Source organism: Boleophthalmus pectinirostris, unplaced genomic scaffold, assembly GCF_026225935.1.
Source record: "Boleophthalmus pectinirostris isolate CB_2022bp ecotype Guang Dong unplaced genomic scaffold, ASM2622593v1 HiC_scaffold_7, whole genome shotgun sequence".
Taxonomy (NCBI): domain Eukaryota; kingdom Metazoa; phylum Chordata; class Actinopteri; order Gobiiformes; family Gobiidae; genus Boleophthalmus; species Boleophthalmus pectinirostris.
Window position 1 is genome coordinate 27,725,401 of NW_026571473.1, and position 72,089 is coordinate 27,797,489.

The following is a 72,089-nucleotide window of genomic DNA, read 5'->3' on the forward strand; positions in this document are numbered from 1 at the left end:
AAGCCCTGCGTTTAGACTCTTACTAGCTGCAATAGTGTAAAATTCTAATATAGGGATTGTAGAAGTTAGTGGCAGTAGTGGTAATTGTATGAGCTGCAACTTTCCTTCCATTGTGCAGTCTCAGCACTTTTCCTCGAGTCCAGATTTGAAGCCTCCCACGTTTTCTGGAGTCTAAAAGTAAACCTGATTGCACGTTCCCATCCCGACTATTTTGATTCAGTCAGCTGTAAATTTAGCTCAGATTGCATGGACGCTACAGCCGTGGAGAGAGTTTCTGAACAATGGGAATTCTCCTCTGAGCGAAACTGGAGACCTTAGACCTGAGCCAAAGGTCAAGTTTTACGACATTTCCCAGACAGGTTGACTTAACTAATCTCACAGCATCATTCACGAGAGGAAATGTACAAAGCAATTAAACACATGCCTTTGAATCGTGGGAGAAAATTCACAGTAAAATTAATGCAAAATTAGGCTAGTATGAATGGTCCTACATTATTCAAAATTGACTCTTGTGAGCTTTAAGCCATATAATAATGCTTATAATTGACTTACAAAACATTTTCAACTTAAATTGGGGTGAAATAAGTAGAAGTAAGCAATAAGTAGCAAGATTAGAATCATTACAATTTGATAAACCTATCCTTGTTTTTTAAAATAATCAGTATGTATTGTTGCCATAGGACAGGGGTGTCAAACTCAAATTCACAGAGGGCCAAAATTAAAAACTGGGACTAAGTTGTGGGCCAAACTAAATATTTATTGAAAAATTTCAATACCATCTGCATGTTTTTTCTTTCGAGATATATAACTTTGAATGAATGTAAAATTAATGTTTAATAAAAGTTTCACTTAAACAATGAAACCAGAACAATACAATATAAAATAATAACAAAATTTTAAATAAATAATGTCTATAGCCTATCTGTAGCCGGTGTGCCAGCTCTAATACATATTAGATATGGTCTCATGGGCCAAAAATTATTATATTACGGGCCAAATTTGGCCCTCAGGCCTGAGTTTGACATGTCTGCCATAGGAATTCACAATTTAAAACAATATATCCTGTCTTTTGAATGGTGAAAAGACCTCAAAATGTTGCCTCAAACTTGAAGCTGAAACCCACTAATAATCTGTTCTAAACCAAGTCCAACAATAAAAATCTGTAACCCATAATTGATCTAAAACTAAATGAAACATGAGAGAAGTCTTTCCAACATTCACTGGATCCCATGACCACAATCTGAGACCCACATCTCTACAAAGTACCTTGACATGGTATATTTTGTTTACAGTTAAAGTATGGACCTTCAAGGCACTAAAATCAGTTCTTCTGTTTAGTCTTTTTTCCCATGTGACAAGTCTAGTGCATCATCTGCTTCTATTGTGACATTTAATAGTTTTTTACCCCAGATGCCCTTCCTTGTGTGTCTAATTCATGTGGACTACGTTACTTCATATGACTGTATTTTTTGTATATCAATTTCAAGTATGTCAAGACTGCTATTGGGCTTAAATTATTAGGATTACATGGCAAGAATCAAATTACTTCTAGTAATGTTTTTGGCAAGATCTCCCAGTCCCCTACCAGGACTGATCTCCAAAGCATTCACTAAGTTCTAAACAGGGACACCATGTTACTGCCGGTGGGTACATTTGAAAAACATTGACGACAACAAATGTAAGCTCAGAACAAGTTGTATTTATTTCATCCAACTTAACAAAAAGGCATAAATCCATGAACTTTGCACAATAAATATGAAATTCATCTTGAACACACATAAAAAAATAAACAAGACGGCCAAACATTGCATTGCCTTTAGAAAAACTATAAAACATTCCCTTCTTAAGATGAGCAAATTGACTTAAATAATATAAATAAATACGTGCACTTGGATTTGTCATGTGAGAATCGTGTTAAGTTCTGAGTGAATTGGTCTTTCCTTCTCTCCTCTCCTCCTTTCCTTCTCTCTCTCTTTCTCTCTCTCTCCGGTGCTGCAAACCACATGTCCTTATCTGCGGGCATGACTGAATTTCCGGTTTCTTTCTCGGCAAATCGCGTAGTCACCCTTTGGAAATCCTGGAAGGCGCTTTATAGCTGAGTCATGCTTGCCTCAGCTCTGACCCGCTAAATTTGCAGCTAGCTTCCTGGTGCACTTTGGTTAGATTTTTTTCTCTCTCCTCCTCCTCCTTTCAGAGCTTGTTTCCCCTGTATGATCCACGGAGGGGCCCGAAGGAGTCCAAAGACAAGACATTAACACTTGTGCAGTTAATATCCCATTTTTTTTTGCACACATAGTAGTTTAAAATCCAAGAGTTTTCATCGGTCAGGGAGGTTGATGACTGGTACCCACTGGTCCAAGCAGCGGCTATCTCTGCAGAATCTGTTGACTTTGCTGAGTGCTGGGTCTTTGCAGAGAGAAGACTGAGGGTTCTGAAAGTAATAAAGAGATGATGGTTAGTTAATGAAGCTTTAGTTATCATAGTGTTGTCATTATACTAAAATTTCAATTTCGATGCTAAGGAATAGACTCAGTACTAGACAAAACAATGTGATTTTCAACATTAAAACACAGTACTTTCTTTATCCATGTGGCCTTATATTGTATAATCCAACCACTGTCCTATGAATGTGACTTTTAAGTATTGATATCTGCACAAATCTCATTTCGGTACTAGCTTAAGTATTGTTTAGTATCTGATTTTTGATACTTTTGACGTCCCTAGTTCACCCTTTTTAAGTTGTGATTCTGACTTATAAATTATTATGTCAGAAAAGTTCCAAATATTGTCTTATCTATCTTATCTTGCTGCAGTGTTCAAGATTGCATAGATCACTGGTTTGTCTTTAGATTCTTATAAGCAAACACTTAACTCAGTCCTATACAAACAAATCCGATTTGCAAAGAGTGAAGAATGAAGACAGGCAGGAGCAATTTCTCCCAGCTTTATTTAACATACAAACTCCATGGCAAATGCTAGCAACGGCTCTTTTCAGCCCTTGCCAGTAACAAAGCCCCCACAGATACCTGGCCAAACAATAGCTGCCTTTCACAGTCTCGTGGGAAGTGAGCAATAGGAAGCCCTGAGCAGTGTTGTAAGCACTTGTGACTAATGACACTTACTGTAACTAAAACGCAGTGCAGGTCCAAGTCGGCGGTGGGCTTCACCCCTCCGCCCAGAATCTCAGCCAGACGCCGCATGTTGCTCACTCGCAGGATGTTGATGTCATTTTCGCAGCAAAACGCCTGGATCAAGGTGAAGTGGATCTGGAGAGCGACATCCTCCTCCTCGTCCGTGGCTAACAGGCAGAGGACCACGTTGTCTGGGTCGCTGTTGGGATAAGAATAGAAGATATTAACTTACATGGTCTCTCAATACCATTCATTTTATCTATACGATATTAAGACAAGTTTGCACACAGTAGTGACCTATAAAACATCCCTTTATATCTATCTACCATTGCATATTACAGTTTGAAGCTAAAAAAAAGTTAATAGTAGGTCATCTTTTTTTGCACTGTAGGGCAGACAGCACATAACTTATAGGTTTGGAGGTCATATTATATGAATGTGGTGAGAGTTGTCAGTTTTAGGTTGCATAAATGAGAAACAAACTCTCCAAATATATACAAAATTACATGTTATTACTCAATTTGCAACCTATTCAAGTGTGATAATAAACTGTTTGAAAAGTTAGTTGCTTTGTCTTTACCTGTATGCAATGAATAATCCATTTCAACAGATCAAATCTAATCTAATGGATTTATCTTTTGCAACTTTACTATGTTTTTATAAGCACAGGTAAGGTTCATTGTACTCTTGTAACTTACGCATTGAGTGACTTGGCTGCCTCATAAACTCCCACAGTGATGCAACCCTGAGGCAATGCAGAGCTCAGGACCTCTTCTAGCGCAGTGGCCACCGATTCCATCCTGGAAAACACAAAATACGTCAATCTGGAGCAATTTCACAACATCTCACTGAATAATGACATTTGCATATCAGATATTTATGATAATTTAGGCATCATACGAGATAAAGTTGCAAGATATGAATAAAATATAAGATACGTGTGGCGTGGGATGCTTTTTGAAGAGAAAATAATCTAAGGAGCACGCACTTTATCAGGTTTTCCAAGAGCGCTAGCGAAAAAAAGCAGCTAGCAAAAACTGATTAGTTAGCTAAAAGCCGGTTAGCATGTTAGCGGCGCGCTGACGTTGGCTGGACTTTGCACTTGTCCAAACTTGTCTCTCCAAATGATGAAACACCGGGCAACAGCGTGCATTGAAACTAACACTAACATTAACACCAAAATCCACGATGGTAAAGTAATCTCGTACTCTTAAAAAGCATGCAGTGTTGGAAATTTGCAGCGAAAATGTTAAAAAGTGAAATGCGTAAAACGTCTCCAAACTATTCCAAATTACGCATAGAGATACTGATGCAAAAATGTTCGCTAACGTGTAATTTTGTATTCTTAAAACACATGCATTGTTGGAAATTTGCAGCGAAAATGTTAAAAACTGAAATGCGTAAAACGTGTCCAAAATAGTCAAAATTACGCATGGAGATATTGATGCAAAAATGTTCGCTAACCTGTCCGATGAGTTTTCCCCACTGTTTTCTTCAAAAGTCATATTGCACATCCGTAAAGCGTTAGATCCAATAATATCCAGAGCGGAGATGTGCCGTTTTGGTGCGTACTCCTCTGCGCGCTGTCAGCTTCTGTGTGACCGTGCCGATGCGTGCACCGCTTGTATCAGCAAACACCACAGACAGCCAGCCCAGGACGAGAAAGGAGCCGCCCCGGTGCCAGGAACATTTACATACGCTGCTCCCATTGGCCCCGTGGTAATACTACAGTAAAAACACACTTCTCCAGCCCAGTCTCTCTACACGAGTCCTTGGACACTGCGACCCCATGTGGTTTCGGTTGCAGCCCGTGTGCAAACTCGTGTGACCTCAGCTGCGAGGTGAGCAGGACGAAGCAGAGCCAGTTAGGTCACAGTGCAGGCTTTGTCACACAAGACTGCGTTTCAACCAGGTATTATAATGCTAAATAGATGCCCATTAGAGGGAAATGATTAGTCTAGGCCTATTTGCGGTGTCTGTTGTGGATTAAAAATATCTTACATGCATTTTAACTTGTGTAAGATCTGCCTCCATGCAGCCTCTCCCCCTGTAGATGTTAATGTTCCACAGCAGGGCTTCTCAGTAAAGACAAGCAGCTGCCTGGTGACAACCCCAGGTCAAGTTAGGTCAGATCTGTGAGGAGGGGTTCCCAGTCAGAATATAGTCTTTAACAGGTTTAAGGTATTTTATTCAGGTATTTATGAGCAATGCATGTGTAGCTGAATAAATGCCAGTTAGATAAGTTTCATGCCATACTGTGGAACATTTCAGGCAAAGCAAAAGCATAAGCAGAGGCAGACTAAACCAAAAAAAAAAGTTTAGTCTGCAGCCTTAGTGCAGCCTTAAAATGGAACTGAATAATGACTAATCTTGGACAGTAGCCGATGTCTTAGCTACACACAATACAAAAACCAATGATCTCAGCATTCATGAGCTGGACTAAATGATTCAGCATGACTTGAAAAGGGTGCACTGAGTGTAGCTACACAGATGAATTAACCATTGCTTTCTATTTGCATATAGTATATTGACTTTTTGGTGACAGGTCTACATCTTCTGCTTTCCTCTGCAGATAGACAGAAATGGACCCAGTGGCCTGTCTCCTGACCCAAGATAATGCAGTAGTGAGTGTCCTGTTTATAAGCCTGTCCCTCTTGACCCTCATGAGTGGAGTGAGGCGTAGGAGACACAAAACAAATGATCAGCAGGGGCCCCATCTGCTCAATATGGCACTTGGACCACACACAAAGCACATGTCTTTCCAGAACAAATAGAGACAACTGAGCTGCGAATCAATTCCAATCAAGAAGGATCAAGTGAGTAACAATTTTTTTTAGACTTGCACATCAACAATTTTAAATAGTACATTCTTTCTAAAATTGTTGTTGGCCATTGCATAGGTTCAATCCTTTTAATTTCCCTTTTATAACATAACAGTTTTGGTATTTTGGTTAAAAAGAAGGGTTGTCAAAAAAATCTATACCAAGATACTAATCAATACTTGAAGGTGCACAATGAAAGCTTTCTGATGTTGATGTTGATGATGATGTCCCCCTCATGCTTTTCTCCATGCAGGTTATTGTTTTGCTTGGGATGTTCTAATGTATGGTAACACACACTACCAGTCAAAAACACCCTAATTTTTCCAGTTATTTGTTGCAGTTCAAGTCATGCAAGTCAGATGAATAACATGAAATGGTACAAAGGTAAGCACTGAACAGCTAGAGGTAAAAAAAAAAAGATTAAAAAAAATAACAAAACACAAGTCCAAGCTCTGCCAAAACTACCTCAGGAAAAAAAGAACAAGATGGTAAACTTGAAAACATGGAGTGTCCAACACGGTCTCCAGACTTAAACCTCATCATGCTGGTTTGGAATGAACTGGACAGAGGAGTGAAAGCCAAGCAACCTACAAGTGCCACACATTTATGGCAACTTCTGCAACAGACTTGGAAAAAACTTTCTGAAGAATATTTGATTTCTATTGTAAAAAGAACGAGCCACGAGTGTGTTCAGCTGTTATATCTGCCAAAGGTGGACACTTTCATGAATCAAAAGTTTAGGATTCATTTTGGTAAACAGTAAACAGTAAAAAACTTGAAAAAGTGTAGTGTTCTAAAACTTTTGAGCGGTAGTGTATCTATTCTGCATTGATTTAATCAGACTATGTGTTTGTATTGTTAAGAAACATATCTTGTTACTCCTCCCCATAGATCGGACCTGTAACTTGGCCTGGTGGCGTCTCCTGCTCGTCTACATGGAGATATATAAGTTTAATGTCATCAGTCAGTTTATAAAGGCAAGCTGCTGGTGTACCTTCCTAAAGAAAAGTTACAGTGTACCTTTAAACTAGTATAAAAATAGATTGGCCTTCTGATTTGAACCAGTATTGATGCTGTAAAAATATATGGATGGGACAAAATTAAAACTTTCTTGAATAGTTTTAGTATTATTTTGATCTATGGGCTATTTACTCATAGGCTATAGAATTACATGATAATAATAGAAAGACTAGTATTATTTTTGTGCTGAAAATTGCGTTATATATATATATATTTTTATCTCTGTGGAGTCTAAATCTAACCTAGTAACCTACATTTACCCTGTTTTCTGACCATTTTTGCCATCTCTTCTTACACAGGTCAGCAGCGCCCTCTGTTGGTTTGTTTGCTTCAGCACCATTTCTCCCTTTTCTTGAAAATGACGGTGAGACTTGAGGCGAGCCGCATTCTTCGTCGCTTTTTCCTCTGCGCTAAAACTGATCCTAGACCAGCCCATAACTTTTCCTCTCTCTCCAGAGTTGTGGCATCTCTTCTACCGGCAACGTGGCACGACGCACTCATCTTTAACTGTATTTTCCACTTTACCAATGCAACCTCAGCGCACGTATGTTTTCAGCGAATTTAAAGTGGAGCTAGTTGCAGTAATTATGTCATTAAAGGAGCTAGTTTGAAGGCGTTTTTCTGCTTTCTTGACTTGAGCTGTCAAACCCAGGGCGTACTCCGTTTTGTTTACCCTGCCCTTTGACTCATCAAGGGCCCGCCTGGGATACCACATGCAAACATAGGCACAGATTGAAGATGGTAAGTCTTGATTTCTGCTTATCCTTACATTTTAATTATAAATCAGTGTCTTAATATTTTGACCATGTTTTACTATGAACTTTAATCCCTTGTTATCTGTAGGGCTACTGCTGGTGCTATCAGAGAGTTGTTTCTTATCAGCTTGGGAAATGATGTGGCAGTTGCAGTTGCACTTTGGGTTTACCGGACATTGTAAGTATCCAAAAATAACAAGCAAAACAGCGTTGGTTGTGTCTACGTTTTCTTTACTTTAACTCTCATTTTCGCTTGCCAGGTTTGAAATCGAAGGATGGAGCACAGAGGTCGACCCAGGTCACAAATGGGTCATCCAAAAAACAGGGACCCTAGACCGGATTATTACAAGTATCCGAACCAGGAGAGAGGGCAGTGCTACCCTCCACCTGATCCCAGGGAATGGGACAGGAGCTGGGGCCATCCTGAGTCACACTTCAGACCCCCAGTGACCAGTCCTGTCAGGAGAGATCCTTACGCCTATGGACCTCAGCACTATCCCTACGGTTACGGATGGGCAGAGCAGCAACCGCCACATTCAAGGTAGGGCAGTATTAATTAAGATTTATTGGTGTACAATTTCATGTCCATTTTATTACATTTACACAGTAAGCATTATTAGTTGTCTATGTTTTTATTGGAATATGACTTTAAAATGATAAAAAAAAATTTTTTTAAAGAACCTTATTGAAAACTCAGCACTAATTTTAAACCAAAAACAAATTGTTGTGCACACAGAATAGATCAGAAATAACTTAATACTAAATAAATATACATCGTATTGAGTTAACAGTAGGGGTGTGCAAAAATATTGTTTGTTTGATGATATAGTATCGATATCACTGGCTGTAGTATTTTTAGATATATTTTGCTAAATTATTTTGTGTAAGAGCTACAGTTGTTGACATTTTCACTGTTTTGAGTAAAATGGGTGTTTTTTATATTAACTTTGCACAAACTTAGTAGACTTTGTTGACTTTTAGAATCACAGCCATGATTTAGGCCTTGTTTTCACTGAACCATATCGAATCGATTTGAAATATATCATATCAAGTTGTATTGGATCAAAAGTGCATTATTTCAAAAAGCGTATCATATAGTAGTCTATTTACCGAGGTCTGTATCGTATCAGCAATTTCTTAATGATACCCAGCCCTAGTTAAACGGTAATTAGTCATATTCAGTAAGCAAGTGTAAGTGTAATCTAGTTATAATCAAACCTATAAAAATAATAACAATACTGATCAATTGTGAACTATTTTGCATTAACATAGAATATTAAAGCCATAGTATGCAACATTTTTGTCAAAAATAGAATAAAATAAAAGCATGTTTTTGTTTTGTTTTGTTTTGTTTTGCATTTATTGCACTGAATACATGTGCCTTATTGTGAGCATATTTGCATCTCCACAAACCTGACTCTTATTTGACCTGGTTTCTATGGAATGACATAAAGCATCTATAAAGTATGGTTTTAACTTTCCATTTCCTTGGACTCATGCAGGTGACTTTCCATCTCAGTAAAGTTCCATACTATGACTTTACCTGTAACTATACACAGCACTGACATTGATAATACCACATGCATGCATTCGGTCATAAAGTGTATGGGGAGAACTTGAGTAGACAGTGAGTTCAGATAAGGCCAGGCTCTACAGAAACACTTACAGAGAAGTGTTTTTTTTTTTTTTATTGAGCAAAGTATTATTTATACGATTCTACATTAACCTAAGCAGGGAGACACTCTTGACATTTAACAGTTGCAAAATGCTTGTAGTGTTTATAGCCACTAGTCATGTTAATTGCTTTTTCCAGTAGTATCTATGAAATACTGTCCAGTGTCCTTGGACAAACACACCAGGTATATCTCCCATCTAATATCTACAAACCTAAAAGCTACTAGAAACATACCTCTCTACTCACTTGTCATGTCTCATTACTACTAGATTCCTATAGTATTGTGACATATACAGTTTTTTAATGCAATTCTTATCTACAATGATTGTTTTCAAATAATATCATAATCAAAACCATTTGTGAACTTTTACCGTTTAACTGAGATGCATTATAGACAAGAATAGCTTTTGTTGATATGCTGATCATTAGGGGTGTAACGATATCCAAATCTCACGATACGATATTATCACGGTATGAACCTCACGGTACGAGATTTATTGCGATAGTGTGGGAAAGCTCACGATATGGTGGGAGGCTCACGATTAGGGATGTAACAATATCCAAATCTCTCTGTAAGTTTTTTTCATGATGTACATCTCACGGTAAGATATTTATTGCGATATTATGAGGAGGCTGCGAACAAAATATGTTAATATGCTGCTTTTTCCTCTTAAAATGCCTTGGCAAGAATTAATGCAAAGAACTAAGACTTAAAAGTGCTTAGAACTGTTATTTCTTCATGTAGTCTGTGCTGAAATGGAGCAAAGAATCATGGTCTATGTAGTTCCCTTTGTCTTTTTTTTTTAGCTATTGCTGCACCATAACTCTTAATTTAAGCAAAGAGACTTGTAATTCGATATATTGTGACGGTCCACGATATCATTGTGAGAACTTTGACGATACGATATCATGATATTTCGGTTATTGTTACATCCCTACTGAACATGATTACAATTTGTTGATTTCCCATCACAGTATTTCAAATTTAAAAAACAGATACACAATACATGAATACCGTAATAACGTTATTTTATTTTTGCACGCCGTTTTGTCAATAGTTTGTACAAATTGTCTTGTGTTTGTGTCCAGACATGGGTATGACTACTCAGCCTATGGTCAGTGGGACTACAGGGACAACTATGGCTACTACCAGCAGGACTACTACAGAGGACAGCACCAGCACCCAGGTACACACCCGAATGTTTACATATATTTACATTTTTTGTATGTGTCTAAACTAAAAGCAATTATGTTCATGACATTTTTACAGATGGTGGTCAGTGGGGACAACAGGAGCCCTGGCAAAGGGAACAGTACCAAGAACACGCACAACAGAAAAGCATTTCAACAAACACAGAGGAGAGGTATGGCTTAAAGACTGGGGTGGTGTACATGAGTTAAATGACGTAGTTAATAAATTTTCTTTGTCTGATTTAAGTAAGTAAGTAACATCATATGCACATTATGTTATATTTAAACCTTATACACAATGCACATTTTGTTATTTGCATTGTATTCCTATTACAATGCAAATAACAAAATGCTTAAAGTCAAAATCTTTATACAGCCATTGACTCCACCCAGATATGAGGTAAACGTGTTCAAATCAAATATATTTTTTTACTGATAACAATTCTGATGCTGATTTATTCTTGATTTGAAAAAAAAAAACACTGGACATGATGGCTCGTATTTATGTTATAATTTGGTATTTTGATTCTCAAGTTGATTATCCACTCAGAAAGCGGAATGAATTTCACATAAGGGTTCACATTTGGGTTGTAAGTTTCTCTCTGCTCTGAATGGTCACTCCGTAAACCCCAGCTAAAATCAGAGCTAGTACAGAATACTGAGAATGAGAAAAACTTTTGTGTGTCCTGTTGTGACTAGTACCTTTAGACAAACTTTATTGATCCACCAGGGAAATAGACTTTGGACTTGTGACTTGAGAGTCAGACTTGACTTGGGAACATTTTTAAGACTTGAAATTCTATTCTGATTAATGATTAACACTAAGACAAAGGAAAAAGTATATATATAAATTCATAAATAACTTAAAAGTCACTAAAATCTAATAAGATTTGCTGATTTTACATGTTTTTAATTGTTTTATATGTTTCTGCTTGTAACATAACTTTATATGTGGATGAATGAAATGTGAAATGTGGAACCTGCCTCTCAAATCTGCAAAGCAAATTTACCTATGGGTACAAATAAAGCAACCTAACCTAACCTAAATTGCAAAGGTCTAAACTATATTTGGTACTTTGGTTTAAAGACTTGAAATTACTTGATGCTCAAAGCAGATGATTTGAACTTGAACTTGTCTGTCTTTGACTTAGGACTTGACTCGAACTTGAGGTCAAAAATTTTAAACTTACTTGAAACTTGCAAAACAAAGACTTGGTTCCACCTCTGGTATGGAGTTTGGTATTAATGTAGTCATACTCTATATTTTATTGAAACTGTAAGAGCACAGGCTACATACACTTATTTTAAATGGCCCATCTCAATATTGTAGCCCACTAAATACTCATAGTAACATTTGTGATCATGGCAAGACTAAAAAGTTATCACAATTAACAGTTAATAAATTAGGAATAGACAGGTGTCCTCGACTGAGCAATTGACTTATTAAACTGCGAAACATTGTATGGGCAGAAACAATTTTGCTGATTATTTCATTGTTGTTTTTAGGTATGACCCAAGGAAAGACGGCTCACAAAAATACAAAGACGACTATGAGGACACTACAAACAAAGAAAATGAGGACAGTAACTCCTCTTATTATTTGGGGACATTAGAAAGCTCCAAAGCCTCGGGTCTGTCGTCCAGCAGCATCGAACTCAGTCAGTACATCAACGGGGCAGAGCAGAGTGAGCTTACGCCTCTGCCTGTGCCGGCTGAAACAGGTATGTTTAGAAATATTATTCATTTTGATTGGTTTTATTGTCATTGTTGAATTTGCGATTTTTTTGTGTCTTTAGAACAAAACCACCAATTGTCTGCACCATTGAAGTATTCCATCCCTCATGCAGTGGTCAGTTTTGGACCAGCTGGACAACTGCTCCGGGTCTGTCCAGGTTTCACAACGCAGAAGAATGTCAGCCAAGTGGAAATACACAATATGGAGGTACAGTACTATACATGTTACATACCACTGTACATACCATTGTTTATTTACCATTTTACCAGTTTTATACACACTGGACTGGGGTGACTTTCTCATTCATTAATTGTTTATATTATATAGATTTTATGGAAGATAATTTGTTCCATTAGGTTTTGAATTTTAAATACAGCTGAATTTCTCCCTTTGAATTTTTTTTAACTCTGAAAAATGATGTGTGAAAAATCCCTCAGTCATCCAGGTAGAATGCATGGCAAAAGAAGAAATTCAATTTGTCAGCTGGACAAAAGTTTATTTTGGTCAAATATGTTTTGCTTCTTGGATGAGCCATTGTCTGAAAAAAGTTTTGAAGCACATATATTTTCAAGCCCTCAAATTCAACAGTCAAAATTCAGAGAGCGAAATGTGCAGTGAAAAATTTGACAGCACAAATCCAGGATGCCAAGGCACAAGCAATCTATCATGTGACGGAGAAGGACAGAGGCTGTTTCCTTTTGGCCGTTCTCATCTGTGGGCAGGGTTTACACTTAAGAAATAAAAAAGAGGAGGTTCTGATGGTGATAATTCTGACCAATCAAATCAGTTCACTGCACCATTTTCTGCTTATTACGAAGTTCAATCAGATCACTGCGGATCGATTGCATAGGCCTTGGTCACATTTTTCTATAGTGCTTTTCCACCTTCAAGGCACTCAAAGCACTTTACAACAAGGAACCACTCACCCATTCACACACACCGACACTGTGGGCAAGGAATGCTCTACCATCTGAGCTACTGCCGTTCCCTGGATCTTTTCTGCAAATTTCTTTCACTGTGAATTTTACACTCTGAATCTTGACTGTTGAATTTGAGTGCTTGAAAATATTTGTGCTGAATATTTAAAAGGTTATTTTTTTATATTGAATTTTAAACACTTTGAAAATAATTCATATTCAAATCCGCAAAGTTTCCTCAAGTTTCCAAAGTGCTTCATACTTCACAAAGTAATTACCATTTATCCTTTACTACTGTCAAAAATATTAAATAATATTGTTTAACTTTTGTTCTTTACTACATCATTCCATATATCATACTTAATATATTTGATGTCTTCTGTATGTATCAAAAATGTACAATAGAAAGTAATAGAAAGTAAATAAAGAAGAAAAATTTGGACTGGTAGTGTATATCATTTAGACTTGAACAAATACAGGGAACATCAGAACCACATTCCCTGCTCTCACCAAAGTTATAAATCCCAAACCATGAGTTGGCAATGCAAATTATGTCTTCTTTTATTGCACAGGTCATTCTTAGTGAGACACAAGAACAGCAAGAAATAAGAAAGTTCCCCGGGCCCTTAACAAGGTAACTACAATTATTTTTAAAAGATATTACAGTTAAAGATATACTCTTTCATTTAATTGTTTGGTTCTGATACTACCTATTCAAAGGGAAGATTTGCACAAAGTGGATGCTATCGAGTTTGCCCACCAGATGGCAGGAGCGTGCTTGAGAGATGACAATCTGCGTGACAAGAGCTCTGCTGCCCTCCTGTGGAATTTACTCATACTTCTCTGCAGGCAAAATGGGGTCAGACATTTTTTAAATTATTAAATTATCGTTTTCCTAGGTATATACAGTATATTACAGACAAATTCTATACTAGGGTTGTCAAAAGTGTTGATACCAAGATACTAATCAGTGTTAAAACAAATATCAAATCTAGATACTCATTTGGACAAGGATCAATACTGAAGGAATCACATTAACAGGACAAAACTTAGAATGATCTTGATCTATTTCATATGGTGCTACTGAAAAAAGTAAATTTTTCTGCATTGAAAATTGCAGTATATTGTGTAAATAAGAAATCTAAATTCAGAACATATCAAGTTCACTAATACATGTATTTTTATCTTCTTATCTCCAGCAAATCGTGGGCTCAGACATAGCAGAGCTGCTGGTCCAGAGCTCTCGGGGAGTGGGTGGTGGTCAGTCAGACTCTGCCTCTCTCATAGACTTCAGCGAGGGCTCTGTGGCTGAAGCTCCGCCCTCTGAGGGAGAGGATGACCTGCTGACTGGACTCTGCAGCTCAGAGAGCGCACAGAAAGCCCTGAAGAGTTACACACAGCTGCTTCTGGCTGGAAGGAAGAAGGTCAATAACACAACCACTATATTTGTATTAAAGCTTTTCCCCAACGTTACACTTCTAATACATCACATTCATTTTTTTTTTTTGTAAGATTTACCAAAAACAAGTATACATTAAAAAAAAATCTACAATATGTAACTTTTAAGCTAAAAAATAGACTAATGAGCTAAAATAGTGTTCTTTTTCAATTTGTTTGTATTTACTGCAATGAAAACACTGACTACAGTTTTCCACAGTATTGCAGTATATTTATACACAGAATCTATGGTTTTATGGTTTCCATAGAATCATGCTGGTAACTTGAAAGTTACATGCAATACCTTTTAATAAAATAATATATTGCTAAAAGATATTAATCCAAATAAATTAAAACTGAAATTTAATTAAAATATTTCAGGAAAATATATAGATATGTTTTAATAAATTGCATGCATATACATCTATGTAAAAACAAACAAATAAGAAATGTCTCATTTGTTTGTTTACCAGGAAGCGCTGGAGTCTGCTATGAGCAGCGGTCTGTGGGGACATGCTCTGTTTCTGGCCAGTAGAATGGACAACAGGTCCTACACCACTGTACTGAACAGGTGAGACACACGACAGCTGCTAAAAGCCATTATACAAGTGATTACGAGCAGTCATTTTTGTAGAAATTCCCTCTCTGACTAAACTTAGATGTTTACAGTTTGTGGTTATACAAGTAGCATTCTTAGTTCACTTGTGTAAGGTTGAATGCCTGGTATTGACTTAGCTGTTTTGAAGCTCTGGTTTCTTCTTGCATTATGAAAAAAGATTAGAGGTGCAAAAAGGTGTCTCTGCTGAAGGATCTATTAACTTTATGAGATAGGTTTACAAAAATGTGACTTGTGTTTCACATAGAAGGAAACATGAGAACAGTCCTGAAGTGTTCTCACGACGCGTCCTAAAATAAATTAAAATGTGTCCAACTAGGACTTTGAATGTCACCTCTAACCTTTAGGCTTTGGCCATCTGTGTGCATCACTAAAATCATTTGTCACTTTATAAAGGCACTCATTTTTTCAAACCTAAGCACATGGTCTATTCTGACACTCCCTAGTTCATTTAGTTGACCTTTAAACTACAACAAAATGTAGTTTTTAGTAGTTAAAGGCACTGTGGCACTGTGTATCTGTTTTAAAAATGTTTAAAACAGAACTATTATTTGCAGTGATCCAAAATCATTCCTCAACATCTTAATTATTCTCCGTAGTGAGCTTTTCTTTTTTTTATTTTCTTTTTTTTATTATATTTTTTGTGCAGACAAATCAGATGCCACAGAAGTAGAAGAAAAAATAAATAAGTAATATAATTAATAGTAATATTAATAGTAATAGTCCTCTGTGGTTTTCCATATAATCAAAGAATTTTTTCCATATCTTGAAAAATAAATCTTGCCGTTGCTGTAATCTATAAGTCACCCTTTCATAGTTTGCAGTTTTAAGCATCCATTCTAACCATTTACTGAAAGATGATTGATTGGTAGATTTCCATTCCTGTGTTATCATCCGGCATCCTGTTATAAGAGCTATTCTACACCATAAAGTTTGTTCGTGCCGTAGTTGTTTTGTGGGTATGATTCCAAGTAGACAGAGTCCAGGGTTTGTGTTCCATGTGACATTTAACAGTTCATTAATAAGTCCAATTATTTGCTCCCAAAGGAGCTTGACTTTGTCACATTCATATAACATATGTATCATAGTTCCAGTAGCTTGATTGCATCGCCAACATTTATCATTGTCTTTTAAGTTCAGTCTAGCCATTCTGCTTGGAGTCCAGTAACATCGATTTAAAATTTTATAATTAATTAGTTGTGACTGAATTTCTTGAGATGTAAGAAACCAGTTGGATATTATGTTTTGCCATTGCTCTTGTTCTATAGGAATACCTAGGTCTCTTTCCCAGGCAGCCCTAAGACCACGGAGATTAGGAGCATTGGCACTCCTGATTATCTTATAGAAAGCTGCTGGGCTGCCTTTTTTAAAACATGCTGTTTTTAATAATTTCTGGATGCACGTTATATCATTTGGAGTGGATTTCAAAGCAGAACAGAGACTATGTCTAAGCTGCAGGTATTTATAAAAGTCTTGATTTGGTAGTTTGTGGTGCTCTTTCAAATGCTCAAATTCTACCATGCAGCCATCTTGGTAGAGATCTCCAAGGTGGACAATTCCTACCTCTGCCCATCGTGGCCAATAGATTGGTTTCCTTCCTATAGTTATTTTAGAATTGAACCATATAGAACTATCTGCTGTTAGAATATGGTTACTTTTTGTAATGCTATGTGCTTTAGACCAACTTTGTTTGGTAAAATCTAGTATGGGGTTATGAGTAGGGATTTGGTCTACCTGTTTGTGAAACAAAAGTATCTGTTCGAAAGGGGTTTAAAATTTCCCTTTCGATTTTCACCCACACAGGGGCTTCATTCTTAGGTAGGTTGCATTTAGATAATTGAGCAAGTGAGAAAGAGTATTGATACCATTCCATGTTGGGTAAGGAGAGCCCATCTTGTTCTTTAGCAGAGTATAATTTAGAGCGATTAACCAAGGGTTTTTTCCCCCTCCATACAAATTTTTCGATAGTTGAGTTATATTCTTTCAGTAGTCGTTTTGGAAGATTAAGGGGCAGCATATATATTAAATAATTTATCTTAGGGATGATTATCATTTTAATCAGGTTAATTCTCCCTATAGGGGAGATGAACAATTTATTCCAGTTATTTAAGAGGAGTTTAATATTCTGGATCACTGGTTCTAGGTTAAGTTGCATTATTTCCTCAAGATCTTTTGTAAGTTTAATTCCCAGATATGTCATGTTATTTGGTACCCATCGAAATGGCCATTGAATACTGGACATATGAGTTGCAATTGCTGAGATTGGCATTACCTCTGATTTAGACCAGTTGATTTTGTATCCAGAAATTTTAGAAAAAATATTAATCAATGAAATTATGAGAGGGATGGTAGCAGTGGGATTTGGTGAGACTAAAAGAAGATCATCAGCATAAAGGAATATTTTGTGTTCCTCTTGGCCAGCATGTATCCCTTTAATGTTTGGATTATTTCTGATTGCAATAGCTAGTGGTTCTAAGGCGATAGCAAACATGAGGGGAGAGAGCGGGCAACCCTGTTTTGTGCCTCTGAAGAGACGAAAGTGGGGGGAAGAGATCCCGTTGCTAAGAACAGAGGCAGTAATATTTTTGTGAAATAAATTAATCCAAGTAAGAAATGTAGGTCCGAATCCAAATTTCTTCATTGTGTATATTAGGTAGCCCCATTCAACCCTATCAAAGGCCTTTTCCGCATCTAAGGAAAAGGCCATGACAGGGTTAGGGTCATTTTTAGATTTATGTATAATATGAAGGAGCCTTCTTAAATTGTCTGCAGAGGACCGCCCCTTAACAAAGCCTACTTGATCTGGATGTATGATAGTAGGAAGTATTTTCTCCAATCTATTTGAAAGAATTTTTGTGAGGATCTTCCCATCTACATTTCCAAGTGAGATAGGTCTATAGTTACTGCACTGCTGTGGATCTCTTCCCTTTTTATGTATTACTGTAATCAAATTTCTATTCATTGTAGGTGGTAGTGTGTCCTTGAAAAGTGCATTATGGAATACAGCTAATAGTCTAGGAGAAAGTGTATCGCAAAACCTTTTATAAAAGTCTGGCGAGTACCCGTCCTCCCCTGGAGAGCGTCCTGATCTTAACCCATGTATTGCTTTTTTAACCTCTTCAATTGTTATTTCCTTTTCCATTAAGTTTCTTTGTGATTCAGATAACTTGGGTATATTGAGAGAGGAGAAAAAAGCATTGTATTGATCCTCTTCCACCTCTCCTTTTGAGGTGTAGAGAGTTTTATAAAACATCATAAAAAACATTGTTAATTTCCTTTTTCCCTGTAACCAGTATATTTTCTGAGTTGAAAATTGATGGAATAATATTCTGTGAGGCTAGTTGTTTTACTCGGTTAACGAGTATTTTGCCCGCCCTCTCCCCTTGTTCATAATACTTTTGCTTAGAGCGAAAGAGATCCAGTTCTACTTTTTTTTGTATAATACAGTTAATTTTATATTTTAATGATATCAGATTGTTCCAGATGTTTGGGTCTTGCTTTGTAGCATATTGTAATGTCAATTCTTTTAATTGTTTCTCAAGATGTATTAGTTGTTCCTGTTCTTTCTTTTTAAGGATTGAGCAATATTGTATAAGTCTTCCCCTTAAAACCACTTTGAATGCCTCCCAGGAGATATTGAGGTCAGGGTGATCCTCGTTATATGTCCAGTATTCATCCATTGCCAATTGTATAAACTTACATGCATCCTCATCTTGCAATAGTGAGTTGTTAAAGCACCAGTGTATATTTTTTGCCTCTTGATCAAGCATTGTAAATATTATATCTACTGGTGCATGGTCAGATATAGATATATTACCAATTGAAGCGTTTGTAATTTGGTTAACCAGGTTTTTAGATGTTAGTATATAATCTATTCTAGAAAATGATTTATGAGGACGAGAGAAGAACGTATAATCTCTTTCATTAGGGTAAAGTAGTCGCCATATATCAATCAAATTGAGTTCTTCTATCATTATGTCTATTACATTGCAAGATGATTCCGTTTTAGTATTATTTGTTTTATCCAATAGGGGATTTCTGACTTGATTAAAGTCTCCTCCTATTATAATGTTCTCATTACCTATATCTTTTAAAGTTTTACATAAGTTATTGAAGAAGTCAGATGACAAAACATTGGGTGCGTAAATATTCATAATAGTTAATTTTTGTTTATCAAGCTGTACATCTATAGCTACCCATCGACCCTCTAGGTCTGCATAACTCCCCATGACTTGTAGTTCAGAATTTTTATGTAACAGGATAGAAACCCCTCTGCTTCTTGTGTTGTATACACTTGAAAATACCTGACCTACCCAACCTTGTTTCAATTTTTCAGATTCTTTTCTATCTAGATGTGTCTCTTGTAGCAGTGCAATATCACATTTATTTTGTTTCAAGTAATTGAGGATTTTTTTCCGTTTAATGGGATGGTTACAACCTGAGATGTTCCATGAAATCAGCTTCAACCCCATAATTTAATAAGTGCATACTTCGACCTAATCAAGTTACTCATTTTTATTGTAGCTGAATAATTGAAACAAGGTAGAGGAGTAATAACAAAGATAAAATAAACAAAGAAATGAATCAAAATCTGGAGACAGATGACCCATAAACCCCTCTTAACCCCCCCACCTCCCTCATGTATTCCTGCCACCCCGGCAAGACCTCTCCCGCATTTTTTACTTTCCCGCTTATTTGCTTTCGATTTTCCTGCACCTCGAGTGGAAACTTTTTTTTTTTTTAAACTGATATTTAATAGAATAGAAGATAACCAAGTTCATTTACCCGCCATTATTGGGGTTTAACTAAGGAAGGGGCCTGTGTCTGTATTCATAGTATACCCTGGCCCCGTGACATTGTCCTTTTACCCTTTTATAGGATTTACTTTTTCTTTTTTTAGACTTGTTTATCTATGTCTCTATTACCATTTATGGTTTCATACCTAGTGCTGTTTTCACTCGGTGGCTATTTGCTGCTTGTAGAATGCCATGGCATCCTTACAGGATTGTTAAACATGTGGCTCTCTCCGTTGTGTATAATCTTTGGCTGTGCAGGATATAGCAGACGAAACTGCACGCCCTTCTCATAGAGCAGTGCCTTAACTGGCTTAAACTCGGCTCGTTTTCTGGATAGAGCCGCACTCAGGTCCGGGTACAGTCGTAATTTTTGTCCCTCGTACTGAATCTGGTTCTGCCTGCTCCAGCGCAATACCTTCTCCTTGTCTTGGTATCGGTGAAAGCAAACGATGAAGGGTCTGGGTGCTCTCCCGGTGGTATATCCCGTACGGTGTGCTCGTTCCAGTTGAGGTGGTGAAGGGAAGACTTCTGGTCCCACGGCGTCTCTTAGCAGTTCGGAAATAAAGACGGTGTTGTATTTACCGTGCTCACTTTTTTCCGGTATGTTGAGTATACGTAGATTTACTCTTCGTGATCGGTTTTCCAGATCCTCTATCCTATCAAGAAGCATCTGATTTTGCTTCTCCGGGGTTTGAATCTTTGTTTCAGCCGCTGTAATCTTTTCAAAGTTTTCCCCAACAAGGACCTCTATTTGAGTGAGGCGTGTTTGGAACGCACCAACCTTTTCATGTAGGGAGTCCACAGACACCTGGATAGGTTTAACAGAGTCCTGTATCAGTATGGCCATTGTGTCTTGGTGTTTCGCTAGTACAGCCATTAGTGTTGACATGGAGAAATTCCTGTTCATTAGCGTTAGAGCCGTGATCTGCATCTGTTGTCGGCATGTTAGCTGCCGCGGCTGCTCTTGCTGTAGTAGCTGCTCTCGTTAAGGTAGCGCCTGAGTTTTTTTGTTTTATGTAGCTCATAGCGTCCTTCAGTTTGCGAAAAGGCACATCAGTATGTATTTGTAAGTTATCTTCAATAGTTTAAGAGAGTTTCACACGAGGTTCATAGCGTGTCACCTACATCACGTCGGAAGCGGAAATCCGTAGTGAGCTTTTCATAATTTTCAGAGGCCAGAAACTGAGTTTTGCTTTCACAGTAATGCTGACAACAACTAGCATGCTAACACACATGGATTACAATTCATGTCTGGCTGCAGATGCTGGGGTTTAGGTGGAGACCGTTCAGATCAGAGAGTATTTTAGATTTAAACCAACTGAATTTCAGCATCAAAACTGATCAACTAAATGAGAGACTTGTGAGGTTCATTCTGATTTCTGATTAGATAATTAGCTTCAGAACCAAAACACCAAATTATAACAAAAATAAATGGAACATCATGTCATGTTTTGTAATTATGAATAAATCAGCATTAGAATTATTACCAGTAAAAGTTATATTTTGAGCATGTTTACCTCGTATCTAGGGACACAGATCATGTTTATGGAATTTAAAATCAGCATGGCACACCTTAAACAAAAAAAACATCTAAAAGTAAAGAAGAGGAGTCAGTCATAAATCTATATAATAAAATAATATTATCTCCAATAAGCTATTCATAATTTAGTGAGAGCAAAGGAGGCCATTAAAACTATTCAGCAACTGTGTAAATGATATGGGCCATAATCCTGTCTTAAGCTCTTAATGGTTTGTAACACTCATCTCACTGTTCCATTTTAGTATTGATCTTTGAACCCTGAGTTTAACCGTCTATTTCGGGCCTATTAGAAATACCCCTGTTAACGTAATACTATCAGGTTCATTAGGGTGACCCAAAAAAACTTTTTTCTTTTTTCTTCTAATTTGAACCATGCATTTTGGCCTACTACCAGTTAAAGTTAACACATAAAAATTTGAGCTACATTAAATGACATTTAGAGGTTGCACAACACCATAGAAAAATCACCTTTTTATCTCTCTTTATTAGCCAAATAGTATAAATCAGCAGAAATATCAATTTTCAAAGTATTTATTCCTTATATGCTATAGGTTTAATATATATATTTATATAATATATATGCATAAAGCACATGTTGTAACATAATATAATGAAACTTATATAAAAAATTATCATTTGATGAAAATGACAAACCGATAACCAAGTCAGTTCAAACTGCCTGCTCACTTGAAGAAGTGGCAAGACCTTTGATAACTGTGTCTTTCTTTGAGTCAGGGTAGCTTTTTCTGTGATTTTGAACCAGCTGTAGTAGGAATTGTTTCTGTTCTTCTGATTTGGTTAATATAGCATTGAAGTCCTGGATCAACTTCACTCCCCGTTCTGCTGTGTCGTTCACAACTTTCAGGGATCGGACTACCTTCTCTGCATAAGTGAACTCCTCATTTTCCTTCCATGTTTCAGGTGGCATTTGCAGAAATGACTGTGGCAGACCAAGAATAGTAAAGAATGCATTTGTATTCTTTGTCACAAAATTGCTGAGGGTCTTCTATTCATAGCTTCCATTTGCATCAAGACGGTGGGGAACATGGGGTGATCCCTCTCTTTCTTGCATGTCCCTAACTATCTGTACCTTTTGATGTGTGTTGACATTGTGATCAAAGAAAGCAAGCCCCATCATGACTTCACTCAAGTACCAAAGGTGTCGCTTGAATGCAGTCAGTCCTGCTTCCTTAAAGGTTGTATGGAGGATTTTTTTTTGTTTCAAATTGTCAATGATAGCATCATAGAGGTGCAGTAGCCTTGTAATTATGATGACCAAAAAAAGAGAATAAAAATTCATCAACTCTGGACGTGGTGGGGCCAGCTAAACATTTGCCAATAGATAACGACACTGCCTCGTTATCTGTTAGCTGACAGGCTGTCAATCAATCTCCCTACGTTTCTAGCGTAACTGACTTGCCTGCGCGCCGCTGGTACGTGGTTTACGTACGCCTGTCACGCAGTCCACAGACGCAAGCCGCACAGACGCTGTTTACTCCACCAACGCAACAGTTCTTAGCGGCTTTTTTTTACCTATATCTTCCTCGCAGTTAGCACAAAGTTTGTTGCAATGGCAGACAAGAATCCAGGAGCAGTTAGCCGCAAAAGAAAGTCCGTTTTTTGAGGTCGCTGAAAGAAGAAGACAAGGGGAAAAGCAGCGAAGCCAAACTAAGGTGATTCTTGAAGATTCATTCCAGCGATGGCGCGACTGAAGCAGACGCAGGGTCTAAAGACTGACGCATTGGTCGCCAAATTACTCCTGGACAGGTCACTTCTGCTTATTATGAAAACGTACTTTATTTCCAAGAGCTAGTCAAACGTTTTTCAGGACACGAAAGCGATATCCTATGTCTGAAAACGTAATTTTCAAGGCAAAGAAAGAGTCCGCTTGCTGCTGCGTGTTGTAGCTAGTTCATTTGCACGGAATCTCCGCGCAACCTTTTCTGCACCCCTTTCCTGCTCCTGTCCCCGCTGCCCGTTCCGCTCTTCCCCCTGCTCCTCACTTCTCCGGGCACGGAATCTCCGCGCACCGCTCCCCTCTCCTCTCTCCTCTCCTCTCTCCCTGCTCCGCTCTTCTCCCTGCTCCTCACTTCTCGTCCGCGAACGAAATGTCCGCACACCCACTCCCCCGCTCCTCACTTCTCCGCCTTGCCTAACCAACACTGTAGTTAGTTGTTTACAAGTCATGTGCAGCGCACCGGCTGTAAACAAACCTGTTTCTGGCGTAAAGAGGAGGCGGGAGGAGGCGTTTCTACGTAGGGAGCTGTAGGGGAGGGGGGGTGGTTTCACGCATGTGCAACATTTGAAAAAGGACAAACAGTCGCTGGATTTCTCGTTCCTTGGAAAATCCTCTATACAACCTTTAACAATTTGATTACTGTATGTATATAGAGCCTGCATGAATTGCAAGTCATTTGATGGTGCTTCAGCGGCCATGGGTGCTGTAAACCAAGCACGGATGTAAACTTGGGTCACAAACAACAGGAAGTGGAAGACCCCACGTTCTTCACATACTCTTAGTTTAAATTGTTTCCTGAACAGCCAGATTTTGTAACAGTAAAGAACTTTTGCCATCCAGCGTGCTCTATGTACTGTACCAGGGGCCTGAATATGCACTCCTCTTGCTGGAGATCCACCAAGAAAGATAACAGCAAGCTCTAAGAATTCTTTGTAGTCATCTCTTTGCTGTTTTTTTTCAAGATGTTCCTTTGCAAACAGCAATATCTCATCTTTGAAAGGGGTTACATCTGGCATTTCAGCAGCTGTAGAGAATGAGGCAGTGTCAAGTGAAGACCACTTCTCTTTAAAATGTTTAAATATGGCAATATCTGGTCCAGAAGAGGTTGTTATATGCAGTGCATGAAAAACTTTGTCCAGGACAATTTCCAAGATATGGTGGCGGCATGCAAAGTGTAGAAGATTTCGTCCAATAGCCCTTTCGATGAGGATGCAAGCACCATTGAAACGGCCTGTGTTGCTTGCTGTTGTGCCAAAGCAGAGACCTTTGACATATCTGGAAATATTCCAGTCATCCAAAGAGGCTACTACAGCAGCAAAATAATCCACTAAATTTAGTACAAACTTTAAAAAAAATCAGTGTTTAATTAATATTAGCACTGTTCATATTAAATTTGACAAACTATTGCATAGGTTTTGTATATAGAAAACAGAAATTTACTTACCAACACTATCAGCAATGTTAAGATGACAAATCTTTCCTCATAGCCTTTTTCTAAAGTTTGTCTTCAGCAGTCATGCTATACAGTATACATGACTGTAAACTGATTGTGAGTGTTGATCTCATATGACAACTATTCTGTCTCTGCTAAATTGGTATGACTGTTGCAGAGATTATTGCTTATTGAAAGAATATAATGGATTATTTAATGAAAAGTGGCAAAATGTAGAGTATGTAATCCTGCCAGCTCATCAGACACAAAGCAGTGTGACAAACAGACACACTTTTGTTATTTGAGAGAGAATTCTTGAAACTTAAAAAGGCTTGTGCAACCTCTAAATCATGTTGGATTTCACTGAAATTTTAACCCTGTTGCTTTTGTATTTATGGTCAATGTTTGCTGGGTTCAAATCGAGAAATTTAAAACTTTTATTTTTTTACATATTTTTCTGGACCACCCTAAGGTTCATGTATCAGTTGTCATGAGTTTCCTTTTGGCTGCTCGCTGGGAAGAACAGAATAGTTATTGTGATTGACATGTAAAGGATGACAACAACTCCTTTTTAATTTGTTACAATACTGAGTATCTTGGCAGTCACTGAGCAGTTAAAACAGTTGTTGTGATGTGATTTTTGGCAGGTTTACAGGACAGCTCACAGCCAATGACCCACTCCAGACCCTCTTCCAGCTGCTGTCCGGGAGGGTCCCTGCTGTGGCCACGGTAAGGAAACACCAATCATGCACTTAGTTTGCCTAGGACCCAGAATGCACACTTATTATTCAAGAATAAAGATGTGAGTCCGGTCAGCGATTAATCTTCACCTAGTGCCTCCGCTCAATTTCATTTCTCTCCAGCAACTAGGTCAGGAATCAAAATACAATAGATGGTTCGCAAAAACCCCAGAAGTGCAAGTTCGGGCACCAGCCAATCAGCAAAGAGCCATACATTCTGTGTTGGCAACCATTCCTGAGATCGAGGATTTGAAGCTAGAATAAAGAGAATGTTTGATGAATTTTATCAAGGGGAAAGACATTATTGTCCTTCTTCCTACAGGATTTGAGAAAAGCTTAATATACCAGTTAGTCCCATTAGCAGCGCATTACATACATCACGACCAAATTGTAGCGATTGGTTAAATGAAAAAAGTACCCGCCTACTGTCGAGGGAACGAATTCTAACACTGCAAAGTCAGACGGTTTCCATGAAGTGAAACCGGCTGATGAATCAGGCTACACACATGGTCCTTCTGTATCAAAATAAATATTGCTGCTGATGAGGAAAAAATATCACAAGGGAACTCATTAACTGTGTGTCGCTTCTCTGTGTCCTGCATTAACTCTCTTAATGAGGTGAGAAAAAACTTATCTATAAATGTCCGGTGACAAATGAGCTCATTTGTTTCACACACACAACTGAAAAATCTAATCTGATTGCACAATCATGTTTGGTTCTGGCTCGAGGCTGTATAAAAAATACACAGACATATGAGTATGGATTTTCTAGGGCAGCACCTAGGAGAAGATGACTCTGCTTTAAGTTTGGATAGAGCTAATGAGAGATACAAATATAGAGAGAGTTTATTAATAAATTATGATAAGGTTGAACATTTGTGTATCGTAAATTTGGGCACTAATTTGTAGTGTCACAATCAAGACCTCACACTCACTTAGTCCACTTCTTTATACCCTAAAATATTGTACATAAATGTCTCTCAACATTGTCTCTGATCTATCGTGTGTTTGATCCAGTGCTGTGGCAGTGAGCGGTGGGGCGACTGGAGGCCTCACCTGGCTGTGATCCTCTCCAATGACACCTCTGATTCTGCTGTCAAACAAAGGGCCATCGCCACCATGGGAGACACTCTGGGTATATCCTCTGCTCATTTTTATGTGCCATCCATGTAATGTACTATTTACTATTTACAACTTTTACCTAAGTAACTATTTGGGAGAGTTGATTTTACTACTTAAATTATATAGTGCTACCACTAATGGTACTCTTAATTCATTTTTGGCTATACTGATAGTTATTGATTAGATTATTATTATTAATGTGTGGCCATACCAGCTTGTCAGAGCCTGATCTCATCAGATCTCAGAAGCTAAGCAAGGCCGGGCCTGGTTAGTACTTGGATGGGAGACCTCTGGGAAAACCAGGTGCCACAATTGTGTTCTTAGGCAAGACACTTCACCCACATTACCTAGTAAGAAAGTAGAGTATGTGTGAGTGATGGTGGTCGTCGGAGGGGCCAATGGCACAGATTGGCAGCCTCGCTTCTGTCACTCTGCCCCAGGGCAGCTTTGGCTACAATAGTATCTTACCATCACCAAGTGTGGAGTGAATGAACACTGCTCTGTAAAGTACTTTGGGTATCTTGAAAGGCGTTATATAAATGCAACGATTAATTAAGTATCCTTGTGTCCTTGCAGCCTCCAGAGGACTCTTACACTCAGCTCATGTGTGCTATCTGACCGCCGGCCTGCCCTTTGGAGCCTTCACTCAGAAGGACGACAGGCTGGTGCTTCTAGGAAGCAGTCACAGGTGGGACCATTCTCCAGATATGAATAATTTTTATGCCAGTTAACTTTTTTTCATATTTTTTCATATTTTGTTTTTATTATATAATACTTATCTGCCTAATTTTGTAGGCAGTCATTTAAGGACTTTGCCACAAACTCTGCCATCCAGTGCACTGAACTGTACGAGTACTGCCTAAATCTTGGAGGGAAATACTTTTCCATACCATCTTTTCAGGTACAAATATGCCTTCTAAAAAATTCTATCCAAAATATAAAAAGTAACACAGGAAAATTATGGAATAACTTAATTTTTGGTCCATGTTCAGGTGTATAAGTTCCTGTATGCGACTCGGTTGTTGGACTGTGGCCTTTCCTCTCAGGCCTTTCATTACTGTGAGGTAGTGGGACAGGCCATCCTCCGGCAGAACGTCCCCATGTTTGTGCTCACTGATCTAATTCTGAAGGTACAATGAACACCTTAAAAACAGCTGCTGTATGATTTAAGTTGAATTGTGTATTTTACTGACTCACTGACAATTGCAAAAAAAAAAAAAAATGTCTGTTGAATAATTTTTTTTTTTTTTTTCAAATGATCAAACATGTTCTAAAATGTAAGCATTTGCCCTTTGTTTTGTGAGTGATCATGTAGGCATATTTCTGAATGTTGAGGTGCTTTGTTTTTTAGGTGTCAGACAGGCTCAGACATTCGGAGGTGAGTGAAGTGGGACTGAGTGGAGCCGACCAGGAGCCAGGATGGATGACACAACTGCGCTTAAGGCATCAGCGCTTACAGGTAAACAAGGGGAGCCTATTTCAGTCAAGATCTGTATGCGTATTATTATAGAAGAGGGTTATCTTGAACACTAATGGTTTCTTTGTTGTTGTTTCCAGTCAGGCAGTTACAGCTTCAGTGAAATCAGTCAGGAGGCGTCAGAAAGTACAGGTAAGTCTCACAGCCATGTGTAATGATCAATTTCTTATGGAACAGTATATTATGTCATATTCAGGCTGTGCAATTGATTGAAATTTTAATACATCAAGATTCATTTCCATTTCATGATATGCCAAAGTCCATGGGCAGATTTGGAGTTTAGATTGTGGAGAAATAAAAAAAAATCTTAAATGGCAATGATTAAACTCTGTATTGATTCTGTTAAGTAAAATAAATATTTAATTTCCATATAAACTGAACATAAAATCAAAATTTGTAAAAATGACTGATGATGATTTATATTTCTGTCATATCATCCAGCCCAATACCATATTATCCTTACCATGACTTCTTTTTTTTTTTTTTTTTTTTTTTTCTCATGTTGACTGACCAAAAAATGATGGCACAATTCTACTTTTTTCTACTCAACAATACAACTGTACAGTACAATAGTCTGGTCCTGATCCAGGCTACAGCACATGTTAGAGTCTGTGCCAGTCTGAAATGACGTGACTGATTCCCTGGAGGTCACTGAATGTTTCTCCCCACTCTTCGCCCTCATCCTTCACACCAAGTCTAAAGTCTGCTATTGGTCACAGTATGTTTGTATCAACACAGGAGACTACAGCCCTGTGCAGAGCCCAGAGCCTGAGCTGCTTTACTACAGAGACACTGAGGAAATCTCTGGGAATGACGTCTTAGATGGAAACCAACCGTTCGCCCCAGCAGACTGCAGTGGAGTTCAAGAATGGTACAACAAATCTGCAGTGTATAGTAATGCCTCTTAGAATGGGGCTTTTAAGATTTTCAATATTTTTACTGTAGCTTTAATGTGTCTTTTCATCTCCAGGCCACAGAATCCGCTCACAATTCCACCTCCTATGACCTACGCTCCTCCAGGTCAAAGTGCAGCAGTGGGTCAAGACTTCACTTATTATAACACAAATACTGGAGTGTTACATTCTCCTGGCTCCAGTCCTCCAGGTCAGTCTTTCATAATGTCCAATAAGTGCAAAGAGAGACTGATCCTCCCAAATGAATTTCTCCAATATCTACTTTGTTATTACAGAATCTGTGACACGTTCTAGATCAAGCACAGTAAGCATTTCCTTGCAACATTTTGTCATTTTTTATGTTTTTTATAAATCCTGTTTGCTGCCATTTGTTCATTCAGCTATTTAGAGATAGTTTAGCAAGTATAATTCATTCTAACTCTATATTACATAAAGCTGACTCATATGAGCTTTAAGCCATGTTATAATGTTTCCTCATCAAAAACACATCTGTAGCTGTGTTTTGTTTCATTTTGTTTGAGTAATTCTTTATTATTAGTCTGTCTACATCTTCAAAGCTCCAAATGCTCTGTTCCACCTTGTGATATCATGTAATGTTAGTTTTTCAAGGTAACAGCTGCCTTATACCTTACAGAGTTTGGTAATTCCATTGCAGTAATTATACATATGATTTTAGTGAAGGTGTATGGCAGGGGTGTCCAAACTTTCATCAAGGGCCACATATCTAAACACAGACGAGGCAGAGGGCTGATCGAGGGCCATAGACTGGTGTTCAGTACAGTGAATAATTGAAATATGTGCATGTTTAACACGTTAGAATGAGCCATCAGTCTTTATCCATGCTATGATCCTTAAAACCACACACTAGATATTAAATATCAGCTTCATCAAGATTGCTGTAAACTTGCAGTAAAAAGTTCATTTTTAATTGATGCAAGGTAATTTGGGCCAACTCACCTGGAAGCCTGAGGGCCAAGAAAAAGTTATCTGAGGACCGCATTTGGCCCATAGCCATAGTTTGGACATGCCTGGTGTATGGAGTATAAAAACACACTGGAGTACTTCCTGTATTACCACATGACATCACAAGGTGGAACAGAGTGTTTTCTGTTAGAGAGAAGAACTCCTAAACTCCTAATCGTAAATATGCAGGTTTGTGTGTGAATGAAACAAAACACAACTCCACGTGTGTCTGTGATGAGTTAACAACATTAATGCATAGTGTAATATTGACTCTTTAATATGTTTTTATAGTTAACAAGTACAGGGATGGTCCATGCACATCACACATATCCTGAAATACAGCAACCGCAAGGCCAGCCCATGAACCCTGACCTCTCTGGACAAAGCAGTCCTCCTAAACAGGTAACAAGTTTAGTGTGTTTTAATGGGAAAACCTACTTCTATGACATTTTCCAGCATAATAAATAATTTCAATTATGTGTAAACAGAGTGTACAGACTGGCACTTCAGGAGGATGGTTCAGCGGCTGGTTTAAGTCAACACCCAAAGACAATCAACCGGAGACCTCACAACCCGCCAGCCCACCTCAAACAGTAAAACAAGATTCATATTTCTTTCTGATTTTAGTTCTTCCCATAAACTTTGAACATGCACAGTTTTTACCAGACCAGTCAGAACCACACACTTTGACAAAACTTAATACTGGTGTGTGGGTCTGGAACGGTGTCCTGTTTCCTCGATTCTTGATGGCGTGATTGGCAGGTGGATTAACCAGTATAAACAAACGTGGTGGTTCAGGAGGAAAAAAGAAAAAAATAACACAGAGGATTGAGAAACATGGATATCTGCAGAATCCACCATCAAAGCACTGAAATTTTATGTAACAGAAGTTATACACTAACAGTCAAACATTTGGACACACTCATATATTCATGGAAACCAACAAATTATGTTTTATTTCCATGATTCTTCACATTGTAAACTATGACCGGACACATATGGAATGTAGCAAACATAAATTAAACTCAAAATAACTCTTAAAAATGGCAACTTTTGGCTTTGACCACTAGCATTTGTGGCATTTCTTGACACTGACATGGCACACCTGTGAAGTGAAAAATATTTCAGGAGACTTCATGAAGCTCATTGAGAGAAGGCTAAAGGATGGTAGCCTTGTCGAAAATAAAGCCAAGGTGGAAATACTGTGAGGATTTGAATATAAAATATAAAAAAAAAATATTTAGTTAAAGGGACAGTTCGGAATTTTGGATATTTCCTAGTTAGCCAAAGTGTTGGAGATGTGTGGAGACATTTTTTTAAATATTCCATTCAGTCCTTGTATTTGCAGAGGTCGCTGGTGCTTACCCACTGCACAAAACACCCAAAGCAAATCTGTTATTTTGGCAAACTATCAGTGTGAATGTCTGTGTCGATAGGATAATGTTTGAAATAAAACTAACCTTGCATTGCATGAATCGTCACATGTTGAGGGACTATTTTCTCATATATCAGTCCGCCACAGCCAAGCTTTCTATCAGGAACTCGCTGCTGCTGCTAAGACATAAATCCTTCAAATGCAAGGTTGGTTTTACTTCTAAAATTATTCTATCGACACAGACATTCACATCGACAGTCTGATGTAATAATAGATTTGCTTCAGGTGTTTTGTGGAGTGGGTAAGACTGTTTTTAGTGGCAGGATAACTATGGCCATTGACATGCGCTAGCCTAGCACCAGCGACCTCTGCAAATACAAGAACTGGATGAAATATTTAAAGTGTCTCCACACGTCTCCAACACTCTGGCTCACATGACAATGAGGCCCTATGTCCGAAATTCCTAACTGACCCTTTAAGTTACTTTTTTCTTTACGTAATTCCATGTGTATATGAAATGTAGAAAGTGGTAAAGCAAATATATACTGAAAAAGAAGCTGGGCCCAAGTTTCTTACTTGTGTATAGTTTGTTCTGAATGATACAAGCATAATCAGATTTTCAGACTTTTCAATTTTCTTCTACATTTAAGAGACACGTACTACAAATTTGCAGCTGTGGTTGGACCGGCCCAAGTTATGACAGAGGTTTTTCATGCTCTATGGTTCGATTCCAGACCCTTTTGGATCAGACAAGGACAGTTTACCAATCCACCCTCGAAGTACTCCCCACCCTGAACCAAGTAGCATAAGTGACACTGAACAAAGTATGCACCTGTTTGAACTGTGCTCTGTGCTCCTACAACCCTAATAAACATTTAACTATCTCCTTACAAAAGCTTTTAACTGCACATCTCAAAATATCTAGGGGGTTTGTAACCTGCTTGTTTCAATGGATCTGTCATTGCTCTGCCTGAAATGTTCCACAGTATGACATTAAACTCTATCTTACATTTATTCAATTACAGGTGATTATAGCTCAAAAATACCTAGAAAAACAGACATTCTGACGGTGACCGGGGCTGCCTCTCCACAAATCTGACCTGTAACTTGATCTGGTTTGGTCTGAAGATAGAAAGTTTCAATACTGTACTATGAAACATTCTAGATAAAGCAGTAGCATCTCCATGGAGAAAAGCATTTGATGGATCCTCCATCAGAAAAGTTACACAACGCACCTTTAAAATCATCATCTTTTTATTCCATCAGTTTTCTACTCCAGACGTCGGTGCACCTCCTCCTCCAGTAGCCATGTTCCCGCCACAGCCGTCCACGACAACAGGGATCAACCCATTTTCAAGGAAAGCCGGTGAGTAAAGCCGTGTTAATATTAAAATTATGTCCAGTATTCATTTGCTTTATGTCGGTGAAAGATTGTCAACATTGACCATTTGTTCTGGGAGACTTGGGGGGGTTAGCGGTCTCTCCTCTCTGGCTGTGTAGTGCCATTAACACGTTGCTGAGCTGGGGTCTGGTTTCATAAGAAGCATGGCAAGCACTTTACATTTCCTTCTAGTCGAAAGTCACACATTGCGGTTTTGACATGTGTGTAACTAATTTGTGGGTTTAAGCTGCTATTACTACATCTATTACAAACAACTCTATAAATACTGTATGTTTTGACAAAGGGACACACATGGTTTCACATTTCTTACTTAAATGCGCAATTTAAAAAACAAAAGAAAAAAAGAGACTTAGACTTAGGCAAACTTTATTGATCTGCAAGTGAAATTATTTGGACACAGTTGCTCACACATTACAATATATTATAATAACAATGAGCAAAAATATAAATGGTAATGACAAATTCGAAATACCGTATTTTCCGTACTATTAGGCGCTATGGATTATAAGGCGCACTGACATTAAATGGTCTATTTTCGAACTTTTTTCACAACTAAACTGCACCGGACTTTAAACTAAACACAACAGTTAGATGGGTCAGACTTTGTTTGGGGCGTTCATGGCGACTCTGGGCTTTGTTCAGTTGTGGCGTGTAGGGAGGGTGCTGTCTGGGACCGCTGGATAGTTGGTGTATTCGCAGTGACTCAGTTGTTCAGTTGTGTCTAGAAGTGACACATTGCACTCACTTTTTCAGTTCGTTCTTCCGTTCCGTTCCTCGTCGGCGTGGAGTGATGAGTGTGGCTGTGGGTGTTTTTTGGTGCGCGGTCGCTGTCTGCTCCGTGCCTGTTTGTGTGCGCTGCAGATGATGCGGCTTTTTAGTTTACTGAAGTCGTGCTGGGACACCCGAGTGGATTCGTGTATAGGGTGCTCTGGATTGTGGGGCGTGCAGTCGTTTTTTGATGGGGTTGGAGGCTTATGAGCGCGCCCTATGGTGCGGAAAATACGGTAAGTTGCAAAAATAGCAAAAGACTCGTGTCAAATAAAGTGTAATTATATAAATGTAATTAAGTACAAGTAAAAATAAAATATAGAAATATAGTAATACAATATATCTTTCAGATCGTAAGGAGAAAACTGCAAAGATGAACTAGTAATTGACATGACAGAAATGTATGGAGTATTATAAAAAAAAAAAAATATATAATATATATATATATATATATATATATATATATATATATATATATATTATATATATAATATAATAATTAAAATTGTGAAACTGGGCATTGCTTTCTAAACAATTCAATCCAAAATTTATTACAGAAATTGAAAATTATTTGTATATTTTACTCTTTAGTCTGATTTACTTAGAAATTTCATCACACAAATAGATATTAAAGGAGCATCATGTAACTTTTCTGGCCACCTGCTTGTCTCCATGGAGATGTTTCTGTTTTGCCCAGAATATTCCACAGTATGGCATCAGAGAACACATGTTTTTCAAGATATTTCTGAGCAATAAAAACATCCAAATGAACCAAATGGGCAAACCAATCAAATCTCCATGGAGACAAGTAAGAGCCAGAAAAGTTTTGCATTGCACCTTTAATATCACTAGCCCAATGAGTGATACAGTGTGTAATTCCAGTGGTGAGAATCAAACCATGACGCATGACCAAAGCCTAAACAGCCCCTTTAGTGGACCAGACCGGCAGTGCCTTGTACTATAAAAATAGCAGAGTAAAACAGGTTCAGTGGAAGAGTCCTTGGACCACAAGGTTAAACATTTGATCTTGACTTCTGCTCTCACTGTCCATATGATCTGGAACTAAGTCGTCCCCTAATACAGTTAAGTTGGGACCACCTGCTTCAGCCTTTCCCACAGCCTGAATATCCTTTGCACATCGTAAAACCACCTTATATCTGTCATCATTGCACGTTTATAAAGCTATTGAATGTACAAGGGATGATTTACATTTCAATTCAAAATTTCAAATCTCATTTACATAGATATTTATATATTCCACATTGTGCCAATCTATTATATTTTTGGAGCACGAGGACTGCAAAATAAGAGACATTTGCCTACCAAGATTGCTGGTTGCTACTTGATCCCTGCTACTAGTAATGTCCACTGCAGTTGTGTCCATGGGCAAGGTACTTTTTCAGCCTTCGGTGTCATGTGTGTGTCAGATGTTCTTTAGTTATTTACCCACCACCATATTTTATTCTATTCTATTCTATTTTATTTTATTCTATTTTTTTATTTGTAGTTTTTATTTAAATTTATTTGTATCATTATTATTATTATTTATTATATTAATTTTTTTATTATATATATTTTTTTATTTAAATATTTTTATCTATTTTATTTGTATTTAATTAATTATTATATATATATATATATATTTTTTTGGTTGAATTAAATTTTTTTCTAGATGGATTATTAATAAAGTGATTCTTCTTTCTAGGGCAACAGCTGGGCTAAAAGACCTCTCATCAAATTAGGTAAGGTTTATTTAAAAATACGTTAAACTACTACTTACTTAAAGTAATTGTATACATGTATAGTGAACAATCAATATGTTTTAATTTTCAGGACCATTATCATAGCATCTTATAATTAGCTTATCATTAGCACAACTACTATGTGGACTGCAGATTGAAACTTGTCACCAGCCATCGCTAACTGAAATGCCCTTCGTCTCACGCTCCCTGAAGCTCTGCATACACTAGACCAGAAGGCAGACCTGCTCCAGTTCTCCAGACCAACTCCTCAAAGTTGACCCTAGCTAAATGAATTGTACATACAGGTCATATCTTGAGATTTGAACAGCACAAACTGATGTAATAACATGACAACAAACTAGTATAACTGTTTCACTACTAGCAGATGATTTAGGTGGCCGCCATGTTGGAATTGGCACAACTTCATTAAGTTACAACCAGTTTCATATGAAGATACGTAGACTATTCATTTTATGCTGTCAAGAATATATTGGTGCACATAGAATTATTATTTTCTTAACCTGTAAAGGCCTACATGTTGATATGTTTATTAGTGTCTTCAAAGGTTACTATTAGAAATAAGCACTGGTACATAAAAATATCACATAGCTCAACTATGCAATGTTGAAACCGGGCCAAGACGAAGTAAGACGTGTTTGGTTGTATGCTAACATTGCTTCAAACATCAAGTGCCTTAAATGGTCTAACAACTTTTGTAATGGATATTCCTGCTTACTTTGGAACCTTCTCCATAGAGATAGATATATTTTATTCCATATGGTGAACTATTATAGCCAGAGGAGCAAAATTTCCATGGAAACAAGCAGGAGGAGGCCCTCCTCTAGGACAAATAACAATCAGGTTTGTGGAGATGCAAGCCCGCTCAGATGTTTTTCTCTGTCTTTCAATGCAAAAGTAACACCCTTTATGAAAAAACATACTTTTATTTTACTATGTTTTAGCCAAAGGTTCATACTATGGCTTCAAAGGCTTATAAAAATCAAGTTGAAGCAACTACCAAAGTCTATAACCCCTTTTTTACACTTCAAAACAATGGTGGAGATGAAAAGGTGTGAAAGTAAAATATAATTCATAAGACGTTAAAAAGCTTAATTCCATGTAAGGAATCGTGTCCTTATGTATCATATGACACTGACCTCTATACATTTGTATAGTAAAAACCACTGACTGTATTGATGACTTCAGAAGTTTCTGTTTTACTTATACCCAAAGAGGTATTTATTTGATAAATAAAGTACTAGTGTGTGTATCAGGTTCATGTGCAAGACCAAGAATAGAATGAAGTCTTAGAGCTATAATATGGTTGTATTAACTTGCATTTGCAGTTTTTCAATATAAACAATATAAATTGTATAATGTTTGGGACTGTGTAATATTATCAATGTTAAATGGTGTACATTTTATTACATTTCATTTTGTAATTGAAGAAGTTTTATTATTAATAAATTATTATACGTTTTCACAATTATTATTATTATTATTATTATTATTTATTTATTTTTAGAGAAAAAAACATTGCATATACCTAGTATTTAAGTATGTAGCATTACCCTTAAAATGTAGAGACAGCACTGGGAGACCACTGTCCTCTGAGCTAGGTTCAGGAGGAGCTATATAGACCATTACGATTGTGTTCATTGGATTTATGAAAGATTTTCTCGGTTAACAGTTTACACCCTTTAGGCACTTCTGCTATTCTAAATGCCTGTGGCTGGTCCAAGATCTGATGCAGCTTATCTCAAGGAAGACATATGGCCACACTTTGGCACGTGTCTGTCAAATAACAGGGTTTTCACAGACTTGCCTCTTAATGTAACGAGAGCGGCTCATAGCAGCAGGTGGAGGGTCTGATTTCCCTTCGTCTGCAGTCCAGCAAGAGAGAGAGCAAGAGGAGCGAAGGAGGGGTGAGGCAGAGAGGAGTGGTTTATAAGATCTGAGTCATGAATTATCCTCCTGACACTGCCAATAATCCGTCAGTTATTATTGGCATTGCATATTGTTTTATTTACTCAAGCAATACAGATGGGCTATTAGAAAACACTGAAGACATTTATTGCATTTTATATTTGATTTATTTATTCTATATATAAATGGATGGATGGCTATCAAATGGATGGGACTATATGTGATTCCAGTTTAAGATCTGAACATTCACATGAGGACACGTACACAAATATTTAGGCTACTACTATGATATGAGACAGTATACAAGCATGTCAGACTTGTATACTGACATGTATGTTGACATGGGAAATTAGCATCCATAGAGTGTTAACAGAAGTGGACTAAGGGAGTGTACCGTCACGCATAGACACTCTGCTCCAGTCAAATGAAGCTCACGGTACCAGTCAGCAGATAACAGCTATAGAAGTGAATTCTGAACAAAGCCCCATATTAGGAATAGAAATTTATTTACAGACAAAATATTGAAACAAAAGCACCAGGGTCATGTAGAGTGGGTTAGTGTGTTTTAAGACCAAAATGACAAGGCTCATGGCAGCAGTTAGAGAGAGCGGGACAACAGTTCTTCATTCAAAGTCAAAAAGCTCTATTCACACTTGCGTCACAAACCAGGAAGACGTTGGGAAAGATGCAAATAAAACTTCCCGACACTGGGCTCACTGACCGACTGTGATAAAACCCATTGAAGTAAATGTGATCAGAGGTAAAATGAAGACTGCACATGTATGTGCTGTTTGGAATCATCTTGAATTTGGCGCCCTTGTCTCTTCCAATCGCATGTACCCAGTGCGCTTGAAGTTGTGTGTCATTGGGGAAATGATGAAAACTGAGGTATGATTGTAATTGTTCATTAGCCAAACATAACAGAACGCTACAATGGCATTTAGATGAAGAAAAATGGGCCTGGGAAGTTGTAATTTCATCTTTCCAAACATCTTCCTGGTTTGTGACGTAAGTGTAAATAGAGCCTATTGGAACTTCCTAATTAACCCTGCATTCAATTATTCTTCTGAATCGGTTTCCCAAGGAAGTTGCCTAGTGACATGCGTGACATACCCCTTTTCCTGGGACAGCGCGACTCTGACCTCAGTGGCGGAAAAAGTAAACCCAGCAAGGATTCCGACTCAGAATTCAGGATGGCTACGCCTACTGTGATGTGTAAATATGAACTGTTTTCATTGTGTTTAGACACTTTGGTGGTTTAAATGACAATTTCAGTCACTCGTATTACTACAATACTTCACTGTGTCCATATCACTGCCTGTGGATGTGGTAGTCGGTGTTGTGTTGAGGCCAGTATTGAACAAATACTCGATTTAACGGGCATTAACGTCCCTAAGGTTGCTAAGGGGACATGAGAAACATAATATTACACTTCAAGCTCAGGCGTGACATCAAATCTGAGGTCCAAGTGGGAGTTGGAAGATAATCGGATACAGGGTAACCCGACTAGTGGGTTAGCTATGTCCTGGGTCTATTGCAGCATTGCAGCTATGAGGAATATGATAGTAACACATCTGAGCCCACTTAAGCACCAGTATGACCAGAAATTGTTTGGTGAAGTGCAACAAGGAAAAAAAAAAACTATAACAGTTTTACAGTACAATAATCAGTTTGGTCCAATTTTGTCACTGTGATTGAGCATGTGCTCTGCTAGCTTGTCTGCACACCTGAAGGACTTATCACACAGTACACAGACGAAGATCCTGCTGGGACAGTTCAGCTGTTGATGTTGTTCCAGATTAGCCAAAGAGCTAAAGTTCCTCATGCACCCGCCGCAACTGTGAATCTGTCCAATATTATGAACGTACTGATGCCGAACCAACCTGGAGGCCATCGCAAACGCCACCCCACACTCTCCACACTTATGAGGCCGAACCCCGCTGTGGATAGCTTCGTGCTCGGTCAGATTAGACGATTTCGTAAAACACTTCGCGCACACGGAGCATACATACGGACGCACTCCTTTGTGAATTTTTTGATGCTCGGCCATACGACTCTCCAATGCAAACTTCTTACCACAATCTGAACAAGAATACGGCCGTTCTCCAAGATGTTTCCTTTCATGTCTTTTCAACGACAAAGGTCTGTTGAAAGTTTTGTCACAATGTGAGCACTGAAAGGGTTTGTTGTTGGTATGCATGTTGCGTTCGTGTTTCCTCAAGTCGGAAGAACGGATGAAGTCTTTACCACACTCTTTGCATTCGTAAGGCTTCTCTCCTGTGTGTGTTCGGATGTGTTTGCGATAATCGGATGACCAGATATAGCTACGGTCACAAAACGGGCAGTGGTATGGCCGTTCTCCCGTATGTAGACGTTTGTGTTGCTGTAGGGTGCCTTGGTGTGAGTACGCCTTACCGCAGATATCGCACACATGAGGTTTAAGTCCAGAATGTGTCGTTAAATGACTTTGCAGGTAGCACAACTTCTTGAAGGCCCAGTGACAGTGTGGACACTTGTATGGACGCTGCTCTGAGTCGATTTCGCTGCGTTTTTTCATCGCTTCCAAAAGTCGGGAAATCTTTGCGTCGTCCATGCTGATGTTTTTCGACGAAACTTCCGCGCTGTTGTCTCCTTTTACATGAAGATCTTTGAGTTTAGACATGACCTCCTTGTCACGTTCGGCCATCTTTGTTTCTTCCTTGTTTTTTGCGTGTTCTTGACTGTTAATACAATCTTTTTCTGCATTTTCTGATGACGAATTATGAGCAGACTTTGCCTCTACACTGCTACTCTTATTTGTGGATTGTTTAGTTTGTGGGTTTGTACAGAAGTCTTTAACAGTAGCTTCTGGCGTAACCTGTTTGGGAGTCCTTGACATTGTGTGTTTATCATTGTCATTACGTCCAACCCAAATGTCCTTCTCTTCGGATGAGCTTGGAATATTGGAACAGTTTTTGTTAATCCCACTGTTTCTGTTTGTAGATCGTTCTTTCATGTGATGTTTTTTAATTTCATGTAGTCTCAGTTTTGACATGGCTTGCTGTTTGGAAGCCCTTTTCTTTGCCTTCCAGATTTTGTCAACATTGTTCATATTTTGAACCCAAGTTTCATCTGAAGAAGCTGATGACAAATCAGCAAGATCGTCCATACTATTTCCATTTTGTGTTTGTTGAATTAAACGTTTTTGGCCTTTATATTTTGACATCACTCGTTTAGAAGTCCTCACTTTTCCTGCTATTTTTAGTTCACCATTGTCCTTACTTTTCACCCAAATTCCTCCTTCTTCCTCAGACGAAATCTCAAGAGATCTTTCCGCGATGCCACAATTCCATTTCGGAGTTAGAGGATTCAAATAAAAATTCCAGACTCTACAGAACCATCCACACACGTTATTGAGTCTCGTTGACCATTCTGCTCTTGATCCATTGCCAAAAATGATGTGGTGACAAAATGCTGTTGAATTTTTCTTTTATAGTCCCTTTCTGCAGCTGTTTGGGGGTACCCTGTTTCAGCCATGGCTGCTTTGGGACTGTGGCATTCAGTGTATGCAGCTGCGCAAGCTCAACGCATGTCGGGAAATCCTATATATCCTTGGAAGACCTGCAAGTGAAAAAGCAAAACATCAGCATGAATGAATTATGCAATGCTAATTAATCGTATTTTATTTATTTATTTTTTGTTTGGTTGTTTGTTTTTTTATTGCAGGTGCACCGTGTAACTTTTTCGTAGGAGGTCCGTCATGTTTCTATGTCTTGTGTCTATGGATATGTCATTGCTCTGCCTGGAATGTTCCGCAGTATGACATTGAACAGCTCTACCTTACATCCATTCAATTAGAGGTGGTTTTATAGCTCAAAAATACCTCCAAAGGTCAGATCCTAAAACAGAATGCCTGTTTTAGGATCTGTCCTGTAACTTAGTCTGGTTTGGTCTCCATGAAGATAGAAAGGTTTAATACCATACTGTGAAACATTTCAGACAAAGCAATAACTTCTCCATGTGGAAAAGCATTTGACAAACCTTCCACCAAAGCACCTTTAAGTTAAATAACTTTTTGTGGAATGTGTCTTTTGCATGGCTTTTTACATATTTAAAAATGACATTAATGCTTGGTGTGTTTTTTCCTTGATTGCTCTGTTCTTTATTCCTTGAAGGTCCTATATTACGCTTTATTGATTCTTGTGAGCTTTTAGCCATGTTCGAATGTTGTTAACTCTTCAAAAACACATCTAGAGTTTTTAAAATTTCATTCACACATGCTTGAGTAACCCTTTATTATTAGCCCGTCTACATCTCCAAAGCTCAAAATTCTCCATTCCACAAATACCTTTTACCTTTAGTTGAGCCAAAATGAGAAATTCCAGAGCCGAAATTATCTAAATGATTCTAATGAAGGTGTATGGCATTTAAAAACACAGTGGAGCACTTTCTGTATGTAGGAAGTGTTTTCTGTTGGAGAGATGAACTCAGCCTAAATATGCAGGGTTTATGTGTTAAACACAACTCTAGGTATGTTCTGACGAGAAAACATTATAACATGGATCAGAAAATAATGTAATATGGATGCTTTAACCGTAGTCTTGGTTTTTATCCCATATAAGATGTTCAGTTTTGCAGTCCTTTGGCTATGTGGACTAGTATTCTGTTTATTTTAATAGCCTATTAAATTACTGTACTTCCTTACCATGTAAATATACGTAACTTTACCTAAATACACATTTTGAATACCTTCACTAATCATAAATCATCTTTCCAATCTGACTAATTAGGTATGATGCATTTCCAAGTTTCCATACACTTAATAAAACAGTTTACACCAATAGAACTGTATAATTTATAATCTTAGAATTAGAATACAACAAGGTACATATATTTATAATGTAACAAGTAAAGGAATTAAAAGTAAGCCAGAAAAAACATACCATTGAGTGTCCAGTCTAGCAGTCCATACGTAGCTGCCTTTTGACTCCAGCCTGGTGCATGTAGCAATAGAACTGTGGCAGGTGGAGAGCACAGGAGGAGGTGGCTGTGTAATTCTTTGGGTCAGGAGCAGAAACCTCCCTCGTCAGCAGAGCCCTGAAAGAGCAGCTCAGTTTACCTTATTTGACTTGTAGACCACAGTATGTTAAATGGTGATATGGGTCCAACAGGAGGGATTTAGACTCATTAAACTGTCCTCATCATGTCCAAATGCCCACATGAGAAGACAGAGGATAGTGCTATAGCAGATGTGATCTTGTTTATGGGGGTGTCTCATTACATAGGCCAACTGTGTTTTGACATGTATTCAGTTTAAAGGAATGGATGATATTTATGACGTTTGCTGTGTTTTGATCTGTGTTCTAATGTGTTTTGGTTGTTGTGTGTGTGTTTGGTATGTGGGTTGTAATGGGTATTTATTTTTTTCCCCAGTTCATTTTAGCACATTTTGGTTTGGTTTGGTTTAGTTTGATAATTTGATTTGAACATGTATCTGAACAGACTCACATATGCTCATATCATTTGGACTATTTGTCATAAGTTCAAACAATTCTCAGGCTCTTCCTTTGAACACTTGGCACAACTCTCACACAGAAAAAATAAAAAATTCAAACATGACAGCAAAAAGAAACCATTTGTGAGAGCCCAAAATCTATCAACAAAGGATTTGACATATGACTCAGAGTACAGAGACATCCTGCAGAAGCCTATAGATGCCATATATCCAGTGTACTCTTGGTGTAAATGTCTTGTTTAATGTTCTAAAACAAATACATATAGTATATAGTGTGGATGTATTTGCTATTCTGACATGTCTCAGTTGTCCTCATCAGGGGTATTTAGATAAAATTATGTAAAATCCAGTGTGCAAATTGGTAATGTGTAAATGTATGTCAGTTATAATTTTTACTAAAAAGTTTTGAATATATTGACCAAATAAAGAAAAAAAATTGTCAAAACTTCATCTGTGTAAAGTGTGACCCCCAATGGCAGATTGTATTAAACCAGTGATTCTCTGTGGAGTAGCACTGGTTAAACTCGCTTTAGGGAGATGATTGAACAGTTTTAAATGTAAAACAATTTTTTACTGAGCTGCATTTTTTTTTTAGCAAAACCATACCCCTTTTTGGAAGTGTGAGTTGTTTTGCAAATGTTGATGTTCAGTAGAGGACTGTGTCAAGATGACTGAAAAAACTGTAAACTACAATCTGTAATTAGACTGGATGGCCCAGCCCTGTTGTGTATCAGAATCAAAGTTTCCTATATTCATCATCCCCAGGGGAAATTCTTTGCTTTACAGACATGGAGCTGACCAGCAGAAGAAGAGTTTTCAAAAGTATCGCTCATCAGTAACGCATTCTTTATCAACCCAACCCCAGTGAAAATTAAATAAATGTATGCTTTAACCGAATTTATAAAAATATGGTACCCTCATAACATAGCCTCCTCACATCTTTATATTCAGTTTAACAACAAAGGTATGACAGATGTTTGCTAAAGGGAGTGTGCACTGAGGCTTCTGGTAAGTAAGTAAGACTTTATTTACAGAGCACCTTTCACAGATTAAAAAAATCACAAAGTGCTTTACAGAGTGCAATAAATAACATGCACAAGAAAAGAGGAATTACAAACACAGTCAACCAAAAGCTTGTCTAAATAGCAGTGTCTTTTTTTACAGCACAGAGAAGATCAGCAGGAGTGATTTCCTGTGTCTTTCAGTGGAGCAGATGTTGTCTATATAACTGCTATCTGACACTGTGTTTGTGCATGTTTGTATAAACTTCAGGTTGGTAGCTTTAAGCAAAGGCTTTGATATTTGAGGCTGCTGTAAAGCTGAAATAAATAGATCCATGTAGTGCGGGCTTCAGCGGATTTACTGATTTCTAAAATGTGCATGTTCTGGTTTCATAAGGAAATAGGTCTACTAAACATACTTGATACTGGAATACAATTTTTTCCTTTTAATCAAGAGATCTATTGGACCACATGTACATCATCACATGTACATGCAGTAGCCATTATCATATTATCAACATCATTATCATTGTGATAGTATCCTTGTATGGTGTATTTTTTTGTAGTTTATTTGGTCATTTTACAGCACTACAATACAAGAACAAAACATAGACTACAGCCCCATGGATCAGGACCAAAAGGGTTTAGGCTGAAGTAAAAACTACTTATAATGCCAAACCCTTTTAAAAAATGACAGAATTTCAAGAAAAAAGCAGCGCATGAACAGCAAGTTTTCATTTACAATTTCACTTACGACTTTCTGTATATATGAGACAAAATTAAAACAAACTAAATTTAATGCATAAGTCATTCATTCCAGACCTCTTTATCTTTCAAAACATAATGCTTTATATATATATATATATATATATATATATATATTATATATATATATGTATATATATATATATATATATATATATATATATATATATATATATATATATATATATATATATATATATATATATTAAAGGCTTTTTTTTCTTTCTTTCTTTCTTTTGTTTTTTTAAAAAAATCAGCACTCAGGTTGTTCCATATACTAAACCCTTGTCTTCTTTTTTTTTTTTTTTTTTTTTTTTTTCACTTTTTTAAAGATACTAGTTTTTGTTTAGTTTTTTTCATTTATAGTCATAACTAATAATAATGTTAATGAAGGCACAACAAAAGAAACCACAATGAGAATGAAAAATTTTAAGGATTTTATAGATTTTTTTTATTTTATTTATGGTCACCCATACAAACTAATAATAATAATGTTTATGGATGTGTCAAAATAAAACTTAATATTAAAGCATATGTTTAATTAATAGTCGTGATTAACTTGATTAACTTGTGAAGACAATGTATCTAGTCTTTTAGATTTTATTTTATTATTATTATTATTTATTTATTTGTATTGTATTGTATTGATTGTTTTAACCCCCTAGTTTTAAGAGCTTCCTCACCAGTAAATGCATCAAATTTTACTAACAACTAATAAAATGCTCGCACTTCCCATGATAGAAAGCTGAACCATGAACCCCACACGAGGCTGAGTTGTGTCACGTGACCCGTTCTGTCGCTTCCTCCAGGCTATGTAATGCGACGTAACGACCAGAAGAGGGCGACGTTTCTCTTCGTTCAAATTGAGCCCAAAAAAAATGACAAATTGTGGAAAAGTACCTGGAAAAATACCACAAGAGACTCCCCCGAACCCCTGAGACAAACGGCCCCAGATCACACAGTGTTCCCACATTTAAATTCAACACACAACTTCCTGGAAAGAAGTGTTTACGCTTTTTACTATTTTTAGGAATTGTTTTGAACATCTGAGTTACAGTATTACTATGATGATGATGAACAAAGTAAATAAGCTCAGCAAATTGATAATTATAGGAAACGTAACCAAGGTATTACCAGTATTTACACCTACACAACAAAGTAAATAGGCGTACTACTACTGATAGTACAATAGTCTATTCTACTCCTTGTGTATTTTTCACGACACATTTAAATCCAGGGCCCATATTCCCACGAGAAAAGGGAGAAACCTAACACTGCTTGATTAGCCTGAACAAAGTCTAGTGTTGTTTAAAGGGACTATATTATGATATTTTCTGATTTTAATGTTGTTTCCTCGTCACAAACGTACGTGGAGTTGTGTTTTGTTTCATTCTCACATGTTAACGCACAAATCCTGCACATTTAGTTCTTCGCTCAAACAGAAAACACTCTGTTCCACCTTGTGACGTCATGTGGTAATACAAGAAGGGCTCCATTTTGCTTTTAAACTCCATACACCTTCACTATTTTGGATGATTTCAGATGTGGAATTGCTCATCTCTGCTGAACAAAAGGGAAAAGGTGTAGCTGTTTACTTGAAAACTACCACTACATGACATCACAATTTGGAACGGAGCATTTTGAGCTTTGGAAATGTAGACAGACTATTAATAAAGCATGCGTAAATGAAACTAAACACAACTCCAGGTTTGTTTTTGAGGAGGTAACAACATTATAACATGGCTTAAAGCACACAAGAGTCAATTTTTAATTTAGGACCTTTAACTTGTCTTCTCATTGGTGAATTTGACTCTAGGTTTTTTTTTTTTTTTTAAATTGTGAGCTTTCAGGTTAGGCTACATCTCACATGCTGTTTATTTAGCCTGAAATTAGATGTATTGTGTAATTAAATGTTCAAACACCATAAAAATTGCCTATTACTTGATCAAATACGCACTTCCTCCCATGCAGCAAAAGGCGGGGTTGATGTTTTAATGCTTTGCAACTACACTCTGCATGAATGAATACTTCGCGTGGTGGTGTAGTGGTACAGCCTTGTGCGTTACAGCAAAAAGGTCATGGGTTCAATTCTTGGATGGGGCCTTTTGTGCTTAGCTTGCATGTTCTTCATATAGGCCTACTCCAATTTCAAAACATGTGAGTCATTTTGGTTCATGGTGGCTGGGTAGAACTTCACCTGATTTGTGCAAATTTGTGGTACATATATCAAGAGGCTGTGTTTATGTTGTGTAATTTGATGTCATAATTTCAGATGGAAGGTGGGAGACTGTATAATTATATGGGAGCACTGTTTTTGAATTAAATATCCAAAGATATGGGTCACAAATTCTGAACTGTATTATTGTTAGGGGTAGGCTCAAAAAATTTGCCATAACCAGATTAATAAATGTGCAGTCTGACATTTAAAGGAACAGTTAGGAATTTTGGACATAGGGCCTCATTTCCTAGTGAGCCAGAATGTTGGAGACGTGTGGAGACACTTTTTAAATTATTCCATCCAGTCCTCGTATTTGTAGAGGTCACTGGTGCTAGGCTAGTGCATGTCAATGGCCATAGTTATCCTGCCACTAAAAACAGTCTTACCTATTCCACAAAACACCCAAAGAAAATGTATTATTACGTCAGACTGTTGATGTAAATGTCTGTGTTGATAGAATAATGTTTGAAATAAAACTAACCTTGCATCTCATGAATCGTTGAATATTGAGGGACTATTTTCTCATATATCAGTCCGCCTCTGCCAAGCTTTCTATCAAGAAGTACAACTGCTGCTCAGACATAAATCCTTCAAATGCAAAGTCGGTTTTACTTCTAAAATTATTCTATCAACACAAGCATTTTCATCGATAGTCTGGTGTAATAATAGATTTGCTTTGGGTGTTTTGTGGAGTGGATAAGACTGTTTTTAGTGGCAGGATAACTATGGCCATTGACATGCACTAGCCTAGCACCAGCGACCTCTACAAATACAAAAATTGGATGGAATATTTAAAAAAGTGTCTCCACACGTCTCCAACACTCTGGCTCACTAGGAAATGAGGCCCTCTGTCCAAAATTCTGAACTGTCTCTTTAAAGAGCCCATATCATGCTGGTTTTAGATCTGTGTTATAATGTTGTTTCCTCATCACAAACAAACCTGGAGTTGCATTTAATTTCATTCATACATGTTTAACTCACAAATCCTTTAGGCTAAGTTCTTCTCTCAGAACAGAAAACACTCTTTTCCACCTTGTGATATCATATGGTAATACAAGAAGTGCTCTCTTGTGTTTTTAAACTCCACAAACCTTCACTAGAATCATTTGGATAATTTTAGCCCTAGAACTGCTCATTTTCGACTGAACTAAAGGTAAAAGGTAGCTGCTAACTTGAAAACTACCTCTTCATCACAAGGTGGAACAGAGTATTTTGAGGTTTGGAGATGTAGACAAACACGTGAATGAAACAAAACCAACTCCAAGTATGTTTTTGAGGAGGTAACAACATTATAATACATCTTAAAACTCACAAACACTCAATTTTGAATAATAAAATGCCCTTTAAACAGCAATCACCATAGACCTGTCCATTTTATTTTCACACTTTTCAAACTATAGGAATCCTAGTTGTAGTTTTTTTCTTTTTTTTATATCAAATTATCAACGCTATAATGTTTTTGCTAAAGGTTCACTAAAAGTCAAACCTTGAATGAGAGCGTGCCGTGCTTATGAGGAATTGTTTATTATATCAAATCTGTCACAATAAACTTGACCCGTGTTACACAAGCACCTCTGCTGGGACATCCAAAAGGTCCTGGACGTGTTGGACATGCTCCTACAGAGATGGCACACACATGACCGAACAAGAGGGACAGGGGGGATAGTCTGGATGATCGAGGTGGTCTGGGGTTAGCTGTCCCCTCTGATGAGAGCTCCAGCGTGACCCAAACCTAAATAAAGACACATCCGGAGAGAGAGTGAGACTGCTCTGGGAACTGAGAGCTGTGGTTGTCATGTGTGGGGGATAGAGTGTCACAGGTTTGCCTTACGGGTGACAGTAGCTCAGTGTTTGTCCACTGATCCAAAAGTTGGTGGTTCCAGCTCCCACAGATGAATGCTGTTATTGTGTCCATGGGCAAGACACTTAACCCACCTCGCCCTAGCCTCTGCGTACACTGGTGCATGAATGTGAATGTGAATGGGTGAGTGGTTCCTTGATGTAAAATGCTTTGATTGCCTTGAAGGTGGAAATGTGCTATTTAAACGTGGCCATACGAGGGATGTAACAATAACCGAAATATTGTGATATTGGATCGTCACAATAATATCACGGACCATCATAATATATCGAATTACAAGTCTCTTTGCTTAAATTAAGAGTTATGGTGCAGCAATAGACAGAGGGAACTACATCGACCATGATCCTTTGCTCATTTCAGTGTAGACTACGAGAAGAAATAACAGTTCTAAGCACTTTTAAGTCTTAGTTCTTTGGATTAAGTCTCGTCCAGGCATTTTAAGAGAAAATAATATATGTACTTATAGTGGATATAGTGGTAAGTATAGGGCCTGAGGAACAGTGTGTACTAAACTTGTAACTGGGGTGTGGAGTTTGTGCAGGGCTGGTTTTAGCTTTCTGAGGGCCCTAAAGGCAAAATGCAGCTTGGGGAGCCCACACTGACAAACTATAACAAGTGATAATTTATTCCTAATACAATGAATGGATGGATAAATGAATGATTTGAAGGATGAGTTTTGTCACTTAGGACTTGTGTTAGGTCACTTCATTAAAGCATCATTCTGCAAAACAGACTTTTTAGAGAGTTTCACCATCTTCTTGCTCTTTCCCTTTCTCAACCCTCTCGGCATTGTACTTGGACTGATTGGTGCATGTTTGACCAATCTTTAATCACTTATATTCAAGACGCCATGCTGTCAATCAATCCCTGTTTTCCCCACCACTATCATATGCCCACTGCTCTGCACTTACTTCTTACTGCAGTTTTATTTTCTTAATTGGTGATACATGTAGGATTCAGCAGAATCACGTAGTCATTTTGGCACAAATCCACTGCTTTCTAAAGTGACCTGCAGTTATCCACAGGCTGAAGACTACCTTTACAGCTGAAGTCAGAAAACTTGTTTGTTTTATTCAGTCATTTTCGATGAACATTGTGATTAAAATGCGCAAAGTGTTGTAGATTGTAACTATACCAGACACAAGAACAATTGTCCATGGTCACCAGGGCTCCTCTAAACTGGAGAAGTGGCTACAGCAGATCCTAGGAAGCACATCAGGCATCTCAGTTCAGAAAAAGTGCAATACTAAGAAGAGCTAAGGTATTGCACAGAACCCCCAAACTCCCAAAGGACACCATACATATACACTTATCTATATGGAAATGGTATTGCTTTGCATGGAATGTTAAATGCGAAAGGTCCCGGATTCATATCCTGGACGAGCCCCCAATATGTTACAAACCAGTGCTAGGGACAAAGGAAAGAAACACAAACAAGATGTGATGTAATGTAAGTGGCTTTTCTAAAGTAAACATAAGTAAGTATAATAACAGAAAAGGAGAGGTTTTTCATAACATAAATCAAACTTTTCAAATATAACTAAACAATACCTCTAATGGGTTAACTATAAATCAAAAGAGCCAAACTAGGAATTACAAAAAGAAACGATAGGTCAATAGCGACCCCCGGAGTCTCACACAATTCACAGTAGCAATAGGGTGCAACAAATACACGTCTATCATCAAGTGTGGCGAACTGAAACTGACATCTAGGTATCCAGAGGGACCAACGCACAGCAGTTTTATTGGATGCGACGATGGGATGTGTAGGAAGGGGACTGGAGGAGCGGGACATCAATCTTCCAACCAGACATATCAGAGTCAGTCCAACAGCGACGGGACCACACCCCAACAATCAGGCGCCAGGTACCACACAGCACCTGCAAATACGGAAGGCAAAAACAAACGAGGAGCGCCAGGTGAGGTGGAGCCAAGCTTTGAGCCGTAACACTTATATAGTCCCATGGAGACAGGTAGGTGACACCATCAGGCCAGGTGACATTTCAGATCTGTGGAGGGGCGACCATGCTCACAGTGACACTACATAATTTTCAAGATTTTTTTAAAGCAAAGAAAAACACCTGTAATTTAATAAATGCAAGGTGGATATGTTACTGTAAATCTTTCCAGGCAAAGCAATCGCATTTCCATAGAGACCAGCAGACGATGGCCCAACAACCATAAAAGTTACAGATTGCAACTTTAACACAACGTTACAAAAATGACATGACACAAAATGAAAACAATGAGGTGTAAAAAGCAACCAATTCACAGCAGAAACAGGCCAATTTTAGACTAATTTCTGATGTATTTTTTAACATTTCCTCATCACAAATACACCTGCAGTTAAGTGCAAAGGAAGAATAAGGTATAATTTTGTGTTGCTATGGACTCATTTGTCCTCTGCATTTGACCCATCCTTCAATGCTCTTGGGTAACTTGTCTGGAGCAGGCGAGACAGATCTTGACCTACATTTGGTTCAGGGTTTCCTTGGCTAGAGTATTTTTATTCAGTTACTATAAAGGGATGCTGAGATTAGAGCTCATATTAAAGGAGATGGCTAACTAGATGGGGTCATATATTTCACTGCAAATTAAAGGTGCTGTACCAGATTTTCAAAACAAAATATTAAAATGTTGCAGATCTTTAGGGACAGAAACGATTTAGGTTGTCTTTTCCACAAGGGGACATTTATTATGAAGCCACCAAAAAAATTGTGAGATAGTATTTTGACCCCCATATTATATTGGGTCAACATACTGCTATCGGATTTTGACTCCCCTTACTTTTTTCTTTAGTAGTTACTTATCTGATCATTATTTCTCATGTAAATTAGTTTTATTATATATTGCTACATATTCAATGATCTTTTAAGGTATTTTAAGGAATGTTTGGATGGATAACCACTTGGTATTTTGTGTAAATGTAAGGTATTGTTAAAATTCCATATACATAGCAATCTTGTCACTTTTTATGTTGTATTTTACATTGTTATGGTTTTTTGTTTGTTTTTTTGTTTGCTATGTTGTGTAATTAAATCTTCTCATATCCCCTATTTATCTACTCAATTGATCACCACCAGTAAAACTCTCTATAACACTGGGATTGAATAAAGTATCTGAAATAAAAGTCCTTTATTCTTACAAATGAGACACTGATCTTGTATTTTAACGTTATTTGCTCCTCCTGGAGAAGCACCTGATCTTACGCTTAAAGCTGCATTGTGTAACTTTTCCTGTTCTCCATGGAGATGTTATTGGTTTGTCTAGAATGTTTCACAGTAGTATTAAAGCTTTACAGGTTACAGGTTAGATCTGTGGAGAGGTAATCACGGTCACAGTCAGAATGCATGTTTTTTTTTTATGTATTTTTGAGCTATGAAACCACCTGTAATAGTAAAAGTAAAGTAGAGCTGTTTACAATGAGCATGTGGCAGGGCCACAACCAAAAAGTTACATAATGCAGCTTTAAAGTAGCTATTAATGCACTCACCCTACTTGTCTTAATGAAACTAGATGCAGACTCACGCAGCAGACTTATTTGGACTTATCTGAAGAGCTGCTTATACAATATATTTGAACTGGGACAAGACCATTTTTCCTCAAATACATGGAAAACAATCAGGTACAGGCCTTTGAAAAGACAAGAATTCAACGCTGTCTGATTTTAATTACTTACACCATTTGAACTCGAGTCTGCCGGCTCTAAAAAGTACACAAAATTAGGTTACGCACTTGAAGAAATGACTGTAACATGGTTGGATGTGGAGCTGGACCTGAATGAATGGCCCTTTTTTCTCATTGGTCGAGCAGGTTAAAAAGCGCTGAGTCATTCCGTGCGTGGCTCTCATACGATTCACAGCGCTCCAGAGACCTAACCCAAAACATACAGGAATTTTCCACACAAATGTTCTCTTTCTGCGGAAATCATCGCATTCGCCGCGGTCTGATACAGTTGCATAAGTGGCACTTCTTAGGTCAGACTCCTACTGCCAGATTGGATTTGACTGTATATTTTAACAAGAAAATAATATATGTACTTATAGTGGATATAGTGGTAAGTATAGGGCCTGAGGAACAGCGTGTACTAAACTTGAAACTGGGGTATGGAGTTTGTGCAGGGCTGGTTCTAGCTTTTTGAGGGCTCTAAAGGCAAAATACAGCATGGGGATCCCATATTGACAAACTATAACAAGTGATAATTTATTCCCAATACAATGCATGGATGAATAAATGAATGATTTGAATGATGAATACATTTAAATACATGAATAAATATAAAAAAATAACAAGTTCAAGAAGACATACTGTGCTTGTGTCTGCTATATAGCTATACTCTATGACACCCGTGGATCATTATGTTTATTTATGATCAGTTTGAACTTTTTAATCACAATATTTATCTGAAATTACCTAATAAAAACAAGCCCACTCACTTCCATGTTTAGAAAACTCTGGTGTCCACGTTTGACGTTGCCGCAAATGTTATCACAACAAAGAGTTGACATCACCGATGGATTGTTGCAACTGCACTAGTGAGTAGCAGATTTTTTTTTTCATCTGTAACAAAATGACTATATATCCTACACGTATCACTGATTAAGAAAATTTCATAATTGGAGATCAAAGTAAGTAAAGAGCAGTAGACGTATAGCCAGGCTGGCACCACCTAGTGTCTCCACTCAGTTTCAGTTTTTTCTCCAGCAACTAGGTCAGGAATCAGAATACACTAGACGGTTTGCAAGAACCCTGGAAGTTGTGAAGCTGTGAAGCCATGATGGGTCCCTTTTTGTGGGACAGCACAAAAGTAAACAAAGCGGTCAATATGGTAAATGGTCTTCCTGAAGGTGTGAAACAGGCCTCTTCTTTAAATCCACGCTCAAAACGGTTCTGTTTAGCTGTGCATACGATTGAAAGGTTTGCATTACACTCTTCTCTCTAATTTATGTAATTAATGTCTCTCTCTCTCTTTTCATTTTAATCTTTAATTTGATGATGATTATTTTTGTTTTGATTTCTTTTTATTGTGATTTTTTTGATTCTGTAAAGCACTTTGAATAACATTGTGTATGAATTGAGCAATACAAATAAACTTGCCTTGCTTTGCCTAGTTAGCCCCATTAGCGGCGCATTACATACGTTACGACCAAATAGCAGAGATTGGTTAAATAAAAAAAGTACGCGCCTATCGTCAAGTGAACGAATCCCAACACTGCGAGGTCAGACGATTTCCACGAAGTGAAACCGGCTGATGAATTAGGTTAGACGGCATTAGAGTGTGCATCCCTCAATGATTTCCTGAGCTTCATTGGAACTGGATTTCATGTTTTTTCTGTCTGAATGTCTGAATGAACTCATGATTCAGAAAATCATCCGGGGTGAGTTTCAACAACATCATAAAATTCTCCAAAACCCGGGTGAGTTTCTTAATCATGAGTTGAGTTGATTGATTTAGACACATTAAGCTCCCACACTCACAGCACACACTTTTTCTCATATTTCTCAACTAATGTTAAATTTTTGTGCACTTTCTTTTGAATGTGAATAATATTTCAGAACTTATCAGGAAATACATTTCATCAATTATAAAACATTTTCCATTCTTTTATTAACATCTCTGTCGTCACATGTATTGAGAATTTCTAATGTTCTAAATACAACTACTTTCATTCAAACTTTCAAACTTTCGACTCCTCTCTTTCTTTATCCTCAGTAAATTTCCATGTGCTCTGGAGGGGGGGATGGGGTGAGTAGGGACCCCTTTTGGGAGGGAGGTGAGGGGCAGTAAAATGCAGAAATGGGGGAAGGTGTTTTTTAGCCCTGAAGATACGCAGACTTCTTATAGCTGTTCAAGTTGTGGTTTAAGCTGCTTTTAGAATTTCTTTTTCAATGTATTTATTGGATTGTTTTGGTGTAACGTGGGTCTAGTTGTAGCTTTTAGATTTGCACAACTTAATCCTCTCCTAATTCTCAACTTCACTTGATTTAGCTCTGCATGTTGTAAAGTTAGTGGTGGAAGAAGTACTTGATTTTGATACTTAAGTAAAGAAGCTGAAACAAAAAAAAGTAAAAGCATCACATGAAAAAATCTTCTTAAGTAAAAGTATTAAAGTACCAGTTCAAAAATGTATTTAAAGAGTAAAGAGTATTTCATGCACATTTTGAGATCTAATAAAGCTTCAAATATGATGATTTTAATTTTAAAAAATTGGCTGAATTTTGCTCAACAAAAACAGTTTAATTTATTTATTTATTTTTAGTTTTCCTTTGTATATTTTTGTTTGTTCAAAATACAAATGTGTTAAAAAGTTTCAAGTCTCACACAATAAAAAAAATCTTTTACTTTTCAGTCCCAAAAATGTAGTGCAGTGGAAAGTCTGCTCTCAAATGTAGTGAAATAAAAGTAAAAGGTGTGCTGCTTTTTTTTTTTAACTTAAGGACAGTACTTTACTACTTTTACCTTGTTACATTTATATAACAAGGTAAATACATACAACAAATACATACAAATCTGAGAAAATGGCTCAATTTTCTTCATTTAGTCATTGTATTCTTTCTTTTTTCCTTTTATGAAGTGCCTATAATATAATTTGTGTCTTAAAAAAAAGAAAAACGATGTCATTGTAACATTCTGTTATGTTTGACAGATTAAAAATTACAACCAGCTGCATGTGAATGACGTTAAAGTTGTGATTTGAGTCACGTCCCCCGTGGAAAGCTTTGGCAGGTTGTGAAGACGCTTCTGCTGAATCCAGGGTTTAATCACACGCCTAGTGTCGAGAACTACACCGGAAGCCGTCATCCGCACGTTTCCAAACCTCTTCCGGTGAGCGTGAATAGAGCCTGTTGTTGTATGTTTGATTGTGATTAATTCAACTTCTGGTTTAGGTCTGGTTTTGCTTAGTCCTTGATTTACTCTAGCAAGTCTAGAATGATATCTCTGTAGTTTTTAAACAGATATATTCCACTGTACCCCGAATCAGGCTCAAAACATGGGCGTCTAATCAGATTTGGTCATTTAGGTGACGCATGTGAAACGAAGAAGCTCACTGGTCAACCATTATTTACAAACAAAATCACATTTCTCTCACCTCAAATTCACAGAGTCTACTGCATCGCTCATTGATTCTGCAGACATACACAAGTGTTCCTTTTTCCTCATAAGCAGCCATATATTTGTTTTGATATTGTGTGGATCATGTGTGCCCCTGACTGGCTAAGCCACCCATCTGAACTTGGGGAGCTTCACCAGTGACCAGACTCACATCTTTGTAAAGTATTGGAGAAGTTTGTATTCTGGACCTAGGCAACTGATGTAGACATGGTTTGGTCCTAATTTAGATCTTTTTATATAATGCTATTACATCATCAAAAACAGACCTGAAGTTGTGTTTTGTTTCATTCACACATGTTTGAGTAATCCTGCATCATTAGTCTGTCTACATCTTCAAAGCTCAAAATGCTCTGTGACACGTTGTGATGTCATGAAGCAGTAGTTTTCAAGCTAGCAGCTCCTTTTACCACAGTTCAAGAGAGATTAGCAGTTTAGAGACTGAAATTATCCAGATGATTCTAATGAAGGTGTATGGATTTGAAAAACACAGTGGAGTGGAGTGTGAATGAAACAAATAAGGCATGTTTTTGGTGAAGAAACAACATTATAACATTCTCAGCTTTAAAAAAAGACAGAATGTACTTTTGTTTTCTGAATCCATTGTCTTTGTGTTGGTTTAGCTCTACTCTGAGTGGCCATTGAAATAACACAATGTTCCCAATGCAAAGCTTTTTTTAAATAAACTTGTTGTTCCTGTGCAGAGGCAACTCAATGCCAGATGTGGTGAGAGAGGAGAGAGAAAGAAAGAGAGAAAGAGAGAGACATAGAGAAAGAGATAGAGAGGAAGAAATAGAGAGAAAGAAAGAAAAAAGAGAAGAGAGTGAAAGAGAGCGTGGGAGAGAATAAGAAATAAAGACAGAGAAAGAGAGAAGAGAGAGAAAGCAGAAAAAGAGCTTACAGGAAGAAGACGTCTGGCCTGCTGTTATCTGTAACAGAGAAGAAAGAAGAAAAAGAGATTTTTGCACAAAACAGCATGAACTTTAAATGGGTCAATGGGTTCCTCTGCTATGTTGTTTGATTAAAGCTTCACTGTGTACTTCTGGTGCAGAGTAGGGTTGTCACAAGTATCAAAAAAGTATAGAAACTAAATACTCATTTGAGCAAGTATCAATACTAAAAAAGTCACATTGACAGGATAAAAATTAACCTTTCCTGAAAAGTTTTAGAAAGATCTTGAGCTGTATCAGAACACGTAGGCTAAAGTAAATGTATATACTGGATGTGCATGGGGTTTGTTTACATCTTTCATTGTTTCAAAAGTATATATTCCAAGTAGTGCAACTTTTACATCAACTGTGTTAAAAAGTACAGCTAACAGGCATCATACTGTAAACATTTTGAAAGGCCAAGATTATGCTATTTTCTTATCTATGATGTAATGTTGTTTCCTCATCACAAACAAACCTGGAGCTGTGTTTAGTTTCATTCACAATGTTTAATTCACAAATCCTGCATATTTGGGCTGAGTTCTTCTCTCATACTGAAAACACTCTGTTCCACTCTGTGATGTCATGTGGTAATACAGGAAGTGCTCCACTGTGTTGTTTAATCATTTGGATGATTAGACATAAATTACGTGGACTCAGTAGCTCACATTACATAATAATAACACACGATAATAATAACACCTCGCCCTGACGTGCACATCCCTCCCACGCAACCGCTCCAGCATGCTATTATCAGCTGTCCAGGCCCACAGATCCTCCATCAGAAAAAAAAAATACACCGTGCACTTTTAAATGTATTTTTAGGAATCTTTGTGCCCCTGCTGGCCAGTGTGAAAAATGTGCTATGTCTTTAATCTATGTTTTTACTTGTAGTCATTTACAGAATTTAATCCCCAAATGTGGTACAAATCTGATAATGTTGACGTTTCATGTTTATAGAAGGGGGGCTACAGTGTTCACTTTTATATTTAAGCTGAGATCACATATTAGTGATTAAAATTTCAGCACTATTGGTCTTTTTTTCACTGGACCAGTCAATCCCATACCCGGTTTGGGGTCTTTTCATCGACGTTTAGGCCTTCAAAATCGCAATCGTTTGCAAGGAAAAATAATAATAGAGAAGTAGAATTCAGCCAAGAACAATAGCCAATCACACCCCTGAAATGTCCAAGTTCTACTGAAATAAAAGCAGAAGGAGCTGTTGCAACACTGGTTGACATCACAAGCTGGAACAGAGCATTTTGAGCTTTGGAGATTTGCAAGTATAGTGCCTAAATGTTTTCCCTGTCGACTTTGGCAAACATTACCACTACTTCTGTTACAACCTTCACTACTACTGTGTTCAGTACAACTAGCAGGTATTATAATGTATACATTTGAAAGTAGGCTAAAGAGAAAACATATACTGGGCATGGAGTTTGTTTACATCTTTCTCTGGTGCGATGACTCAGCTCCTGTCAGGATCTGAGACTCGGGCCTCAGGGTGTAACTGCTCAGTCTGTTTTTCTTTCTGAAGTTCACTGAGGTCACTGTGCGTAAAGTCAAACTCGGAGCAGGATACACTCTGCACGTTTATCATAAAGAGAAACAGGAGCTTAAATATTTGCCTACAGCGAGATTATGCCTCTACTATCTTTGCTGTTCATGGAGTTAACATGTGCTGTCAGTGGATCCAGTCTAATGTCAGCTGTAATCATATACAGTGAGTTTAAAACGCATGTCACATTTTGAATTAAATTACTCAGATTACTCTATTTTCTGATCTGTGTTATAATGTTTCCTCATCACAAACACACCTGGAGTTTTGTTTTGTTTCAGTCACACAATTTTAACACACAAACCCTGCATATTTAGGTGTATTTGAGTTCTTCTCTCAAACTGAAAACACACTCTTCCACCTTGTGATGCCATGTGGTAGTACAGGAAGTGCTCCACTGTGTTTTTAAACTCCACACACCTTCACTAGAATCATTTGGATAATTTCAACTCTGGAATTACTCATGTTTAGCCAGGCTGGTGCCACCTAGTGCCTCCACTCAATTTCATTTCTCTCCAGCGACTAGGTCAGGAATCAGACTACACTGGACGATTTGCAAGAACCCGAAAGTTGTAGACCGCACACTGGCCAATCAGCGAAGAGCTGTGAAGCCATGACTGGGTTCCTTTTGTGGTACAGCACATAAACAAAGCGTTCGAGATGGATGTAAACGAAGCCATACATTCTGTGTTGGCAACGATTCTCGAGATCGAGGATTCAAAGTTGGAACAAAGAGAATGTTTGGTGAATTTTATCAAGAGGAAAGATGTTATTGCTCTTCTTCCTACAGGATTTGGGAAAAGCTTAATATACTAGTTAGTCCCGTTCACGGCTCATTACATACGTCACAATCAAATAGCAGTGATAGGTGAAATTAAAAAGTAACCGCCTACCGTCAAGCCAACGAATCCTAATGCTGTGAGGTCAGACAGTTTCCATGAAGTGAAACCGGCTGATGAATCAGGCTAACCAATCTCTACTGAACTGAACCAAAGTAAATGTATTGTATAATTTAATGTAACTGTTACCTTGAAAACACTTCATGGCATCAAAGGTGGAAAAGAGCATTTGGAGCTTTGTAGAAAGCATAATAATAAAGGATTACACAGACATGTGTGAATGAAATAAAATGCAACTCCAGGTCTGTTTTTGATGAGATAACAGCATTTTAATGTAGCTTAAACTGCACAACAAGCACAAATTTTGTGTAATGTAGGATCAGTGAGTAAGATTTTAATTTTAATTTCCATAAACATTGTCTAACTGTGTAATCAGATGTGAGGTAAACATGTTAATATCAAATATAGCTTTTACTGATAATCAATTCTACTGCTGATTTATTCGTAATTACATAAATCATTGGCCAAGTTGTTTATGTTATAACTTGGTGTTTTGGTTCTGCAGAAGAGTCTTACATGAGTCTTTCATTTGGTTTGCCAGTTTTATCCAGTTTGAGCCTAAAAGCACTCTTTATCCCAAAACCCCCTACAGCCAATCATTAATCAGAGCACGTTGAGAGCTGCCTTTAAAGTTTAATCGTGTGTATTTCGTTTTTTACAGGGTCTTTTAAAATGTGAAAGTGACACTCAGAAATAAGCTCATAATAACACAACCCACAAGTAACAAATTATTTAAACAGTTTCTCTAAAAAGAAACCAAAATGTTGCAGTAAATATGACAACTTTCACTGGGTTACATCAGCGAGACCCATTTCTTTCACATACCGTGCCCAGTCAGAGGTCTGCAACTTGCAATAACTTACACATGGCATTATGGGATGGGGACATATAGTATCCTGTCATGGTTTCAAAGCAGAAGGACTGTCCTAAGGTTTATAGGAAGGTCAAAGGTCAAAGGGCACCTACAGCCTAACATTCCCAATGGGTGAGAAAACTATAGAACCACCGCTACCCCAGTAAAACCAAGAAAGAGCTTTGAGATGCCAGTCTACCATTTGCGAGTGAAGACCACCAGGGCTTCAATTTGTTTATTTGTACTGTAGAGAGCAAATAAAGTGTGAGTAACCAGTTCCCAGAATGTCTGAAAATCAAATTCTCAACCTTAAATTAGATGTGACTTATCTATGTTTTGTGGGTTTGGACCAAAGATGATTTTAATTCAGTTGTTTAGTGAATTTGGAGTTCTCTGTGCATGTAAACATCATGATTGATGTGTAGAAGTTTCAAGTATGGGATATACTAGTATTTTTACTGTTATGGTTTCAAAGCAGAAGAACCATGTTAAAGTTTGTAGCAGCTTTTTAATGTCAAAGGTAAAGGGACCCGGAGACACCCTATTTGCCATGCCACTGGGTGAGAGAGCTATGACCTATATCACAGCAAAACCAAGTGAGACCCACAAACGTTTGAGGTACCAGTCCACCATTTGGGAACCACCAATTCAAACTGAATATGAACTGATCATTTAGAAGTCCTATCTTATACAAAATTGAGTCTTGTGAGCTTCAAGTCATGTTATAATGTTGTTACATCCTCAAAAACAATTGTGTTTGGGACAGAGTGGGCCTTTGTCCCATTTTTAAACAAATTTAATTTCACACATTTTATCATTCTCAATACCCCATACAGTTACAATAATTCTTGGTTATTTTTGTTAATCATAACATCAGACATTGTTCATTTAAATATACTTTATTTGACAATTTATTTCAGTTTCCATTCATCATACTTGCCTGCAGGGGGCGTGCCTCATGTCAGACATTTTTAAAACCTTGGAGGAGGTCGAGGGCTGGACCATGTGGAGGGGAGAACTGGTTTAAGATCTGTTTCATTGTTTTGTGTATTTGGTTTTATAGTTATTTTCAGCACAGTTTTGTTGAATATGTAAACATTTTGATTTTAAAACTGGACTTGGGCCCAGGAAAAGAAATCCTCGTTTTGCTTTGAAAAGTGACCTGGAACTGATAATCACCTGGGGGAGGTACTTCCTACTGCACGGGGTATAACAGCAAAACAGGCGGCAACAATTAAGGGAGTTCTATGCCGATTATTTGGTGCTTTTGATTTGAGTTACTTATTTTCAGTTTATTTGTACTTTCTTTTGTGTTACCTCTGGAAGTCTGTTTTGAAAATACTTTGACCACGTCGGGCCAGCTTTCACACAGTGTTTCATTCACACATGTTGGAGCAATTCTTCATTATTAGTCTGTCTGCATCTCCAAATGCTCTGTTCCAACTTGTGATGTCATGAAGTAGTAGTTTTCAAGTTAACAGCTATCTTTTGTTCAGTTGGGATTGGCAATTACAGGGCTGAAATTATCTAGAAGATTAGAGTGAAGGGACCTGGAGTTTAAAAAGACAATGGAGCACTTCCTGTATTACCCATGGTCTATAATAAAACCTGGATAAGGCATTCCCCCTCTGTCTCGGCTCGAGATCGACTAGTGACCACTCCATTGGTACTGTAGCTCCCAGGAGCTTGGGCCCAGAAAGAATTCTCCCATACAGCGCAATGCATTTTTTGGGAATTCAAACTGCCTGTGTTCGGCTGACAGGACAATGACAACTTTCACAAAGGTTGGATTTTGAAGGAATTCTTTTCTATTTTCACAACATAAACTTAAATTTTTTTTTTAATCCTCAAAGCGCCTAAAAGTTAATTTTTTAAGACTTACCCTACCGAGCCCACGCTTGCTACGCTCTAGCAGCTCTCACTCTGATTGGTCCAAACGCTCCACGCTGTGCACGTTACAGACGTCACACGGGTGGGAGGAACTCACCTCTACTGAGGAAGTAAATGCGGAAGTGAAACTTTTTTGGGGGGGCCCATGCACCAATGAGCATAGACTACTGAAAACAATACGGCACCATCTTGGATTCATCTTCCAGATTTTATAATAACTCTGTGGTATTACCACATGACATCACAAGGTGGATTCATCTTGAGAGAGCTAAATATCCAGGGCTTGTGTGTTAAACATGTGTGTATGAAACAAAACACAACTCCAGGGTATGTTTTTGATGAGGAAACAATGTTATAACATAGATTGTATAACTTTTCTGGTGGGGGGTTTGACAAATGCTTTTCTCTATTTAGATGTTATTGATTTGTCTGGAATGTTTTACAGTATGGTATTAAAACTTTCTATCTTCATGGTCAAAACCATACAAAGTTACAGGTCAGATCTGTGGAGAGGCAACCCTGCTCACAGTCAGAACTTTTTTCTAGGTATTTTTGAGTCTATAAAACCACCTGTGATTGAATCAGTGTAAGGCAGAGCTGTTTAATGTCATACTGTGGAACATTTCAGGCAGAGCAATGACATATCCATAAAAACAAGCAGGTGACGGACCTCCAACTAAAAAGTTAATAGAGGTCCTTAAAACATAATAGATCTGAGCTTGTTTAGCAGTAAGCAAACATGACAGTGAACTCCCTGGGGCCTGTTCCAGTTTCGTCTGGTTCTTGATCACAGTCAGCTGCAGTGCACATGCAACTCACAAATTCAATATCACTGAACACAACAAGTTCCATTGTTCAAACATTGGACCCTATCCGGCCCAAATCAGGACCAAGCCGAGCATTCATAAGACCGAGATAAGACCTAAAAGTCTTGAAGGTGATCTGAACTTGCTTGGACAGCTGCGAAGGTCAGTTGTCCCCAAGTTTGTCCCCCATGCAGGAAATAGAGAGCAGGAGACGTGAAGAAAAAAGAGGAGGGGCAGTGCTCTGGTGACACTGGGCAAGAGAGAAGAGGAGAGAAATGCAGAATCCTGATTAGATTAGAGTTGAACTATTCAGACCGGAGCCTCATGTGCCGTTAGCGTGGTTGTGTCTCGCCTGACAGGATTATAACAATGAATAGGGTCAATGATAGTTATTGGTAATGCTTTATAATGGCTACACGTTAATTAGACTTAAAAAAGCATGAACGAGTGAATCTGTTGTGCAAAATTCTGTATTTTGAGTTTTTAACCACATTATTGTTGTTCTCCCTTCTCGTGTTCCCCCTCGAAGTTGTATTTAGTGTGATTCATGCATGTTTGAGTAAACTTTATTCTTCTGAATTCAAGATGTCATTGCTCCGATCTACCCCCATTTTCACTACCACTAATATACGCCCACTGTCTGACTCGTTTGGCTCTCCATTTGTATTTTCTTAATCATTGACAGGATTCAGCATCATCATATTGTCATACAAATAAAATGTTCTTTGTTGGGATGATGTTTACAGCTCCCATTAGGCACTGCAGCTTTCTAACATGTAAGTCAGCAGATCTGCTTTTTTTTATGAAATTATTTTAATATTGTGATTTAAAATATGCAAACATTATTAGGACATCAGAAATGTAAAATAATAAGATACACAATTTGAGAGGAAGACGATGTGCAGGATTCTTCTTGGTTCATGTTTTTGGGCTGCTCCCCTCTAGCCAGGCTGGCACCACCTAGTGCCTCCGCTCAATTTCATTTCTCTCCAGCGACTAGGTCAGGAATCAGAATACACTAGACGGTTTGCAAGAACCCCAGAAGTTGTAGACCACACCGGCCAATCAGCAAAGAGCTGTGAAGTCATGACTGGGTCTCTTTTGTGGTTCAGCACAATGGTAAACAAAGCGGTCAAGATGGACACCATGCATTCTGTGCTAACAACGATTCCCAAGATCAAGGATTTAAAGTCAGAACAAAGAGAATGTTTAGTGAATTTTATCAAGGGGAAAGACGTTATTGCCCTTCTTCCTACAGGATTTGGCACATTACATATGTCACGACCAAATAGCAGAGATTGGTTAAATAAAAAAGTACCCGCTTACGTTGAGTGAACGAATCCTAATGCTGCGAGGTTAGACAGTTTCCATGAAGTGAACCCGGCTGATGAATGAGGCACTCCAACACAGAAATTGATGAAGTTCTCATTCTTTTATATAGTTGATGCAAGTTATGCAAATTATAACTATCCACGGGTGTCATAGATTAGAAGTATACTGTATAGTGCACAAAAGCACAATATGTCCCCTTTAATAGTTTACCAAGAATAATTCATATTTAGTAACCACTTAATTAAGGGGTTTAGGGTTAGGAGGAGGTTAGGGTATTTTACTAACCTTGAATCATAAACTGCTTGTTAATTATGAATTAAGTCTGTGCTTTATAAAGACTATTAAAGGTGTAGCTATACAGTGTTACCACAACATCACAGCTTGACTTGTTATTCAGATAAATAATCTAGAATAACTGACCTTATTACTTTTGTCATTTGTCTGTTACGGGAAGCTAAACACAACTCTATTCCATTGTCTCACAGCCAGTGACCTCAAGCTGTTCAGGCTCTATGTTTACAAGTAAGACAGGAAAACAGGATAACTGGCCTGGTCTGGTTTAAACAGATTTTTCAATGCAAATAAACCTGAGAACTACAATTAAGGAGTCATGTTACCAGTCTGAATGATCCTAATAACACATCTGGAGAAGTTTGTATGTACTTGGATGCTCATTGTGTGTAAACGTGTAACAATTTATAAATATTTCTGAAATTATAAAGGCAAAATGGGGGTCTAAATAGTACCAATAATAATAATAATAATAATAGTGCCAAGTGTAATACCCCTCTTTAATATAGTCATCACTATATATTACATTTTGCCGAAGTCTTTGTAAAAGGAAAACTTGTTCTGTATCATAGACTGTATTTCCTTGCTTTGGTTTGGTTTAAAATGTTCGTATTAACCTGCTCTACATGATCTTGGTGTTTTTATTTTGCTATTTTTACATAAATAAATTCCTATTCCTCTTGTAACTACCAGCCTCATGAGCTTCATTTGACTGGAGCTGAAGGCTATGGGTGGCGTCCTATTCCCGTAGTCCACGTCTTTATACAGTCTAGGATCTGCTTACAACAGGCAACTTGCCATTTGGCCCATTTCTTTTTATGAAAAACACACAAGGCAGAAGTGTTTTATCTCAAGGGCAAAGCTGCTTTCCTTAAATCAAAGAACAAACTGGGCCAAGACATATAGAAATCTGTTTTGTGTTTGAGTCTTTTTTCTAACCTTACGTAAAAGTCATTTTGATTTAACCCTTTCCCAGTCTGTACATCCGCAAACAGGGACAGTCTGAACCCATGTATGTAAGACAGTAAGGCTGGTGTGTTCATGATTAGATTACCTGGACTGTCTGTGATTTACGTTAACATGGTTTAGCTCAACTACTGGTACAAATGGATTCCTTCAAGGGCTGCACGATATGAGAAAAAAGTTCCAGTATGTTTTGTTTTGAAATATTCTCAGTGTTGAAGGTGCTGACTTTTACTTTCTTAAAAACATGAAAAACACTAGTTCATTTTAAACCTTTTGCACTGAGCATCCTAAATATTCACAGCACTTTTCACAACTCTCAGAGACCAGAGCAGAGTGTCACTGTAATCATAACACTAACAACAACTAGCAGGCTAACACGCACTTGCTGATTATCGGACAATAAAATGCTACCAAGTTGTTGTTTTGCAAGTCTCAAGTAAGTCCCAAGTTTTTGACCTCAAGTCCGAGTTAAGTCCCAAGTCAAAAACAGGCAAGTCCAAGTCAAGTCTCAAGTCACTGGCCCATAAGTCCAACACAAGTCCAAGTCGTCTGCTTTGAGCTTCAAGTCATTTCAAGTCTTTAAATGTACCAAAGATAGTTCAGATTTTACCAATTTATATGAATTTTAAACTAAATTTTGCTTAAAAATTCATGGTATATTTATATATGAGTACTTATATAAGAGTTGTAGAAATGCTAATTTTTCATTTTTAAACGTCTTGACCAGATCTTAAAGTGAATCATTACGGTCAGAATAGAAAGAATTATGATTTAAGAGTGCTAAATAACAGTTATTTTGTCATGAAATGTTCGTTGTAGTTCCGTTTGTTTTATTGTATTGTACTGTATATTACTGTAGTACATTTGAGGATATTGTACAACAGTACTTCAGTTACATCCAAAGTAACACAGAAGTGGGACGGACATGTTCCAGTTTGTTCCCGTAAAATTAAAGCACCTCATTTATCAGTTGTAAAGGGAAAAGTATTTTCTAAAAACATACTGTATATATATTTTTAGGAGAAGCATCAAGTCTTCTCAAATCAGGGCTCAAGTCCGAGTCAAGGCCCAAGTCACTGACCTTCAAGTCCAAGTCGAGTCCCAAGTCTTAATACATTTATCAAGTCAAGTCTCAAGTCCTAAAAATAGTGACTCAAGTCTGACTCGAGTCCAAGTCAGGACTTCTGCTGATTAGTGCCAGACAGTACACAGTGGACTCATTTTGACCTCAAGAACAGCTTATGTAATAATAATAATAATAATACAGCTTTACGGGGCGATACATATACAGTATTGCTCAAATACGTGGGAGTCAGTGAAATCATTTCCGATTATTATTCCTACTTTCTTTGTTCATTCCACAATCAGCTCCAGCATAAACATTCTATGTGGTTGTTTAGGGTCAAAACCACAGGCCCGGTCCGGAGCACATTCAGGTCATATCGTATACACTTGACCCACAATGCACGCCGTACGAGACAAAAACAGACAGAAGATTGCATACTCCATATAGCCCGCCTTCTGTTATGTAATCCCAGCCATAGAGCCCCACCCCCGCCTCGCCTCGCCTCTCTCCACAAAGCGCATTTCTATAGACCAGAATTGGGTTGCTGTGGAAACCGAGCTCTTGACTTGACGTGTTTGTGTTTATGAGTCTTTCTCTGCCCAAACAAAGCTTATCTACTGTGGAATATCACAAGAGCTCCCTCCCGCAGCACATCTACACCAGTCTATACAAAGTGTCCAGAGGGTTAAGTAACAAAACGCTGAGGTGTTAAGTCAATACATTGTGCAAACCTGGAAAAATATGTGTCAGCAGTGTTGTTTGAGTGAACTCAGAACTGTGAAGGAGTACAATAGGATCAAAACTGTTTTCAAAGGCTGAAACTGAAGATGACCAGTGGTGAATGTGTGAAATGGACTCAAAAAAGATGCATTTCACAGTTTGCAGCCTTGTCTTTTTGTTTTGTTTTTGTTTCAGTGATACTACTATTTACTTTTTACTATTTACTTCAAATCAGACAAGAAATCTAGGGGTTATAATCCACATCAAATCAATAACATCTGCAGCCTTTTACCATCTAAAAACACAGCAAAAATAAAAAGGTATATAAAGATAAAGAAGACTTGGAGAGACTTATCCATGCGTTTGTCTCCGGTAGGTTAGACTACTGTAACGGTCTGCTCACTGGTCTCTCCAAACAAGCTGTGAGACGCTGCAGAACATCCAAAATGCTCAGCTCGAAAGCACCAAAGTACATCTGTGACATGTTAGTGCCATATGAACCATCTCGCACTTTTAGGACCTCTGGGACCGGCCTCCTGCTGGTGCCCAGAGTCAGGACTAAACACGGGGAGTCAGCGTTTCAGATTCATGCAGCTAAAACCTGGAACGGTCTTCTTGAAGATGTGAGACAGACCTCAGCTTTGACTGTTTAAATCCAGTCTCAAAACGGTTCTGTTTAGCTGCATATGACTGAATGGTTTTCATTTTTCATTCTGCACTCTTCTCTCTAATGTAATGTCCCTCTCTCTTTTGAATTTTATGATTATTTATGTTTGATTTGTTTTTATGTGATTTTAATGTATTTCTTATTCTGTAAAGCACTTTGAATTACATTGTGTATGATTGCGTTATATAAATAAACTTGCCCTGCCTTGTCTTTTCTACTTTCTTGAAAATGAAATGAACAAATTAAAAGTGGTCATTTACAAAATAATATTTTTTTTCCTTGGCTTTATGTTCCAGACTATAGCATTAGAAAGGCGTATTATGCAAAATCGACTTTTTGGAGCTTTCTGTAATGTTCTAACTCAGTTCCCTCATCAAAAACTTCACTTCTAATGTCATTCATGCATATTTGAGTATTCTAGCAATCTCTTAATGGGTACTACTTAAATCCTCCTTATGGTTAGTAGTACAAGCCAAGACTCAGCCCACAAGCCTACATCACCCAGGCCCCTGCACGACAATTTTCCATAAATAATATACACAAAAGCATGATACAAAACAATACACTATAACTTCACAAACCTGATGCGATGTGCAGTAGTTTTCTTAGCTAAATGGATCGCTGGTTGTGTTGTGATAGTGCTCTGAAGGGAGAGTGAGGGAGGGATGTTACACATTTTCACATAAAAAAAAAAAAAAAAAGCATTCTGTGAGCAGGGTCCACTGACTCAGATCAGGGGCTGTCTCATCAGAACATGTACAGTACTGCTCCTTCCAAGAAATATTTTAACAAGAATTGACCATTACGAACTACTAACTACAGAGGAGATGTCTTGCCCAGTATTGCAAAAGAAGTATGAATTGGCTTACAGAGGGAATACATGCTCTTGCCTACGTCCTGATTTTGATCTTAGCTCTGAGGAGACCACATATTTTTGATTCAAGTGTATGAATACAGCCCTTGTTTGTCCTGCATCAAAGCAGATCATTGACAGTGTTGCAATTGACTCTCGATGGTACAATAATATCCCAAAAGTAAAAGTACATCTGATATAGTGTTGTCATGATCCTCAAATCATACTAACATGGCACTAAATTTTCCATCCATCCATTTTCTTCTGCTCATCCGGGGGCAGCAGTCAAGCAAGGTCTCCCACATTTCCTCCAGTTCTTCCAGAGGGACCCCGAGACATTTCCAGGCCAGCCAAGAGACATAGTTCCTTCAGCATGTCCTGAGTCTTCCCTGGGGCCTCCTCCCGGTGGGACATGCCCAGAACACCTCGAGGGAGGTGCCCTGGAGGCATCCGGAACAGATGCGCAAGCTATCTCTCCTCTCAACGTGGAGTAGCAGTGACTCTAGTCTAGTCGAGCCAACCTGCGGAGGAAACTCATTTCGACCATGATCTTGTCCTTTCAGTCATTACTCAGAGCTCATGGCCATAGGTGAGGGTAGGAACAAAAATTGAGCAGTAAATCGAAAGTTTTGCCTTTCGGCTCAGCTCTCTCTTCACCACAACGATACAGCAATCACATCACTGAGATGCTGCACCGATCTGTCTGTCAATCTTATGCTCCATCCTCCCCTCGCTCGTGAACAAGACCTTGAGATACTTGAACTCCTCCACTTGAGACAGACACTAAACTTTCAACTTAAATTTCAATACGAAGGAATACCACTGTGATGTGTAAATCTTTCTATAGACAATAAAAATAGAAATATAGACAATAATTTTTAATGTTAAATAATAGTACTTTCTTTTATATTACTATGTGGCCTCATAGTTGTGTAATCCCTCAGTGTCCAGGTAGGTTACATAATGTCCCATGACTGCAGTGTCCCTATGTGATCTTATAATTGTTCTGATACAGCTCAAGATCCTGGCAAAGCTATGAAAGGTTCATTTCTGTCCTGTGACTATGACGTTTTTTCTATGTGCTCTAATACTAGTCAATACTAGTTTAATAGTGATTATTATCTGATTTTCAATACTTTTGAGAACCCTAATCTATTCTTTTTTCATATCCGTATTAACCCATATTCAGATATAATTAATTTAATATATGAAACATGCACCTCTAAAAGCAGAAATAGAATCCCAGCTCAACCTGTTGTTTGTATGGGATGGTATTTGCTGTCATATACTGAGGGCACATAGTATCATATAGCTCATAGGTTTATTAGGCTACAAATTGGTTTTAGATATAGGATCTGGCAACCCAAAGTGAGAAGCTGTTTTCTGATCTAGTTTATCAGCTTGAGAACCAAAACAAAACAAAATGTGACTTAAAGGTTTACTATGTCACTATCTGGTTAGGGGTCCATCACCTGCTTGTTTCTATGAATGTCACCGCTCTACCTTACATTTACTCAATTACAGGTGGTTTTATTGCTCAAATACCTTTTTAAAACAAGCATTCTAACTGTGACTGGGGTCGCCTCTCCACAGATCTGACCTGTAACTTGGTCTGGTTCAGTTAACATGAAGATTTAATACCATAATGTGAAACTTTAACTTGTTTGACTTACTAATATAATATAATTTTTATGCAACTACCCTATCCTTAATTAACTTAACAAAATTACATTACACATATTAGCCAATGCTAGTTAGTACCCTGGTATCTAAAAGCATCTAAATGACTAATTTTAACAAGATATTTGTCCTATCTGGCTTTTCCTAACTGTATTTCCACAGACTTCCTAGGTAGGCCTGTCAACAGAAATTTGGGAGCAGGGTCAAGAAGTCTCACATGGGTCCCCTTTAATATAAATTAACAGGACGAGGGTCCAATTCTGGCTTCCTAAACCCCCTGGACCCGGGACAACAGACCCCTTTGCCCCTACATCTGTCTACTGCCCTGACTAGTCGGTTTGTAAATAGAGCGCAAAGGTTATCAGGCTGTGGTGAAAACAACATACCAAACACAGGGCTATTTTAGGAGTGACCCAGGTCTTTGGGAAACATGGCGTCAGCACAAGTTAAGTGTTCACGTTCAGGATGTCACTGCAAGCCACTTAAAAACAGACTATTTACAGCAGTTCTGTATCATGAAGCAAATGTGGTTAAATGAGTGACTTTTCGCTTGTGATAATCAACTAAATCAACATTATACAACATTATACACTTCAGTCTCAGGTCAGTTCGTGTTCATTTTGCCATCTACATAGGCTGTTTGGAAATAAAAAATGAAAAATAAAACTTATGCTGGACCAAGTTATGCCATTGTGTCCTTAAACAAGACACTTAACCCCTGTTGCTTGGTATGAAAATGGTGTGTGCGCGTGAATGATTGGTGATGGTCAGTTCTGTCAGTCTACAACCAACAGTTTATCACCTCCCAGTACGGTGTGAATAATGACACAGTGAGGTGCTTTGAGAGGCTTCAACAAGCCTGTAAAATACATCACAAGTGCAAGACATTACTATTCAAACTAAATAAGTAGAAATTGCTACCAGACCGTAAAGAAACTCAAACTTTGTTAAACATACATTGTGTGTTGACTAAACCAAGAGCTTAGGTTGGCTCTCTGCTTTGGTGGGGACATTACCTCATATGAATTCTCGAATTCTTGATTTCTTCGATTGCTAACAACGCACGAGTAGGGCTCCGTTTGGGAGGTCCACTTGTGTGCTTTTCAGGAGTGACTCATTATAAGGCAAGTTTAATTGAAGATGAAGACAAGTTCCTTTTGAAAAGTTTTTCAGAGTTTGGTGAAAAGCGTCTTCACTTGCCGCCATCTTCGGGTGCTGGACACCTACCCAGTTTAGGCTCCTGGCACCATGAATGACATCACTCTGTTGCAGCCAATGAAATAGTGGCGTGGGTAACCCTGTTGTCATATCACTGAATACATCTCAGAACATCTAATGAACAAAATGTGAACTAAAAGATGTTACATTAATACTACTGAGTTTGGAAAAGTATTGGAATCAATTTATATTTTTGTTTATTAAAATAAAATGGCAAATATTGGTAGGGACTATTTTGTCTTCCCCAAATATTGGTTGTGACATGTCCCCACTGTCCCTGCAAACCTATGCACTTGAACTAAACTAAATAAATAAAAATAAAATTAAAATTTAACAACATTTTGACAAAAACAAAAGACAAGGACTAAAAATCCCCCCAAAAATTGTTGACAAAAGAAACAATGAAATCACTACATTCTGTACATGCTGATTCTTCAAACTGGGCCAACATTACAATCTGCAGTCTCTGGTCTGCTGGCTCTAACCCCAAGGTTCACAGTCCTCTCTGCCAGAGCACGTGGAGCACTTTCCTAGAATTACTCTATGGACACCGACCAGCATAAACCAGACCCGGCCTACTAATCTAAAAGCAGTAAAAACTTGGTTTTAGTTCAACTCATCAACTTTCTAATACAACTATATAACTGCAATAAGGAAATGTGCAATAGCTAACGTCA

The 72,089-nt window shown here is 37.8% G+C and overlaps 3 protein-coding genes and 1 pseudogene across 3 annotated transcripts; 2 read left to right on the top strand and 2 right to left on the bottom strand.

The window, feature by feature from the left end:
- Positions 1 to 1,679: 1,679 nt before the first annotated feature.
- On the bottom strand, positions 1,680 to 4,759 carry LOC110154716 (growth arrest and DNA damage-inducible protein GADD45 alpha-like). The gene is made up of 4 exons (XM_020918737.2): positions 4,596 to 4,759; positions 3,830 to 3,931; positions 3,123 to 3,330; positions 1,680 to 2,431 (listed from the first exon to the last, which is right to left on the bottom strand). Exons 1-4 carry the CDS (start codon positions 4,643 to 4,645, stop codon positions 2,318 to 2,320), a joined length of 474 nt encoding a protein of 157 aa, XP_020774396.1. The 5' UTR covers positions 4,646 to 4,759; the 3' UTR covers positions 1,680 to 2,317.
- A 987-nt stretch (positions 4,760 to 5,746) lies between these two features.
- sec16b (SEC16 homolog B, endoplasmic reticulum export factor) lies at positions 5,747 to 36,718 on the top strand. Its single transcript, XM_020918967.2, has 30 exons — positions 5,747 to 5,947; positions 6,294 to 6,337; positions 7,273 to 7,337; positions 7,430 to 7,517; positions 7,613 to 7,714; positions 7,817 to 7,906; positions 7,989 to 8,269; positions 10,493 to 10,590; positions 10,674 to 10,767; positions 12,101 to 12,315; positions 12,391 to 12,536; positions 13,819 to 13,880; positions 13,967 to 14,105; positions 14,446 to 14,670; positions 15,157 to 15,254; positions 25,453 to 25,534; positions 26,563 to 26,680; positions 27,244 to 27,355; positions 27,463 to 27,568; positions 27,660 to 27,797; positions 28,019 to 28,126; positions 28,225 to 28,276; positions 28,883 to 29,015; positions 29,115 to 29,248; positions 29,334 to 29,362; positions 30,313 to 30,423; positions 30,510 to 30,614; positions 32,663 to 32,762; positions 35,272 to 35,308; positions 35,400 to 36,718. The coding sequence occupies exons 7-29, from the start codon at positions 8,004 to 8,006 to the stop codon at positions 35,286 to 35,288; spliced, it is 2,688 nt and encodes an 895-aa protein (XP_020774626.2). The 5' UTR covers positions 5,747 to 5,947; positions 6,294 to 6,337; positions 7,273 to 7,337; positions 7,430 to 7,517; positions 7,613 to 7,714; positions 7,817 to 7,906; positions 7,989 to 8,003; the 3' UTR covers positions 35,289 to 35,308; positions 35,400 to 36,718.
- On the top strand, positions 26,865 to 26,982 carry LOC129412192 (5S ribosomal RNA; annotated as a pseudogene).
- A 716-nt stretch (positions 36,719 to 37,434) lies between the features above and the next one.
- Positions 37,435 to 39,930, bottom strand: znf648 (zinc finger protein 648). Its single transcript, XM_055165076.1, has one exon. The coding sequence runs from the start codon at positions 39,918 to 39,920 to the stop codon at positions 38,901 to 38,903; it is 1,020 nt and encodes a 339-aa protein (XP_055021051.1). The 5' UTR covers positions 39,921 to 39,930; the 3' UTR covers positions 37,435 to 38,900.
- Between the last annotated feature and the right edge of the window lie 32,159 nt (positions 39,931 to 72,089).

Coding starts and splice junctions, on each gene's coding strand:
- znf648 (XM_055165076.1), bottom strand. CDS start 39,920: ATGGCCGAACGTGACAAGGAGGTCATGTCTAAACTCAAAGATCTTCAT.
- LOC110154716 (XM_020918737.2), bottom strand. CDS start 4,645: ATGTGCAATATGACTTTTGAAGAAAACAGTGGGGAAAACTCATCGGAC. Junction 3,932..4,595: donor GGGGAAAACTCATCGGACAG/GTTAGCGAACAT, acceptor TGTGTTTTCCAG/GATGGAATCGGTGGCCACTG. Junction 3,331..3,829: donor GCAGCCAAGTCACTCAATGC/GTAAGTTACAAG, acceptor TTATCCCAACAG/CGACCCAGACAACGTGGTCC.
- sec16b (XM_020918967.2), top strand. CDS start 8,004: ATGGAGCACAGAGGTCGACCCAGGTCACAAATGGGTCATCCAAAAAAC. Junction 12,537..13,818: donor TGGAAATACACAATATGGAG/GTACAGTACTAT, acceptor TTTATTGCACAG/GTCATTCTTAGTGAGACACA. Junction 30,615..32,662: donor CCGCCAGCCCACCTCAAACA/GTAAAACAAGAT, acceptor TTATTCCATCAG/TTTTCTACTCCAGACGTCGG.